The 72,089-nt window shown below is 40.2% G+C and overlaps 1 protein-coding gene across 3 annotated transcripts; it reads right to left on the bottom strand.

The window, feature by feature from the left end:
* Window positions 1-41,628: 41,628 nt before the first annotated feature.
* Window positions 41,629-71,424, bottom strand: LOC143031106 (uncharacterized). Of its 3 annotated transcripts, none has more exons than XM_076194539.1 (8): window positions 71,228-71,424; window positions 64,946-65,047; window positions 64,296-64,481; window positions 58,468-58,663; window positions 55,676-55,986; window positions 48,437-48,691; window positions 45,986-46,189; window positions 41,629-44,899 (listed from the first exon to the last, which is right to left on the bottom strand). In XM_076194539.1, exons 2-8 carry the CDS (start codon window positions 65,024-65,026, stop codon window positions 44,633-44,635), a joined length of 1,500 nt encoding a protein of 499 aa, XP_076050654.1. In that variant the 5' UTR covers window positions 65,027-65,047; window positions 71,228-71,424; the 3' UTR covers window positions 41,629-44,632. The 3 variants fall into 3 exon arrangements, with proteins under 3 accessions (XP_076050654.1, XP_076050653.1, XP_076050652.1); XM_076194538.1 differs by having other exon boundaries at window positions 64,946-65,033; window positions 71,228-71,423; XM_076194537.1 differs by lacking the exon at window positions 71,228-71,424 and adding an exon at window positions 67,484-67,914 and having other exon boundaries at window positions 64,946-65,033.
* Between the last annotated feature and the right edge of the window lie 665 nt (window positions 71,425-72,089).

Raw genomic sequence — 72,089 nt, 5'->3', positions numbered from 1 at the left:
AACTGCGTATTATAGACTAGCTGTCTTTTCTATACAGTAGTCACAGTAATGACTAATTTCATCTGAGAACAAGTACTTTCTGCCTTATTCTTCTTCACTACTCATTTGTATTTTGCATCAAAATAGAATAATGACCAAACTGGTAACCTGAGATAATCAGTACAGTGGTATGAATCAGCTATGCAGAGTAATATTCTTTCTTCTCTTTTATCTACTCTGTAGCTCTCTTTCATAAAAGCCCCGCAGTCCAAAAATATATATATATTTTTTTTTTAATTAGGTTGTTCCACATTGCAGTCAGTGAGAATCTATTTATGATAGCAAAATTCTTAGTATGAGTTCCTATGTGGTGATTTTTAACACCAGACTTACAATGTTTTACAGAAAAAGATTTACAGTTGTTTGTGCATTTCATGAAAATGCGTTTAAGAGGTCAAGAAGCACATTACTACCAGTTTCATAGAAACTCCACTTCATGATGGTACAAATTATAACAGAATATCTTAGATTTAAGCTGGTTGGTATGTATTTTTAAGAACAGTACAAGTCAGTGCATAGTGCACAAAAGCATGTTAGTTTACTACAAGAGCAAGCATGTTACCTGAATTTTGTTTTTTATCTTAATTTTTCAGCGGAGGCCAGTACCCATATTTCTGAAACATTTATTACTCATGGAGACATCCTTACACATCCAGACTAATATTTACTGATGTACAGATGCATCAGCATTAATCTGTTTTGCGCAGTGGCTTACTATATTTTGTTTTGGTTAATGTCAGATAATTCAGTGAAGCTGAAGAGGAGGAGCTTTCAGTCTGGAAGGGGCCTTCAGTCATTGAAATCACTCTGTGGTCTGCCTCTCAGTTAACCAAAACAAATGTATGACATATGCCAATGTGCTGAAGTCTTAATTTTTTTTTTTTTTTTTTTTTTTTTTTTTTCCCCTTTAATGTTTTTTTCTGTCACATCATGTTGCCTTTTGTCACACATCACCTTCAGGCAATCATTCTAGAACCAGCGATATGTGCCTGTACATGATGGTTCATAGAGACAGATATTGGAAAGGATCATCTTGCTCCGTGTCTCTAGCAGCACTTGCCACTATTTGGAGGTGCAATCCTGAGAGTCATTTGGTGTGTGTGTGTGTATATGTGTATATATATATGATATAATATATATATATATATACATATATATATATATATATATATATATATATATATATATATATATATATATATATATATATATACACACACATACATATACCAAGGCTTTTTCCCCCTTACAAGGGAGGTATCCAAAAAGAAAAAGGCATAAAACCATTCCCACCCATTCCATCTCTAAATACACTCCACACTTCCTTTTATCTTAGCACCTCCTGGATGACGGGTCATCCCTGCACCTTGTCCACTGCCCTGGGTCAGAGGCAGTGTCGCAAGACACAGCACATCCACAGCAAGGCCGCTTCATTAAATCGGTGACCCCCTCCCCCCTCCATCCCCTCATGCAGAAAAGGAGAAGATAGGGAGACCCTTCGGGCTGTGTCAAAATTTTTCTCACGCATACTACCTCACCCCCATCCCCCCACCCATTCCACCTCATGCATCACAGCATCATCCATATACAACCATTTTCCATTATATATATATTCATTGAGACATTGGGACAATTATGGGAAAGGTGGAAGGGGGAAACATGGGTCTTGTTCCAATTATCAAGTTTATTCCTGACCAGTTTTGCTTTACAGTAGCTTCTTCAGATTAATGAAGAAGTTACTTTAAAGTGAAACTGGTCAAGAATAAACTTTATAATCAGATCAAGACCTGTGTTTCCCCCTTCCATCTTTCATATGTATATATATATATATATATATATATATATATATATATATATATAAGATAGTAGTTGTTGGTTCAAGTTTTGCTGACAGGAAATGTGCACCCCCACAGTAACTGACAAGAGCCCTGAGAACCTTCCATAGATCTCTCAGAGAAGAAACTTTGGACTAATGTTGTGAAAAGGCTGGGGAAAATGCAGCTAAGATACTTAGAGATCCTGGGTCAAGTCCAAAGACCAGGTATCTGTCCTTTGGGATGGCACTTCCAGACAGAGATGAGGCTGTTGATAAGTTTTGAAGATGGGCAACTGTTAGATCCTCTCTGATGTCTGTTACACAAGGCCGCTATGTACAGGCAGCTGTCCATATATTTTTGCACCACATTTTCACACACAGAGAGCCAAAAGCCACTACTGCTCCTCCTCTATCTGGTAGGTGGTGATATAGAAACAGTCTCACACACACTGCAGACATCATTCTACTTCCTGGAAAGATCTATGAGGTCCCAAGGACAATTGGTGATAGCTGTGGGACCACAAATTTCCAGTCATGGAAACTTGTTATAATGATCAATTGATTAATAGTTATTTTCTTCACATTTACTGCCATGTCATTTGAAACATTTTGTGTCTGTAATGTCATTATTTTCTTAATTTTTCACTTGTATACTTCCCTTGTCCTTCAGTCATCTGTGCTTCTTAGTTTGACCAAATCTAACTGCCTTAATTTATTCATTAATAATATTAATCCTTCTTGCCATTTCATAACATAATCATATAAGGATGATTGCAATAATAGAAGATCTATGGTAATAACTGCCTAAACAGTGATAAGGTGTTATGATGTACAAAGGCTTGAGATTTATTATTATTGTGACTTGTATTGAGTTGGTCATGACAATGGCATTTCAAGAGATGGAATAACAACATTGAAGAATGTACATGAAAGGGAAATAGCATGGATTGGATGTGCACTACAGTTCTAAAATAGATCTGTAGTTGCTGTTAACTACTATGATAAATGTACAACATTAGTGAATTTAACTGACAGGAATAAAAGTTGTATTAATTTATGCAATGTGAAGGACTGCTGAGCACAACTGCTAAACCTGCTCAGATTGTTTTGTCAACCATTATGATAGCTTGCTCATCCACCATCACATAGAAATCAACATTTTTGTAAACAAGCACAGGGACACATGACCACTTTTGCAAACTAACATGAGGACCTATGACCAACATTATGAAGTTCTTAAGAACTGTCAAACCAACAAACCACAAAAGGACTGCAACTTCAGCCAAAGTCAAACTGCAAACACGCATCACCTCAGGGATTTCTATACAAGGCTTTTGTCATCAGAAGGTTATTGTACCAAAATGTTACCCATTATTACCAAATGTCAACCTTTAGTTACCTAATAGTTACCAAACATTTTATGTGTACTTCTGAGCATTAATAGTATTAAGAGTAGGCTTAGATTCTTGTTATGATTTTTAGTTGGGTAAGATCACTCATTTTGAAGGTGATTACTAATGCTGTTCTTTTAAAGACTTGTCATCATTATTGTTACGGTAGGGCAGTGACAGTAACATTTGTTGTTTCACTGAGAGTAATGTAAAGATGAAATGACTTAGAGAGCATTTCATCAAGATGGTACTCTGGAAATAATGATCAATAGAACCTTATGAAAGTATTTGTCATAAATATTCAGTAATTATCACCATCATTATTGTCATTATGTTTATTCATATCATTACCACATATTTTGTAGATAAATGTTTACATTCCTGCCATCTGTATTGATGGATTTGTTCCATCAGTCATCAATAGTAATTGCAAAAATTAAGTACCATTTATTTAATGTCAAACATTCTGTATATTGATCATTTCATTTGCTGCTTTTATTTGTGTAATTCATGTCTATTATTCTCCACACCCCCATTATTATTGTTATCATATTGAGAAAAAATTCACTGTTATGAAATACAGCTACTTACAGTGCTGTGGACAGTGGGAAAGCATGTGTTTAGTTTACTAACCTCTGCTTGCTGTAACTGTGCGGGGGCTGTTGGTTGACTAGAACCCTTGATTCAGTTAGGAGTTTCACTTTAAAAAGAGCTTCCACAAAAGGAGAACCATTTGAGATGTGACTGTGTAGTCCAGTAATGGCGTGACAACTTTTTGTTTTGCCAGGAGATTTTGTAAGTGTAATTGTTCTTCAGAAGAAAGCAGATATTTGGAAAGAAGCCCTTGTTCACTAAACAAAAGTCATGGGTATGACAAAGATCACATACAAGATAACTGGGTTAGTACAAACTTATAAAACTGTGAAGTATTTTGTACCATCTGTAGTCACTTTTTGGACTCCACCTATATTTGTAATAATAGTATAAAAGCTGATGTAGGTGGCAGGAAGTGTTCTTCCTTGTCTTGTCTTATAATACCAAGATATAATTTCTTAGGGTGACATTGTATGATTAACTTTTTATAACTTTTGATGTTGACATAATTGCCAAAATTATATGCAGTATTGCTATGTATGTCGTCTTGCTTTGTGGATAATCACTGATTGGATGGGAAGAAAAAGGTATTGTCACGTCAACTGCATTCCAAAGATCCTTTTACCCAATATTCATGTACAATAATTTGTTGCATTAAGAGGTATTGATTTATTCCTTTGCCAGTAATTTATAGTTATTAGTTTTTTTATAGAGAGAAGCATATGTAATTTTACCTCCACAGCCCAATGTCGTATTCTGCAAATGTTGTCCGAGCAATTGATTTGGACCTGCCCGTGAGTTGGACAGGGTTCAAACTGCGTCACCTCAACCTCCGTCGCAAGTATTGATACTCTAACCCACTTGGCTAGTGAGCATCCTAACTAACACCAAATAATTTTAGGTATCTGAGGAACAAACCTGCAACAGAATGGAGTTCTGTTAGGTGCCCTGAGCTGACCTGTCATCTGGTGGAGGCCTGTGAAGTTTCTGTGAAGTTCTCATGGAGGCATATTTTGTGAATTTCAGATGAATTTTTTATACATGTCTTCACTCAGTGTGGCATGTTTCTAAGAAATAAATACCACACAAGGACGGAGCGTTTATTAGTATGACGTTTCGCTGTAACAAGCAAACGTTGTACTAATAAGGCTCCGTCCACACGTGGTGTTTATTTCGACAGCATACACGTTTCTAAGAGGAAACACTGAAATGTGTGAAAATGGTGTGTAAGGTAAGGGAGATGGAGACAGAAGAAAGGGCAGTGAGTGATGTAAGGAAGAAACGAGGGCAGTGGTGGAGGAAATGAAACATGCATTTGAGGTTGGTTGCAAAGAGGAAATGGCGGAGTGTACGAGAGGTATGGAGTGAAGAGGTTGATGAAGAGTGAAGTAAGGGAGACCAAGAGAAGAGCAGATGTGAGGTCGGGTAGGAGTTTGAATGACAACTTTGAAAAGAATCAAAAGAGATTTTGAGCGGAAATGAAGAGTGTAGGGAGAGGGTAAAGGGAGCAAAGCAAATGGACAACTGGTAACGGAAAATGTGAGAGGAAGATACGTAGAGTATTTTGAGTTGGTGAATGTCACAGATGTTGGGGAAGCTTGAACTGCTTCAGTACGAATCACATTCTCTCGCGCAGCATCTGCTGCCACACGTGCAATGCATCACACTACTTGCATTATAAAATATAAAGTCACTGCTGTATTACTTGTTCTCTTTTACTCTTGAGTAATAATAAACACAGAAAATGTGATCAAATCAGTTCACAGAATCAGAGGGTAACTCATGTACAACTACAAAAAATATATAATCAAGATGCCGATGCTGGCACCCTCATGTACCCACTCGTGCATCATGACACCTGTGTAGACGTCATCGTACTGAAGAGGTTAATTGTGGTGGTGAGTAACAGCAGGAGGGTGACCATAGAGGAGGCGTAGGTGTGAAGATGCAGGTGCAACTGAGTTGTGTAACATCACTGTGGTCGTTCAACATGTAAATAGGTGTGAGGAATGTAAATGTGAGAGTGATCGGCAGAAGTTTGGGTATGTGGGTGAGGGTGGAACGGGAGTTGAGCCTGTTGTTGTTTATCCGGATGACACTGCGCTTGTGGTTGATTGCGGGGCAAGGCTGAAACGGGAGGTGACCAAGTTTGAAAGGGCGGGTGGGAGTAAATATAGGGAGATGACGTCTACGTAGGCATTATCGTACTGAAGTGGTTAAATCTCTCCTTCACCAACTTTGTGACTCCGCCTCTTCAGTGCAATATTGTCTCCGAGGATAAATGTGATGGTTACGGGGAACAACATGATTAAACTCTCCCATTTCACACTCGCGTCCAACACACCACCCTCATCATTCCTTGTACATCTCACCAATTGGTGAGATGTACAAGGAATGATGAGGGTGGTGTGTTGGACGCGAGTGTGAAATGGGAGAGTATAATCATGTTGTTCCCCGTAACCATCACATTTATCCTCGGAGACAATATTGCACTGAAGAGGCGGAGTCACAAAGTTGGTTAAGGAGAGATTTAACCACTTCAGTACGATAATGCCTATGTAGACGTCATAAGGCATGAGTCGGTACATGAAGATGCCAGTGTCAGTGTCTTGATTATATATATTTTCTTGCAGCTGTATGTGAGTTACCACCGGATTCTATGAACTGGTTTGATTATATATATTTTCTTGCAGCTGTATGTGAGTTACCACCAGATTCTATGAACTGGTTTGATTATATATATTTTCTTGCAGCTGTATATGAGTTACCACCGGATTCTATGAACTGCTTTGATCACGTTTTCTGTGTTTATTATTACAGGGTAGTGGGTGAGATGCAGGGATGACCTGTCATCCAGGAGGTGCCAAGATAAGAGGGATGGAAGAGGGTGGAATGAGTGGAGTATGTGGGGATGGAATGGGTGGGAGTGGTTTTTATGCCTTTGTTTTTTGGCCACCTCCCTTGTAAGGGTGAAGAAGCCTATGGTATATGTATATATGTATTATTACTCAGAGTAAAAGAGAATGAGTAGTGACTATATTTTATAATGTGAGTAGTTTGATGAATCGTGCATATGGCAACTGATGGTGTGTGAGAAAATTTGACTCGTACCAAAATGGTTAAGGAGAACGGCTGAACAGAAGAATGATTGAAAATTAAAAGTGATCAGAATTATTTTTCTTTTAAGTGGATATTACTTTCTCATCATAAAAGAATATTGCACAGCTCTAGCATATTGATAACATCCCTGAAATATTGGTTGCATAAAACTATGCAATCAGTACAACATATGGGCCACCACCCAGCCCTTCTAAGCTACCAGAAGAGACTGGATGACTGCATTGTGGACAAATGTTCAGGATGTAACACGTCACCCTATACTATTCAATGCTTCATGGAAGACTGCATTATACACAATCACACACGCAAACAATGCAACATACACTCTATAAAGGATTTGTGGGAAAACCCTGTTTTGGTTGTGGCATTCCTTGGGGAGATGGGACTGCTCAGACAGACAGTCTAGGGAACAACAACAACAACATATGGGAGTGAGGGGGGAAAGGATGGAGGAAGAGGAGGGCATTTGGGGTCAAATGTGGCAGTCAATGGGGAAATGGATGTGGAGGTGAATTATGATGGAATGAAAATTGTTATGAGCAACTTTCCCTCAAAGCTGTGCACTTGTATTTTTCTAGTTGTATCTTATGGGAAGGGGAGCTATGCTTATGGTATCCTGTCTTTGTATATTGCTGTGTCTAGTTTGCTCTTAAATTTGTGTCTAGTTTTTGCACACACTGTTGTTTCATCCAGTTTGTTCCATACATCCACCACTCTCAGTGGATTTTTTTTTTTTTTTCTTTCAGGTTTCTTCTGTAACTGTCCTTTTTTAGTTTCTTTTCATGTCCCCTTGTATTTCTCTCATCCCAATTTAGTAAGTCCTCTCTATCAAGGACTTTTTGTGCACGTGCACATGTTTTACAATTAACACACATAAAGAAAAAATGTGCATACACAAGGTTTTGAAATTATATTAAAATCCATTCAATAAAGAAGTTCCACCCAAACATCATCTTATAAATTCTCTAAAAATATGGTAACTTGGAGATGATATGCAATATAAATTTACAAATTGTGCATATTTTCTTAAATGATCAGATGGTGACTCATGTGGGTGTGCACATAATTTTCAGAGAAGGCAAAGTTTGCACACAAGCAAACTGGATGTGGAGAGATACAAAAAATGGGTCAAAACGAGCACAGCTCTACATACATACATACATATACCAAGGCTTCTTTCCCCCTTACCAGGGGGGTAGCCAAAGAGGACAAGGCACAAAAACATTCCCACTCATTTCATCCCCGAAAACACTCCACACCCCTCCACCCTCCCTCCCATCTTAGCACCTCCTAGATGACGGGTCATCCCTGCACCCTGTCCACTGCCCTGGGTCAGAAGCAGTGTCGCAGGACACAGCACATCCACAGCAAGGCTGCTTCATTAAATCGGCGACCCCCTCCTCTCCGTCCCCCCATATAAAGGAGAGGACAGCTCTAGTCCCGTAAAATACAACAAGGTAAACTAGGTAAATACTCACAGCAAAAAATTAGAAGGAAAATTGGTTATGAGAAATAGATATTTGAGGATTAGTACAAAGAGAGGATTGTATGAAAGAGTGATTGTACCCATGACACTGTGTGGAGCAGAGAGTTGGAATTTAACCACATCAGTATGAGTCAAATTCTCGCATGCAACATTGGCTGCCATAGGTACGATGCATCACACTACTTACATTATAAAATATAAAGTCACTGCTGTATTACTTGTTCTCTTTTACTCTGAGTAATAATAAACACAGAAAACGTGATCAAACCAGTTCACCGAATCTGGGTGTAATTCATGTGCAACTACAAAAAAATATGTATATATAATTAAGACGCCAATGCCAGTATCCTTGTGTACCCACTCACACCTCATGACATCTATGTAGGCATCATCATACAGAAGTGGTTAAAGGAGACATCAAAGAAGAGTCTGTATGTGTTTGAGAAATATGGAATAGTAGATGTTACAGGTATATGGTGAGATTGTTATGAGTGATGAGATGGTTAGGGCATATGAAAAGAATGAATAATGAAAAACAAGCAAAGAGAATAGGGAAAGAGGATGTGGATAGAGAGAATTTGACAGTAAGGCCAAGAATGAGATGGATGGATAGGGTAAAGGGGAACTCAGATGCATGAGGAATGCCTGTAGAGTTATGTAGAGAGAGTGTAAAAGACAGGAGTGAATTGAGAAAGATTGTGAATAAATAAAAGGATGATGTGGCCTAAAGGGATTCTCTTTTCATTTGGTCTCTAAGATTTATAAGTAGATGAAAAGGAGGGTTGTCATATAACAAAGCAGTGGGTGTAAAACAGATGGAGCTGTAGTGAAATGTTGAGGTGGTGTGTTAAATTGTTTTTGTGTTTGTAATGTGTGTGTGCTTTGACTATGTTATCTCTCTTTTATTGGGGGGAAAGGGCTTGTAGTATGTATTTCTTTTATTCAGATTGTAGATATTGTTAATGGCTTTGCATATGTTCTGAATTGATAATGATGGTTTTGTTACTCTCCCATTCCAAACTGAGATTTTCTCCATGAATTTTGTTTACTTCTTTCCTTGATTTGAACACATCAATCATGTCATTTCTCTTCTCTCTTACCACAAGGTCAAGTCTAGTTTTTCAAATCTTACATGGTCCGTCATCTAGGCTCAGGACTATTTTATGTGTTCTTTGTATTCTTCTGCTCCTTTAATTTTTATTTGTTTATTTTATTTATTTTTTGTATGGGGAGGGACCAGTGACAGATATCTGTCACCTATCTTCAAAATCCCTGGACACCTTCATCCAAAGGTATAACCTCAAATGGCTGACACATAGTCTCCAGCTAGACCCAGGATCTTGTATCACTTTCAACCATATTTTCCCCACTTTTTCATATAAGAAGAGCTGACATGTGACTGCTCTCCTCCTATTACTATAGGCCAGAAACAATCCAACACTAATACATCTCTTCCTTGAATTGTCTGTAGAAGGGCCCAAGGGCTGTGGGATTCCAGTTAATGAAGCTCAAGTCATCAGTTAACATTGTTATTCATGTGAGGACCACATCACGTCTGCATTGCATACTCTAATCTTAGGCATATCAGTCTTTGTTTTTTCATCTTCTTTCTACCCATGAAATGAAATATCACTCATATATATATATATATATATATATATATATATATATATATATATATATATATATATATATATATATATATATATATATATATATATATATATATATATATATATATATATATATATATATTTCTCCAGCAGATGTCCACTTTTTACCCAGGACCCCTTCCCATCCACCTATCCCATATGTCTTCCCCTCATATTCACTCCCTTCCACCTTTGCCTTCCAAACTCTTTTTCCTAATCTTTACTCATTCTTTCCATTGTCCAAACCACCCCAGTATTCTGTGATCAACCCCTTCTACTAAGTAGAAATGATAATGTTGAGATTATCAATACCATTCATCCATGTTTATAAGGAATGGGAAATCATATTACCTTTAACAAATGACTCATTATCTTTTTGCATGCACAATATATTACTTCCACAAACTCTTTTTTTAAATGCTCTCATAAAAATCACATGATAGAAAGGAATAGAACAGTTTGTATATTTTTATTTATCAGGTTTTATTTATTTATTCAAACCCTCTCCATTATGTGGTCATGAATATTGGATAATTCTTAGTTTTGTTTTTGAAAACCTTATGATCACCAGAACATTACCTTCAGGTTGTTTTGGGCAGAATAACCCTAACACCCAGAGATCTTGTCTGTAAGAATACTTAGTCTGTTACCAAATGGCAAGTTAAGTGCACTTATTCATAGATGGAAACTGTTTTGTCTCAAGGTTTCCCATCAGCTAAATACATTATAATCATACAGCATTAAAAGTAAATGAGGCCAGTGAATCTGATCAAGTTTAAACTTCGCTACACTGTAAATAACAAGTACAAATGCCCCCCAACTTTTGTGGGATGGTGAGTAGGCAGTCTGGTAATTCACAGGACCATTTTGGGTCTTCTTTTGCTCATTATCAACTGGTGTGATCACATCTTACAAATCTGTTAGGGTTTAGTATTATCAGTGGGACCAAAGAGATGTAAATTTTCGGGGCTACTAGTACCTCTAAATGTTATAGAGTTGTGACTTGAATAAATTTGGGTTGCATGATAGTGATGGGAATTCCAAATCATTATAATGATTTGTTTAATTTTGTTTAGTGCAGTATGAACATTTAGTTTGTTCATTTTTAATGCAGGTTGTTGATTGGAGCCAGCAATTATTGAATATCCATAATATTTAACATCTTTTGCTTGTATAAAATACCATTTTGAATATGAAATGCTGAAAGGTAGACGCAGTCAAGTTTGGAATTATTGACCTGTTTACCCAACATTGTTACTTAGATAATTTGTGTCAAGAAAAGAGAATGAACAGAGTGAATGACTCATTTGTATGTAAAATTCTAGTATTGTTCAAAATATCACTAAAGAGATGAGGAATAAAACTATAGAAAGCTAAATGTGCCCATGATTGAAATCATTGGTGGAGGAAATGAGTATTGTCATGGGTGAATGCTTTGAGTGTTTTTTTTTTTTTTTCACCAGCAATTGCTCCTAAAGTTTGCCAACATTAAAACTCAATATTGATACCTCCATCCCCTTATGCATTTTTTTTTTATATAAGTATATTAATTTTAATATTGGCAAACTTTAGGAGCAATTTCTGGATTTTTTAATATAAAATAGGGCTTGTAGTATTCACCTGTGGTGCTACTGAAATAAAATAACAGTAACCAAATTAGTTTCCAGCCTGGAAGGAAATATACAGTAAACATTCGATATAGCGGACAATATGGGGACAGGGGTCTGTGGTTATATCTGAAGATCTGTTATAACCAAGGATCCATTATATCTAATAGAAATACTGGACAGATACCATTATATGCCAAAGTTTGTCTGGTATTAGAAATTAGTAGGATTAGAAATTACAGTAAACCCTTGATATGACGGATGATATGGAAACATATCTGTCTTTATATCCGAAGATCCTTTATAACCGAGGATCCCTCACTATAATGGATGAAAATCCATTACAGCAAGGGTTTGTCCAGTCAGATTTTTTGTCCGTTATATCCGATATCCGGTACATCGAGATCCGTCATATCGAGGGTTTACTGTATAGATAGAATAGAAACATTGGACCTGCCATCATTAATAGAAATACAGGAAAGAAATGACATGATCCCAGGATTCAGGTCAGTGAATGGAATGGACAAAATTTGCAGAAAAGATAGCTAGGCTTGGAAAGGGGAATCATGGGAATAAATTGAAAAAGATGAGATGTCTGAAGGTTGTTGAGAGACATTTTTTTCAAAGAGATGCATCAATTCCTGAAATAACTTCAAGGAGACATGGAGCTCAATGAATACATATATGAATCTAAAGCCATTTATGATAGATGGAGAGTAAAAGATGAAGATTCCACAAGTGTTGCTCCTTTCTGGTATACTACAATTAGGAAATATGTCGAAAGTTATCATTAGTTTATATATGCCATACATTGAACAAGCACAGGTTTTGGTCATCAGAAACAAATCAGTCAACAAATAGGTCATGAGACCCACACTTGGCTATGCCTCATTGACATAGTTTCGTAATATATATATATATATATATATTTGAAGTGAAGTGAATTGCCAGTGACAGTACATATTATTACAAATACTGTTGGTAAGGACAGCAGTTAGCAGTCTACAATCTTCAGGAGTTAGATCAGCTCCAAGTTGGAGACTTTTGAAGCTCCATTAGTGCAGTTGGTAAAGCATTGGCCTGGCATCAAGTGAGGCCTCGATTTGAGCCACAAAGCAACTGTCACAAATTATTTGTAATATACAAAACAAAGGACCCAACAGAACATCTACAAACATACATATACCAAAAGGGCTTTTTCCCCCTTACAAGGGAGGTAGCCAAGTCAAAGTCATAAATCCACTCCTCCCCATTTCATCCCTACATACTCCATTCCCATTCACCACCCCTCCCTCCCTCTTTTCTTGGCCCCTCCTGGATGATGGGTCATCCCTGCATCTTGCCCACTGCCCAGGGTCAGAAGCAATGTAGCAAGACACAACACATCCACAGCAAGGTCACTTCATTTAATTGGCAACCCCCCTCTCTCTGTCCCTTCATACATCTACATACAGAAAACCAAATCCTTCCCCATAGAAGAGCAAATGAAAAGGGTAGGCTCATAGTTATATGCAAAGCCCTCAACCCTTCCTGTCCTCTAATCAGACCTCTACTACAACCTAGCACCTAGAATTTAAGAACAAACTAGATGCTGAGAGATACAAAGATGGGTCACTACAAGCATAGCTCCCCTTCCCGTATAATACAACTAGGTACCACTAGGTGAATACAAACCTCATTCATATAAGAACACTCGATCACAAAAGCAGTCCAAAATCAGCCATCAAACTCCTCCCAACATCAGCCCTACAGAGGACAACACTGGAACAGCCATGTTCAGATCACCATCCACTTTTAAAGCATAACATAGAAAGGACCCAGCCACAGAAGCCACCTTTCCACTCTGAAGACTCTGAACACCTCATCCTACATTGCCCCATCGCATTATCCTGTCTGCAACACGTTATCTCTTCCTTGAGTGACTTAAAGGGCAAACTGATGGCTGTTGATTACCTGGGAACTGTAGGCCTCCACCCAGTTTTAGGACAGTGTACACAATGTACAGGCACACAAAAGGACCTGTTTTTGTGGGATCTTTTTTATTTTTTTTTTTCTTACTCCATCTGCCATACAAGAGTTGATGCATCTGTATGGGAAATTTTTAACATCCACCAGACATGTGGTCCTCAATTTGTTACCGGGGCCTTATGAATCCCTCTTGCCCCAAGCTAAATTTTTGTTTTTTCAATTACCTTTGTCTTTTCATTTGAATTACCTGAGCATTATGATCATGTCACCTTTTATTCTTCTTGTAGTTATGTCAGGAACAAAGATTCTAGTTTCTTTCCATGTAGTTTACTTTTAAGGCTGGGTATCAATTTGGCTTATGTTCTCTGTTCTTTCAACTTTGTTTACATCATTATGTGCAAACACCACATTGCCACCACAATTCTCAGGTGGATCAAGCTTTCTACATTCTTTTTTCATTATCTCATCTATATAGTGAAAAACTCCTCTCTTATTCATTAACAATCTGTATACTTTGTCAATAATGTTGCTGATATATTTGTCAGGTGACAAGTTCTCTGTGATCACCACTCTCAGATCCTTCTTTGCTTTTGTATTTTGCTCATTACCCCATTACTCCATTGAGGGTCTTTTCAAGCATTTGGCCATTTCTAAAATTTACAATTTTGGCATCTTCTACTCTTGGCCCTGGATGTATATGTTGTTTACATCTTTTTGTGACAACTTGCAGTCTTCCTCATCTTTTGTCTTTTTCATAATTTTTTAACATCATCCGCAACTATGTTAACATAGCTTGTCATATCTTCCATCATGTCATGTATGTACATCAAAATCTGTGCCAGTACTGACCTTGTGGGACTCCATCAGTCACTGCCTTCCATCCTGACATTTGTTCTCACGGACTGGCTTTTGAAGTAATCATCCAGTCAAATAACCTCTCAACTTATCCATTATGCTCCAATTTCCATTTTTCTATTTATTCTATTATGAGGTACCTTGTCAAAGGCTTTCTCTAGATCTAAGTATTGTACACCCAGTCCACTCAGCCTTCCCTCAATGACAGGATATCAATTCCTCAAGTAAAAACAATAGGTTTGATGCATGTGATCATCCAGTTCTAAAAGAAATTGACTGACTGCCATTTGTCATTTTAGTATGCATATGGGTAGTTGGGCATCTACTGAAGGAATGTGTAAGATGATGGATATATGATAGTAATTGTGTGTGGTGCCTGTGTGACTTGAATGAATCAGGACATTCACCACAAGATTCCATAAAACTGACTTAGACCTTAGATATCTATTGAAATTGATTGATACAATCACATGTTGTCCACTTCATATTAGAATACTAAGATTAAGATCTAAACTATTTATGTACAACCCCTTTTAACAGAGAAGAATTAAGTAATTTTGTTCATGTACTACTCCCTTTAGTCTTAAAGATTTGTTCAAATTTATTTGTTTGTTCACATACATCTCAGTTCATCACTAACTTTTGTTGTGATGACATACTTTGCAATTTTTGGGGGGGACTACAAAGGGGGTCTTCCATCAGCTGAATTATTAACCCATTCAACTCCGATGACAAGATGTCTTGTCATTTGGTCAAATAAAACAAAAAATCATAATAAAACAACAAAATGTTTGATGATCAAACAGCACCAGAAAAATATGACGTCATCAGTCCTCCTCGAGGAGGAGGACTGATGACGTCATATTTTTCTGGTGCTGTTTGATCATCAAACATTTTGTTGTTTTATTATGATTTTTTGTTTTATTTGACCAAATGACAAGACATCTTGTCATCGGAGTTGAATGGGTTAATTGCTTGGCAACAACTAGAATAAACAACTAAATTCATAAAATCCAGAAAAAAGGGTTCCTGCGATAGGCATGAGATAGCTTCTAATCTTTTTATTTTAAAGGGGGTTTCCCTTAGCTGAATTAATTGCCAGGTGGCAGCTGGAATAAATTAATAAAGTTGTAAAACATGGCAAAAGAGATAATTGTCTTGAAAAAATCTCAATAAATATGTTTAGAGTATGTCATACAGGTACTCCTCGTTTAATGACCTACTCGGTTAACGACAACTCGGAGTAACGACGGGCTTTATGACATCGTTTAACGTAAATCTCCCGAAGTTATGACGTCGTGTACGATAATTAAGTTGGCTGAGGCAAATTTGTATGATGTTATAAATGAACTTGTACGGTGGATATTAGCTGTGAGGTAAAGTGTTCTGAAGCTTAGGTCTACATTACCATCCTGCAAGCTGCAAAAACTACCTGGGGTAGTGTATACTGGTAGTGGTAAATTTTTAGTTTCGACCATGGACGCAATATAACAATAGAAAATTAATTATTAATTTTGTAAATTATAATGTATGAACGTAATATGCAATTTTGTGAGCGGAAATGAAAAAAAAAAAAGCTAAAACAGATTTCGTAAGTAACGAAGTCATGTCGGATGAATGGTACACCATGTTTGTTATGATAGATGCCGATGTCGAAGAAATGAAAGGATGATAAATTAATTCGTCTAACCTAAACTAAACTAACCTAACCTGTGTTTAATAAATCATTACCTGCAAATTAAATGTCATCCGGCTTGTCCTTGTTGTTGTCGTCGTGAGAGACGTTGGCAGACGACAAGATGGCGTCCCGAGCCTATGCTACCGACTTCGTTCATGAGCATATTTTCTTGTAGCAAGGTATTTTTTACTTTCATTTCCGCCCACAAAATTGCATATTACGTTGATACATTTTAATTTACAAAATTAATAATTAATTTTCTATTGCTATATTGCGCCCATGGTCGAAACTAAAAAAATACCCCGGTATTCAATATGGAATGTCAGCATACGCGGATTTGGTCATATACGGTAATTTTAGGAACCTAACCACCGTAAATAAACAGTAAATAAAGCTTTAATGTACTGTATAAAAGAGGGAAAATACACAAAAATAAAGATACATGTATTGCTGGACATTGTACATACAGTACATGTACGTATATGTATACACTTTCGCTTAACGACCAATTCGGTTAACGACGGCGCGCTGGTCCCAATTGTCGTCGTTAAACGAGGAGTACCTGTACATCACTTACTGCAGTTGTTAATGTATACAATCATTTGCGAGCCTAATTTCTCTATATTATTTATTAAGGGTTAAGTTGTTGGTGTTGAGTGTGGGGACACTAATATCTATCATTATACCAAGAGCTTTTTCCCCCTTATAAGGGAGGTAGCTAAGTCAGGCATGTACCTATTCCCACCCATTTTGCTCCCCTCCACCCATCCCATCTCAGCTCCTCATGAATGATGGGTTATCCCTTCATCTGCCAACTAACTAAACAAAAGGTTGAACTCTATCCTGATTTATTTGCTGGGAGCTTCATTTATACTTTCTTGGCTTCCATCACTTTTTGCTGTATGACAACTGAAGTATAACATAGATATCTTTGTGCAATACTATCAGAAATATCAACCACACTTCTATCTACTTGTTGATTACTACCATAACAGACAGTCTGATATGGATCCTATGTCCAACTGTTGTTCTAGACTCTCGAGGAGCTGTATTATGTTTATTTCTTAGGTAGAATGTCTCTGATGAATGTGTATTCAGAAGTAAACTTTTTGGGTTTGAAGCTCTTTCCAAAATGCTGCATTTTATCTGTCTTTACAGTAGGGTATATAGCTTCCATTGGTACAAAACTGCTCTATATCTCTCATCAGTTAGAAATAAAAGGGTTCTCTTTTTGCAGTTACAGGATTTGCAAATGACTGGATACACCAATTAAACTACTCATAGAAATATGCTTTGTATGGGGAGATTGAAAATATAACTACCATGAAAATTGAGATCCAGTTGTACAAACAGTGACATAACATTTCTTTACAGCTACCATGGGGCTGTAGGAATGTGATACAGTGAGTCCTCCTTATACGGTAATTCTTTATTCGGTAAATTCACAGTTATGGTATTTGGTAATTACTACCCTCGACTCTGTTTATGCTAAGAAAAATTCACAGATACGGTATCCGCTAGTGTTTTGTTTACACCGAACTGTAACGCCACCACGCCGTGCAGCCACCACAACAATCAGTCTCTTCCTGCGTTCGGTATATGGTAATTTCAATTTGCGGTAAGGTTTTCAGGAATGCATATGTACCGTATAATGAGGACTTACTGTATCATAATTTATGAAGCAACTGTCAAGGTACTGATGTTATTGTTAAATTCTCTATTAGCTTTCTTGATAGCTGCACAATCAAGGCTTCACCTGGCTTGGTGTCATTTCCCAGAAGGCAAGGTCAAATTAGAAAGCTATATAAAAACGCTTGGCAAATGGATTAGAAAAAGACAAAACTGTATCACCAGTGAAACCTGTCACTGCTCATATGGGTTGTGGGTATGACTTCCGGGCCTATTCTGAGACAATAGTGAAAAATATTTCAACAAATGTTACCCCCTTTTGTGGTTGAACATTATTATATTAATTAATGGTTAAAACATTACAGGAATTCAAATGTTATTGAAAATGATTAGAAAATTAATTAGTAATTTAATATTTGCACTGTTCTAGCCATCTACCACTGTAACATAAAACTACTTGAACAAGAAAAACCCTCACTTTTGTTGAAAAATCTTCAGCTAGCCTCTGAATACATTCATGAACATCAACAATATAGGTTAGAAGTCACAACAGGGGCCTAAGGCAAGTGAGTGCTGGAATAAAGTACAATTTACTCTTGTGGAGAGGTTCTTCTCCTAACCATTTCTTTCATGAACCCTTGTTATATCATTGTTCACCTACAGTGGACAAATAGGCATGTAGTGACTTGATGTAACCTATTTTTCCTAGATTTGTACAAAGAGGTACAAAGTAGTTATAGAAAAGTAATCTTGTAAGGACAAGCCATTATTTTCACTGTACACCAACAGACCAAGTTTGAGGGTGATCATGGACATGTCAGTGAAAAAACCTCAGCTGAATTTTGTCCGCTTATGGATGTCAGTCCTGTCAGATAATTCAGGACTATTTCATAAAGATAAAAGGAATTGTAATTGTATATTTTTTCTGTGAATATCTTGCAGCAATAATATGAAGGAATATAACAACAGGAACCACAAATTTCAAATGGAACACAACACCGCACAGTTAAGATTCATCTGTCACAGCCAGTTGAACCAGTAAGCATTGTTGGTAGTCACATAACACTTCTGTATAGAAAATAAAAACATACTTTTAGCATTTAATGACCACAGGCTTGCTGATTTTATAGTCAGAAACTTTACCAAAGGGCTTATTTTACGTTCATTATGATGTATTTGTTCATGCAAGAGAGACCTGGGGAATGGAGTGATTGTTCAGGAAAGCATGTCAGTTATCTAATAAAGCAGTCATAATTCTTCATGATTATATAAAGAACTTCATGAAACTTTCTAAATATATATATACAAGGAAAATAATGAATGAAAGAAAATACTTGTTTTATTACATATAAAAATACTTGCAATGATATTGGTAATATTCAATGTTTATATATCATTATTGCAAAGTCATATGCAGAGAATTAGGAATGCAGAATGTATTAGTGAAACATGAAATATCTTACATATTCATAAAACAAATTTCCATACTTTTTATGAGGAATTCAAACTTATGTTTGCTTTGTAAACAAATTAAGATTTCCATACACAACTATGACTCCCAATTAATTCAAATGCAGGAGTGATAGGTGTGGTATGAAATTAGTGTGGAAGAATGTAAGGAGATGGGAAGTGAACAAATATATGTGTGTATATATATATATATATATATATATATATATATATTTGAAAAAGTATGTGAGAGAAAAAAGTTTTTAATTTGATTGACGATAAAAAAAGGGATGGATGGTTAGGGTGAAGAAGGCTCTAGATGCACATGACATATTGAGAAGTGAAGAGAAAATGCAAAAGATAAGAACAATTGGAGTGAGAGATAGTGAATGGATGAAGGATGTTCTTATCACCTGCTTCATAATTTGTTTTGAGTGGATAAGGAGAGAGGCTGCCATACAGTGAACCAGTAGGGATAAACCAACTCCTGTTCTCAGGCCCTAATTATGGAAGAGTTATGATTTACTGCTTTGTCTTTAACACAGTGTGATAGGGAACTGATCTTTTCACACTCGAGGTCCTGAGATGAGATGGTAGGAGGGTTTCATTTGTGTATGATGTGCATGTATGTGCTTTGACTATCCAAAAATACCTTTTCTCCTTTCTAATGGAATTGGCCATATCAAAGCATACAACTGCTCTGTATGTGTATATACTTAATTCTAGTACAGACTGACCTCTCATTAACGGACTAAAAGGGGGGTAACGGTGTCCGTTGATGTGAATAATCTGTTGATTTGGAGTAGTTTTTGGGTGGCATAGTGATTGCACAGCACTAAACAACAGCACCAAAAACACTGAAAACAGAGCGAAAACACCACAAACACAGCTAATTAACGTCCGTTAATGAGAGGTCAATCTGTATACAGGAAAGGAACACTGCTCGTTGGGTCCTGTCTCCTACTCTCCAATTGATCATGACCTACATAGCCTTAAATTTATGGACAGTTCCAACTTCCTCAGTATTCATGATTTCCATTTATATTTAGATTTGAATTAATTTGTTGTTCAACCTTGGACTGTATCACCTTCTATGCTATTCCAAGCATCATGCATCTGTGAGTGGTTCCAAAAATAATGCTTCCTAAATTTTTATACTCATAACTAAAAAATTTGAAGAGCTATGGAGATGGGAGTACATACATACATACATATACCAAAGGCTTTTTCCCCCTTACATGGGGGGTAGCCAAAAAGAAAAAGGCATAGAAACCACTCCCACCCATTCCATGAGAGGGGAGTGGCACCATTAAAATGAGCAGACATTTTAGAACCAGAATTTATTCCTCCATATAATCACCCCTCTTCTCAATACGCTTTTGCCTGCAATGAACAAGGGCCTGTGCATGGCTGTCCGGAGCATGGTTTGTCGCTCACATCTCTGTTGGCACTCCGGAATTGATGAACCCATCTCCTAACCATGCTGACATCAACTGCCTCGGCTTCATAAATGTTCACCAAGCGCTGATAACTATTGATTGGATCCAATTCTGTATGGAAGAATTCAATTAAGCATCTCTGCTTCTGATGCATATCCATGATAGGGGTTACTTTTTTAGACTGTCACACTGTCAATATCTGCAACAGAGATAAAAAATTCAGGTTATGAGTGTGCAGGTTCAGTCTCCTTAGATCCCTTGGTTTAGAAGAAGAAGAAGAAAAAAAAGGCATTACTTTTGTAACATGTAGTCTTCTGTAATTTGATCCCATGACCCCTTAAAGCCCTCTCATCGTTAACCTAGAGATCGCTTCTGTCAATGCAATTTATCCCCTTTAGTGACCTGAATACTGTAATCATATCGCCTCTTTCTCTTCGATCTTTCAGACTTGCTTTCAGTCTTTCCTCATATGGTTTATCTGCCAGGCTAGGGACCAGTTTGGTTGTATTCTCTCAATCTTGCTTATATCCTTCATTCTATGTGGGGACCATACTACTTACTGACATATATTCCAATCTTGGATGTATTAGTTTTCATCTATATGGTGAAAAGCCAATTTAATGTTCTGCAGCAGTCTGTATGTCTCTCCCACAATCCTGCTGAAATGTCTGTCAGGTGACAGGTTCTCTTTTATCAACACTCCCAAATCTTTCTTCACTATTGCTTTTGTAATGGGTTCACTTCCCAAGGAATAGGTTAATGATGATCTTTTGCCACTATTGCCCATTTCCGGTACTTTGCATTTTTTGGTGTTGAACTTCATTTCCCATTCTCTGTGTGTGCAAATTTTAATTGGTTACAGCCCAAATACTGTGAATGGAAAGTGAACACATAATAGCTAGTGCTCACCATATAAGCCTGTGGCTCACTAAAGGTTAACAAGAACAAAACTTTTCTTGTGTTCTTGGATTTTTCAAATTTCATCAAATTTACCTGTGCACAGTACACATTAAAAGTTGGAATATAGTACATAACATGAAATACAATGTATGTTTCAGTAACTTAAATCATGGTATCTTCTCATGGATATTCACATAACAAACACAATTTAAGTAAATTTAGTATACATAAGATGTATGGACATACAACCATGGAAGTGCAGATGGAGCCAAAACATAACAGTTTCTTCATCCTGTGGAACGACATGACCAAGCTCCAAGACAGAGCCAAAGACACATGTATAAAATAGTTACATAGATATATTTAATGATAATACAAATAGGACCTGATAGTTTTAGTATGATTTGTGTTAGATGATAGTGTCAAATAGTTTTGTGTAATTTTCTAGTTTTACATGGAAATGTCAAACCACACTGTGTCTTAATGAAAAAATCTGTTTGTAAACTTGTTTGAAAAATACTAAATGCTTTTTATTTCACTCTTGGAGTTACCACCTGCCACTGAGGAGCCACTGGCCCTTGCATTGGTAAACAGAGGCACCAGTTTGTGGTGCTACTGGGCTTGGAGAGATGGAAGTGCATCACTCTTGGAGATGAACTGTTCATCATTCCTCATACCCCAGATTGTCAGACTAGGATCTTGGATCAAGACTAAAAGATCTTAAGAATTTCTTGGTACCACTTAAATGCACCTATGTAAACCCAAGTAAGGAAAATGATGAAAATAAATGTGTGGTACTTTCTCTGAACTAGACTAAAGTGTCGAAAATTGCCATATTTGGAAATCACTTGTGGTTTCCAAGAAGTCCATGTCAGCATGAAGACCACATCAAATGCCAGTTAAAGGTAGGTACTTCCTATTGGTTCCTCATTTACATCTTTATAAGTAGTTTAGGAGGTAAAGGGTGAAAAAACTTTTGTTTACATTTTGTGAAATATCCAAATGTGGGGTCTTGGATGCCTGAGATGTAAGGGTTAATGATGGCTGCCCTGATGCTTTGTCTTTTTTGGTACAGCTTATCTACAAGGTGGGGAACAAATTTGATTTTTGGTCTTTGTATTTTCTCAATCATGCTCATATCTTTCACTTTGTGCAGGACTACTGCTGCAAAAAATTATGTACTGTAATATGTGTAATTTTCTGCCCATAAAACAAAGGATTGCTCTGCTTTATTATGCCAAAGTGTTAGTATACCTTTTGCTATAGAATTTGACAATATTAGATAAATATACTGTTCATGTGTATTATTTACCTGGGATGTACAAGGGGAGAGAGTGACAGTAGGCTGGAAGTGAGCATTAAGGGTGAGAAACTGGAGGAAGTGGATAGTTTTAGATACTTGGGTGCGAATGTGACAGGAAAGGGAGGAGTGGGGGTGGAGGTAGAATGTAGATTGAGAGAAGCAAGTAAATGCCTTGGTGGATTAAAAAGTGTAATGAGAAATAGACATCTGGGAATGGATGCCAAGAGGAGGTTATATGAAGGAGTGATTGTGCCAACAGCAATGTACGGGGCAGAAACACGGAACATGAGAGAGGAAGAGAGAAGGAGTTTGAATGTGTTTGAGATGAAATGTCTGAGAAGTATTATAGGGGTTACTAGGCTAGATAGAATGAGAAATGAGGAGGAGAACAGGGGTGGAAAGGGAGCTGGGATGATAGGGTTAATGAAAGAGTATTAGGATAGGTTGGACACATGGAAAGAATGAGTAAAGAAAGATTAGTAAAAGAAGTGTGGAAGGCGGAGGTGGAAGGAGTGAATATGAGGGGGCGTCCTAGGATGAGATGGATGGATGGGGTGAAAGGGGCTTTACGAAAGAGAGGAATGTCTGTGGAGGAAGGATGGGAGAGGATAGAAGATAGGGGTGACTGGAGAAGGGTTGTGTATAGATGATGCTGTGATGCATGAGCCGGAGTGGGTGGGGGATGGGGGGTGAGGAAGTATGTATGAAAAAAGATTTGACGCAGCCCAAAGGGATTTCTCCCCATCTTCTCCTTTTCTTCATGAGGGGACGGAGAGGGGGGGGTCGCCGAATTTATGAAGCGGCCTTGCTGTGGATGCGCTGTGTCTTGCGACACTGCTTCTGACCCAGGGCAGTGGACAGGATGCAGGGATGACCCATCATCCAGGAGGTGCCAAGATAGGAGGGAGGGAGGGGAGTGGAATATATGGGAAATGAAATGGGTGGGAGTGATTTTCTATGGCTTTTTCTTTCTGGCTACCCCCCGTGTAAGGGGGAAAAAGACTTTGGTATTTGTTTGTATGTATGTATTATACGGGAAGGGGAGCTGTGCTTGTAGTGACCCATCTTTGTATCTCTCAGCATCTAGTTTGTTCTTACATTCTTGTATGGCTTTAGCACACCCTGTTGTTTCATCTAATTTGTTCCAGACATCCACCACTTTGTGTGGATTTTTATTTTTATTTTTTATTTACTTATCTATTTTTTTTGGGAGAGAGAGCAACTCCTGCAGCTGCAGCTAGTTATATATGACTTTCTCTGAATTAAGGGGTGGGCCACCCCAGTGAGTTTTTCTCGAATGTTTTTGAAATTTCACTTTTCAGTTTTATTTGCTCACCCTGTCATTGCTACCCGAAACTATCACTTGATGATTTTTTTTTGTCTAAAAATTAAATTCTTCCCACCCCCCTCAGATGCCATTTCTAAATTACCCGGGATGTTGCATCATAGTGTGACGTGTGCACTAGAAAATGAGGTATCACTCAATGCTTATAAATATGGAGACTTATCATTAAAATAATTTTTTATTTATATAAATTTTGACAAATGGCATCCCTTCCCCACAGTGTGGTTTTCCTAGCTAGGCCTACGTAGACATCAGAGAGGTTGTTATGCTGTGTTCCTGCAATATTTCTCTTATATTCATCTTGCAAGATGACCTGCAAATGTAAGCTTGTAATAGTGAAGATATCCAACCTCAAGAAGGGTAAAGGGAGAAAGAAAAAGCATCAAGATTCTTCAAACCAGGGAGAAACTAGTAGAGATGAAGGGGAGTGTATTATTGCTGCCCGGCTTATCACCTCCTTCCCTGCCACCACCGCCTTTAGAAAGGGGGACCAAATGCCTCATCATTCTCCACTAAGTCAACAATTTATACACAATCATATGTGAAAATTTCATGCCAATCAGATAGCAGGACAAGAAAAAAAAAAAAAAAAATCAGAAGCCGATATCTCGATATGTTGTTTTTGGACTTCAAATAATCTCACAAAATTGGTAAAAACTCTGATAAACTTATGTTAGGTATCATTTTATACTTAATCAAAAATATATATATTTTTTTGTAGGAATTAGATTTTTTAATGTAAAAAAAAAAGGGGGGGGGGAATTCAGGAGACCTACAAAAATAATATTTTTCCCTTCAAAGAAAAAAAAAAAAAAATGAAAAACTTAATTTCTACAAAATGCAGATATATGAACAAAGTTTCTATGATAAAATTTTCAAAGTAATTAAGTGAAAATAATAATTGAGGTCAATTTATTTATTTATTTATTTATTTTTTTTGTAGCCATTACCGTTAACCCAAATTTGATGAAATTTACAGAATAGCATTCCTTTACACCAACAAACAACATATCAAAATTTCAAAGCAACTGGATGAACCAGAAGCGAGATATAAGCTGCACAAATCTGAAAAGCCGGGTGGGGTATGTTATCAATTGGCATGGGTCAGCAGGTGGCCCAAGACCCAATGGAGTGAGTGTGAGTCCCTGAATTAAATACTGCTCAAAGATGGGTGTCCGAAGTGACAATTCTTACACGTGGGTGGTTCTCTATAAAGAACAGTTTGTGGGGAAGCAGCTGTATCCATGTTTGAGGAGGTATGGTGAGAAGGGTGGTAGTGATTTGGATTCTAAAGGTAAGTGGCATGAAGCCGACCAGTAATTATTCATACTGGATGGCTCTTGGTGCAATGGGAGGTCTGAGTGATCAAACACCAGAAAAAATATGACGTCAGTCCTCGAGGACTGACGTCATATTTTTTCTGGTGTTTGATCACTCAGACCTCCCATTGCACCAAGAGCCATCCAGTATGAATAATTACTGGTCGGCTTCATGCCACTTACCTTTAGAATCCAAATCACTACCACCCTTCTCACCATACCTCCTCAAACATGGATACAGCTGCTTCCCCACAAACTGTTCTTTATAGAGAACCACCCACGTAATGGATATTCACTTACAAAATATTCAAACATAAGGAGAACCCTCTTTCTGCTTCATCAACATCCATTTTTACTGAAAGACCCTAAATGGCAGTGATCCCCTGCCCCTTTCTCCAACTATCATTCCCTTAACATTCAGCTTACACCCACAACTGTTGACCCATTAACCCAAACACTAAGCCACCCAGTGCCATGTTGGAATTTTCGTGGACTTGCACAAACTGGGGAAATCTACTCCTTGTCCAGCAGTGCAAATCTAAATATTTCTGTGTACAGTAGCTGCGAAAAGTTTGGGCGCAAAATTATAGGCGCCCCAACTTACCCTAAACTCAAAACATGCGAATAATACAACTTTCCACCCAAACTTTTCACTATTTTTCAATGCTAGCATTTGTACCCGTATTTAGCCGAGACAATACACACTATTTGGCAACTCTGTTTAGGCGCACTCGATGTCACATGGAGTCACTTTCTAAACATCTCTCACGGAGAGTAGTCTTTTTTTTGCGGTGGTCTCTGTTTTTGTGCCTTGATATCGCCGTAATGGGAAGTGGTAAAGAGCTAAAAAGAGACACAGTTGTTACAATCATAACCCTCTATAAGGAGGGTTATAAGTGTAAAGATATTGCTACTCGTGTGGGAATTGGAGTGCGTCAAGTGCAAAAGTGGACCAAAACATTTCGAGACAAAGGAAGTGACATCATTCATACTCCAAAGCATCGCTCTGGTCGGCCAAGGAAGATATCAAATCGTACTTCTACGGTTCTAACTGCCTCCTACGGTTATTAGGAGGCAGTTAGAACCGTAGAAGTACAATTTGATATCTTCCTTGGCCGACCAGAGAGATGCTTTGGAGTACGAATGATGTCACTTCCTTCATCTCGAAATTTCTTGGTCCACTTTTGCACTTGACGCACTCCAATTCCCACACGAGTAGCAATATCTTTACACTTATAACCCTCCTTATAGAGGGTTATGATTGTAACAACTGTGTCTCTTTCCAGCTCTTTACCACTTCCCATTACGGAGATATCAAGGCACAAAAACAGAGACCACTGCAAAAAAAAGACTACTCTCCGTGAGAGATGTTTAGAAAGTGACTCCATGTGACATCGAGTGCGCCTAAACAGAGTTGCCAAATAGTGTGTATTGTCTCGGCTAAATACGGGTACAAACGCTAGCATTGAAAAATAGCGAAAAGTTTGGGTGGAAAGTTGTATTTTTCGCATGTTTTGAGTTTAGGGGAAAGTTGGGGCGCCTATAATTTTGCGCCCAAACTTTTCGCGGCCACTGTAGAAGAAACATAACTAGGTACACATACTACCCTACCTAAGGGGTTCCTTGTGTCTCCAACCTGCCCTATTCCTTCTCAAACCAAATGGGGAAAGAACAGCGAGCCTGTTTCACTGAGGTATCTCATCATTCATTAACAGTACATCAGTCAATCAATATTTGCCTCAAGTTTCACTTAGATGGAAGACCCGCAGCCCCACAGTGGCTGGCAACAGTCCTCGGAACTCTCCGGGAAGGAACTTTGGATTGTTGTCTATATTCTGTGTCACTGGCTGAAAGTGGTGGGAGGAGCAGAGAGTAATTGCCGGTTTTTAGCTCTCCGTATGTAAAAAAAAAGTTAAGAAATACAATTCAAGTTAAAAAGAGAGATCTTGGGCCCAGTCCAGAGATGGAGTGTCAGGCTCTCAGGGCTGCACCTCCTGATGGAGGTGAGGGAGCTGATGACGGGTTTCGAAAATGAGGAGAGCTCCACTATCCATATTGCAGGGCCACTATATGTGGGAACCTGCCCTTGGTGACAAGAATTCATCATTGGTCCCTTCATGCTCCATTCCCACTTTCAGAGCATCACAGCCAAATTTCCTAAATTACCCATGTAGCACCTGATCTCTATACCACTTCCCTTCAGAAATACAATCTCATTTCCTTTCATCCAACTGCAATATTCTTGATAACATAAAATCAAATATGGAAGGATGGCTCCTTCCCCATTGCTTGGGAAGAAGCTATCATTCTCCCAGTCCCCTGTGTTTTTGGGAGGAAGATCGTTGAATCAGCTCTGATTGAAGAACAACCTAATTTTGATATTTCAAGATCCCAATGGGCTCTAGACATAATTTCATGCCTGGAACTGAGATTTCTTGTCCACAAATGTCTCCCTCCTGACCCCCACAGATGACTCTTTAATTCAGGTCACCTGGCACATCCCAACAGCTGTCTTGGTCTTCCCCACTCCACTGTTACCCATTCAACTCCGATGACAAGATTCTTGTCATTTGGTCAAATAAAACAAAAAATCATAAAACACCAAAATGTTTGATCAAACAGCACCAGAAAAATATGACGTCGGCTTCGCGAGGACCGACGTCATATTTTTCTGGTGCCGTTTGATAAAACATTTTGGTGTTTTATGATTTTTTGTTTTATTTGACCAAATGACAAGAATCTTGTCATCTGAGTTTAATGGGTCAAAAAGGGATTGTATATAACTTAGACAACCTATATAGATGTACCTTCTGATGAGGACTGCAGCTGGCAGTTGAAATGTATGAATTTTCCTTCTTTTGTGTTTTTTTTCCCCCCCACTCCGTGCATGGCATTCCTACAAGGCCTGGAGACAGGTGTCCTGGAGTGATGTCTCACTGTTGTGGTTGTACTAGAGGTACTCCCCCGAGACTAGTAACACAAATGATTACAAAGGCAGAGCATGCCGACAGGAGACCTTTTGGTCCATAACTAGGTCGGATGCAGAAAAAATTATAATAATGATAAATAAAAGGAAAATAAATAAAAATTAATGATATAAATAACAATAAATAAAATAAATGCAGAGGTATAGTGAAATAATAAACAGCTAAATAGTAAATAATGATAAATTGACAGATAACTAATAATAAATGAAAATCAAGCAAATAATAAACAAATAAACACTTCTTTGGTCCTCTATTCAGGCCAGGACCGGTGGTCCCTCTTGACACGGAGAGGCAGATTGGATGAGCAGATCGACTTGAATCTGTGGGCAAGGCACGCTCAGAGTTGAACAACTATTGCCTGGGCCAACACCACACAGTCCACGGCTGTCATCCCCTAGTGTCGAAGTGGTGGGTGCATATACTCTACCGTGACCCCTGGGACTGGGTTACATATACCCAAATCCCGGTCTCCCTTTGTTGTTGTTGTTCCCTAGACTGTGTCCAAGCAGTCCCGTCTCCCCAAGGAATGCCACGGCCAAAATGGGGTTTTCCCACAAATCCTTTATGGAGTGTATGTTGTGTTGTTTGCGTGCGTGATTGTGTATAATGCCTTCCATGACGTGTTGAATAGTATGGAGTGAAGTGTTACATCCTGGGCATTTGTTCACAATGCAGTCATCCAGCCTCTTTCGGTAGCTTGAAACAGTGGTTCCCAACCTTTTCTGTCTTGAGGCACCCTTGCCAAGCCTTTCAGAAATCCCCGGCACCCTTATTAGAAAATCTAAATTTTAGTTTGTCAGTATTTTGTTTCAACATCAGTGTAACAAAATTTTGTCCCTGGATAATATGAAAATACTCATCTTTACACTAATGCTGCTTTAATGAACAAAAATGGAGGACAGGGTCGGTAATACGAAAATTATTTTTGCCCTGAATTTTGGTGGCACCCTTGTTGATCTCATGGCACTCTGGTTCTGCAGCACACTGGTTGGGAACCACTGGCTTAGAAGGTCTCCCTTTGTTGGGCTCAGTGGTGGGTGGGGCCACGAGAGGGTGAATCACAGTCATTATGTTCATTGCAACCATGCTAGACATATATAGTGGGGACAGGCTTGGAACCTGCCTCTCTGGAAAGACGCAGAGTGCGGGGTGATCTAATAGAAGTGTTCAAGTGGATCAAAGGCTATAACAAGGGTGATGCAAACAAGGTCATCATAATAAAACAACAGGGCAGGACTCGCAGTAATGGGTATAAACTGGACAAATTTAGATTTAAGAAGGAAATAGGCAAGAATTGGTTTACAAATAGGGTGGTCGATGAATGGAATAAACTTAGTAACCATGTAGTAAGCGCTGAAACTCTCAGTTGTTTTAAAAAACGATTAGACAACTTTATGGATGGGGATGACAGGTGGTGATGGATACGGAGCTGCCTAGTGTAGGCCTTATGGTCTTTTGCAGTCTCCTTTATTTCTTATGTTCTTATGTCAAAATCACCAGACCCGCTATATGGGGTGCTGGGATGCTGCAAATGAGGCACAAACACATTGAGCCTGGCCTGGGCTGAACCTCTGGCAGGTTATCTGCGTAGATGTCTGGAACATTCTCCCAAGGTTACATACATACATACATATACCAAGGCTTTTTCCCCCTTACAAGGGAGGTAGCCAAAAAGGAAAAGGCACAAAATCATTCCTACCCATTCCATCCCTGAATACACTCCACACCCCTCCACCCTCCCTCTTATCTTAGCACCTCCTGAATGACGGGTCATCCCTGCACCTTGTCCACTGCCCTGGGTCAGAAGCAGTGTCGCCAGACACAATACATCCACGGCAAGGCCGCTTCCTTAAATCGGCGACCCCCAATGCATAAAAGGAGAAGACGGGGAGAAATCCCTTCGGGCTGGGTCAAATTTTGCTCACACATACTACCTCATCCCCCATCCCCCTGCCCATTCCACCTCATGCATCACAACATCATCCATATACAACCATTCTCCATTCACCCCTGTCTTCTGTCCTCTCCCGTCCTTCCTCAACAGACATTCCCCTCTTCCCCAAAGCCCCCTTCACCCCATCCATCCACCTCATCCTAGGACGTCCCCTCATGTTCACTCCCTCCACATCTGCCTTCCATACCTCTTTTACTAGTCTTTCTTCACTCATTCTTTCCATGTGTCCAAACCATCCTAATACTCTTTCATCAACCCTATCTCCCAACTCCCTTTCCACCCCCGTTCTTCTCCTCACCTCCTCATTTCTCACTCTATCTAGCTTAGTAACCCCCATCATACTTCTCAGACACCTCATTTCAAACACATTCAAATTCCTTCTCTCTTCCTCTCTTATGTTCCATGTTTCTGCCCCATACAGTGCTGTTGGCACAATCACTCCTTCATACAGTCTCCTCTTAGCATCCATTCCCAAATGTCTATTCCTCATTACACTCTTCAATCCACCAAGGCATTTACTCACTTCTCTCAATCTACATTCTACCTCCACCTTTTCCTGCCACATTTGCACCCAAGTATCTAAAACTATCCACTTCCTCCAGTTGCTCTCCCTTAATGCTCACTTCCAGTCTACTGCCACTTTCACCCCTTGTACATCTCATCACCTTACTTTTACCCACATTTATCTTTAGCTTTCTTCTATCACATACTCTCCCAAACTCTGTCACCAACTTCCTCAGTCCCTCCTCTGATCCTGCCACAAGTGCAGTGTCGTCAGCAAACAACAGCTGGCTCACCTCCCACTTTTCTCCATTTTCTTTAACCATCTCCAATCCCTGACCCACTACCCTTGCATTTACCTCTCGCACTACCCCATCCATGTATAAGTTGAACAGCCAGGGCGACATAACGCATCCTTGACGAAGTCCCACCTTTACCTCGAACCACTCACTCTCTCCATTTCTAATCCTGACACAAGCTCTACTACTCTCATAAAAACACTTGACAGCTCCTAGAAGCTTTCCTCCTATCCCATATATCTGCATAACCTCCCACCTATCCCATATATCTGCATAACCTCCCACAGTGCCTTTCTGTCTACCCTATCGTAAGCCTTTTCCAGATCCGTAAAAGCCCAAAAAACATCCTTCCCCTTTCCTATAGCTTTCTCACATATTTGTCTTACCACTAAGATCTGATCTACACAACCTCTACCCATCCTAAATCCACACTGTTCCTCACCAATTACTCCCTCTGTTCCTCTCCTAACCCTCTCAATCAAGATCCTCCCATAAGCCTTCCCAACTACACTTAACAAGCTAATCCCTCTGAAACTACTACATTCACACTTGTCCCCTTTTCCCTTGTAAAGTGGAACTATACAGGCACTCCTCCAGTCCTCTGGCACTCTAACCCTCTCTCCAGCAAACATTAAATAACCTCACCATCACTGTACCTCCTTTTTTTAGACATTCTGCATGGCATCCATCCAGACCAGGTGCCTTACCTGCTTTCATCATCTTAACAACTGCCTTCACTTCATCCTTCCTTATTTCTCCTCCATTTTCCTCACTCATCATGGTCATTTTCTTAGCATTTCCCACTGCAACTATCTTTCCCTCCCTATCCTCCTTCACATTTAGAAACTCCCTAAAATATTCTGCCCATCTTCCCCTTACTGCCTTCTCTTCCATTATCATCTCTCCATCTGCACCTTTTACCTTTTCTTCCCTACTTGATTTGCCTCCGCTTCTCTTAATTTCTTTCCAAAACATCTTTTTATTACTTTCAAAATTTTCTGTCATACTCTTACCCCACTTCACATCTGCTCTCCTCTTTGCCTCCTTTACCTTTTGCTTTACTTCTCTTTTCTTTTCTTTGTACCTCTCATATGACTCCCTCGTCCTATTTTGTAACCAATCTGTGAAAGCTCGCTTCTTCTCTTCTACAACCTTCTTTGTTTCCTCATCCCACCATTCACTACCCTTCCTTCTATTTCCTCCTGTCCTTGTTCCACACACCATCCTTGCACACTTTGTGACTCCCTCCTTGAACCATCCCCATTCCTCCTCCACACCTAGCTCTACTCTATTCTTCACTCCCTCCCACTCCTCCTTCAGCTTCTTCTTGTACTCCTTCTCCATTTCCTTTAAAGAGTTCACTCTAAGCATCTCCCTACCTTTTGTCCCTTTCCTCTTTCTCCATCTATCCTCCACTCTCAACTTACCTTCCACCAAAAAATGATCTGATATTCCCCCACCCTCTCCCCTTAGCACATGTACATCCTTAACTCTTCCTATCATAGTCCTATTTACCACTACATTATCCATCAACGCTCTATCTACCACCCTCTCCCATGTGTACTTATGCTTGACTTTCTTCCAAAACACTGTATTTGCTATCATCAACTCTCTTTCTAGACACATTTCCACCATCAACTCTCCACTACGATTCTTTCCTGGAACTCCACATTTCCCAATAACTCCATCAATTGGACCATTTCCTACACTAGCATTAAGGTCTCCCAGTACTATTACATTGACATTTCTCCCTAAATCCTCTATGCACTCATTTAAATCTATCCAAAAGGCCTCCCTTTCTTCTACACTCTTCTCACTGCCAGGCCCATATGCACTTACAAAGACCCACATCTCCTTTCCCAGTTTCAACTTCATCCACATTATCCTTGAGGAAACCTCCTTCCACTCCACTACACGTTTACTTATCTCTTCACTTACTAGAATAGCCACCCCTTCCCTCCCTCGCCCTCTCTTCACTCCTGATAACCTCTCACTTACACTCACCCTTCCCTTTAAACTTAGTTTCACTCAAAGCCAACACATCCATCTTTTTTCTCACAAACATACTACCTATCTCTTCCCTTTTACTCTCATCTGTACCACATCCACGCACATTAAAAGATCCAAACCTTAGGGTGCTGGTCGGAAAATTCTCAGATCCCTCTTATGCTTTTACTTTTTCGTTTAGGAATGTCCCCTGTGGGGCTACAAGGAGAAGGATGCCTAGTCCCACTCCCCATCCCTTTCTTCTCGCCTCTTACGATCCAAGTGGAAATACTTGGTGGCAGTATTCTTTTCCCCCACCACAGGTTACCAACTACCCTTTTTATTGGTGGAACTTAGGAAGCTTAGATTGGATATACGGTAAACCCTCAATATAACAAACAATATAGGGACAGGTCTGTCATTATATCTGAAGATCCATTATATCAAAGAATCCATTATATCTGATGGAAATACTGGACAGATTAGTTATATTCCGAAGTTTGTCCGGTATTAGAAATTACAGTAAACTCTCAATATAACGGATGATATGGGGACAGGTCTGTCATTATATCCCAAGATCTGTTATAACCGAGGATCCCTCGTTATAATGGATGAAAATCTGTTATAGCAAGGGTTTGTCTGGTCATACAGACGCTCCTCTACTTACGTTCATTCGTTTTACGTTTTTTCGATTTTACGTTTGAACCGACTGTAAAAAAAAAAAAAAAAAAGTGAATTTCTGAGTTTAGCGCACTCTCCGTAGTACGAGACATTCAAACTATACTTACGCATGATGCTGCGTCCATTGTTTACATGGCACAAACAACAGACTGAACGTGCCTTGCCTCCTCCACCATCTCACTTTATGTTGCTTGAATTTAATTTATTTGAAATTAATGTTATTATTTTACAATGTTATGTTGATAATTAATTATTTAGGGGTGTTTTATAAGATACGGTAATAGAATTCATGGATGTATAGTACAGTATGAACGGTCATACATTACTGGAGTGTACAGTAACACCTTACGTTCATTTTCACGTTACGTTCGGAACGTAACTAAAACGTAAGTTGAGGAGCGTCTGTATTTTTTTGTCCATTATATCCGATATCCATTATATTGAGGGTTTACTGTAGTGGCTCTCTCAAGGTTAAGATTAGGTAGCAGGGAGATCAGTAGCAAGGGTTACATCTACTTCTGGTCAGGCTGAACCAATAGAACCCATATTGCAGGAGTAGCTGTAGGCATATCTAACTGACTACAGCACACTATTGTGAAGGTTACCCCAAAATCCTTTTACAGAACTGTTTCAGACATTGTATCTACAATTTTATGCAGCTTCTCTTTATATCTGTCCTCCCTACAAAACTACAGTTTAACAATGACTACTCAGGCAAATTCTCTAGCACCTTCAGATCTTGCTTCTTATTACAATCAGTTTAATTACTTTTTTTTAACACCGGTATCATGAGCAGGCTGTTCACAAGTTCAGTTCCCAGGACCTGCTGTGGGCTATGCAGTGTTGGTTGAAACCTATGGATTTATGGTTTCTGACAGCCATGGCCAGGTGGGGAGGCGACCCAACATTTGAAAAAAAAAAAAAAATAAATAAAAAAAATTAAAAAGCTTGCCACAATTGACAGGCTTTGCTCTATGAGTTTCTGATTTTCCACTGCATGAGAGTATGATGGTGATTTTTTCTTTTTAGCTATATAGGAAAAAGCAGGATTGCAAAAGTTTCCCATTTCCAACAACCCTATTTTCTTTCATTCAAAAATGTCTCAATCCGCCTCAAAATATCTCCAGCGATGTAGTTCTTTACATTTTCCTAAAGTCTACTATGTGGTACAATATCACATGTTCTGATGAAAACAAAGTAAATCATATTGACAGTATCATCCACATTTTTTAAGTTTGTGTATTACCTTTACGTGAAAAAGAGCAAAAGAAAAAAGAAAAGAAAAAAATTACCATCCAGAATTTTAGCTATTTTATCACTTAATAAATTCTTTTCTCTTGTGCGTCATTACTGTACTTCCCAATATAGATTTCATTATTTGACATAATACTACCAAGAATTGTGGGTAGACAATTGCTAGATTCACATTTGTTTCCCTCTTTCTAGAAAACTGATGTAAGCTCTCTTCAAATCTTTGAATATTTTGTCATTCACTAATAAAAATAAATAAAAAAGGATGAAGAGGAGGGGAAGAGAAGTTAGTATTGTATTTGCCTCCGACATTTCACTGTCATCAAAGAAGTATATTTTCAGATTATGGTGTTGATTTAGCTGGTGTGGAGTGGGGGCCTAGTAGTATTCATAAACTATGGGGGTGTATCATGTTGTGTGTATATAATATGGGAAAGGAATCCAGAATCTTATAGAAGAATACAGGGGGGAGAATGTACTTTAGAGGTATTGGTGAATTGGTGACAAGTCATCTGGAAGTATGTTTAACATGATTGTTATTTGCGGGGGGGGGAAGTAAAAGCACAAATTTCACACTATTTTAAGCACCACAGCTTGTCGCGGCTCACTACTTCCACAGGGTAAGCCCCCCAGCCAAAGATACTGATATCTTGGTCCTGTTCAAGTATCATGCAAACAAATTTTTTAATTCTTTCTTTTTTGTATTTGAAAGATTTTTTTTTTTCTATGGAATGGTTACATTAAGTTTGGTTAGATTATATTAGGTTAGGAACTATTGGATAACATAAATTTTATTTAAAATATCTGTGTTTGCGTGATTCTGGAATTTTACTGATATACCTACACGATGAGGCTGAAGTATTTTGGCAATTCCTTTTTACATTTTCACCAAGGATTATTGCCAATATCTTACAATATATTATTATTGGCCAATGGGCATATGTATTACTATTTCATAGCCTCACAGTGTTCCACAAAAGGTTGTAACCAAAAAAAAAATAAAAAAATTAATGTGTTATTTTTACTTAACTTTATACAAATTAAATAAGGTCGATCCTACCAGTACAAAAATAATGAACTCTGATATCATTCTTACTTAATTTGGTAAAAAAAAAGTGCAAATTTCTCAATTTCTACAAACAATGCAGGTGCCTATGTGGAGTTGAGAAAAGACATGACATCTCTCTACCTCCAATGCACAACTTGTGGAGTAAGTCAGCATCATGGTCGCAAAGATCATGCAACCAATATGAGACTATTCCTTTATTTAGAGGATAAAGGCCTTTGTCTTCTCTTTACACAAGACCTGAATTTACATTAACTTAAAACATTTGGCTACATTCAGAACTATATGGCATCAGTTGCTTGTGGAAAAAATATATATGCTCCTGAATCACAACTAAAGGCATTTTTGTAAATTTCATGTACAATGAAACAGAATGAAAGATGGCAAGCACAGTCTGGCACAGGTATCCATGCAATTATGCCCAAGAAGAATGCCCATTGTTGCGAGGGAGGGAAAAAAAAAAATATATATATATATATATATATGTATATATATATATATATATATATAACTTGACAGTCTTAATAAATACACACTAAGTGCTTCTCACCATGATAAAAATAAAACAGAAAGAATTTACCTAATTGTAATATACAGGAAAGGAGCTACAACCATGAGGCCTTGCCTTTTTTTCTCCATTGATCAAACTTACCTTTCAATTCAGGCAAGTGATTCATCAGCCTTGGATCACATGCTGGACTATTAGATGAGAGCTAAAACTTGTAAAGTCCAATCTATGGGTAATGCCATCACCTTACACACACGCCACACACCCATCCCCTTCCTCAGGGGGTAGAGTAATGGATTACAATAGTCTGTTTGTTGGTGTGTGTATACCTGTTTTACATACTTGTGGTAAACAGGAAAGGACCAAAGGTTGTGGGGTCCTGTCTTTTACTCTACAATTATCTACAATCTATGTGTGTTTCCAACTTAGGCTACATCACCATCTATATATTTTTACCTAGTTGTATTTACCTAATTGTAATGTATGGAGTTGGAGCTTTGTTCAAAGGGTTCCATTTTCAATTATCAAGCATTGCCTTAAATCTATATCTGTTTGCTTAGAGTATATCTTCATCTAACTTCTTACACAAATCTATACATCTATGGGGACAGTTGTGCTAACATATTTTAAGCAATCTTGCTTTTTAATTTTTTTTTTTTAATCATGATCTCTTGTTGACCTTTCACTCCAAGGCAGTAGATCTTGTCAACATTGGCAATGATTCAGCACATAGAAGTACATTTTCTAAATGGATCCATTAACGTGTTGAAAAACCTAGATGAAGAAGTAGTCCAGGTGGACTACTTACATACATATACCAAGGGCTTTTTACCCTTTACAAGGGAGGTAGCCAAAGTCAAAAGGCACAATTCTACTCCCATTCACCACTCTTCCTTCCCTTTTATCTTGGGTCTTCCTGGTGGAATACTTAATGAATTCAACTCCGATGACAAGATTCTTGTCATTTGGTCAAATAAAACAAAAAATCATAAAACACCAAAATGTTTGATCAAACGCCAGAAAAATATGACGTCAGTCCTCGCTTCGCGAAGCGAGGACTGACGTCATATTTTTCTGGCGTTTGATCAAACATTTTGATGTTTTATGATTTTTTGTTTTATTTGACCAAATGACAAGAATCTTGTCATCGGAGTTTAATGGGTTAAAAACCAAGTTTGTATGATGGATTCACAGAGATGGAACCCCAAAAGTGTTGCTCTAATTCTATTTCATTGCAACCAATCAATCTGTTGCCACAAGTGTTTCTTGCACGACACCCATAGCTCCTAGATAGCCAGCAATGGCTGCCAGATTGACCTACAGGTCATTTAAGGAAGAGATATTGCGGTGTCTGGGCAAGGCTAGAGTAGGATGAAGTGTTTTGCGTCTTCTGTGTGGTCCATTTGGAGGGAGTCAATCGAGTTTGGAGTTTACGATTTATTCTTGGAATGCTTGCTTTGTAATCCGAGAATATATGTCTTTGTATTTACCTATTTGTACCTAGTTGTATTATACAGGAAGGGGAGCTATGCTCATAGTGACCCATCTTTGTAGCTCTCAGCATCTAGTTTGTTCTTAAATTCTTGTATGGTGTTTGCACACACTATTGTTTTGTCCAATTTGTTCCACACTCTGTGGATTTTTTTTTTTTTCAGATCTCTTCTATAACTATCCTTTTTGAGTTTCTTTTCATGTCCCCTTGTTTTTCTTTAATCCCACATTAATAAGTCTTCTCTGTCAAGTTGTGAGGTGCATGTGTGGTTGTGAATATTAGCATTTTTCAGATCTCTTCTATAACTATCCTTTTTGGGTTTCTTTTCATGTCCCCTTGTTTTTCTTTACTAAGTCTTCCCTGTCAAGTTGTGAGGTGCACGTGGTTGGTTGTGAATATTTGAGTAGTATGCTGCTGGTGTAGTTCTTTGTGTTGAAAGGGTGTGGGACTGGTGAAGGGCGAGTGAATACCTTGGCTAGCCACCTCCCTTGTGATACAGATTGGGTATATATATATATATATATATATATATATATATATATATATGTATATATGTATATATATATATATATATATATATATATATATATCTACACATATATATACACACACGTATACAATTAAGTAAATATATAGAGAATTTGGGAGAACTTTTACACAATGGAGAAAAATAAGGTATTTGTGATTTACATGAAAGGTAAAAGATAACATTTGTTTAGAAAGAAGAGGACCAAATGAGGTAGTGAGATGGGTGCTGAACAAATGTGCACAGGAATTCAGCCACCCTATCACAGATGTTTTTGCAAATCCCCTTAACAAAACTTGCACACAAGAATGGGCATTGTTTCTTTTGTCAAGGAAGATGTGAGAACCCTCTATATTACAAACTTGAGTCACTCAGAAATGTAGAAGGAAAGATACATACATACTCGTATCAAAAGGCCTTTCCCCAATTACAAATGTGTCTCCAACCTCCTAAGCTCCTACGACAAGAGTTCCTGACATATTACAAATGAGAAACTGGTAAATGGAGTGTAAATATTTTTACACTTAAATCAAGATTTTGGGAAAATATACATATATACAGTCAGGATGATGTGAGAAGTCATTCCTAGAAAAGAGAGAGAGAGAGAGAGAGAGAGAGAGAGAGAGACACACACACACACACACACACATAAGGAGAAACTTCTAAATTATTGGCCAGTGTCCTTGACCAGAATCTTGTTAAAAGACAGCTGGACAAATAATTTTGAAGTGGAGATCTTGCCAAATACCCAATTATGTTTCCGAGAAGGAAGGTTCTCTGTATCAGATCTGCATTTTCATTCAAGAGTGGTTAATGTTCTACAAGAGGGCTGGGTAGACTGTGTTTATTTGGATCTGGTAAAAGCTTAAATAGAGTAATTCAGAGAAGATTGATGTGGAAATTGGAACAGAGAGGACCTGAAGGGAGTCCTGGAATGGATGAAGGTATTAACCCATTAAACTCCGATGACAAGATTCTTGTCATTTGGTCAAATAAAACAAAAAATCATAAAACACCAAAATGTTTGATCAAACAGCACCAGAAAAATATGACGTCAGTCTTCGCTTTGCGAAGCGAGGACTGACGTCATATTTTTCTGGTGCTGTTTGATCAAACATTTTGGTGTTTTATGATTTTTTGTTTTATTTGACCAAATGACAAGACATCTTGTCATCGGAGTTTAATGGGTTAAATGAAAGATTCATGAGAACAGTGAAGGATTAGATGTCAGACTGGAGAGAGAAGCTTGGTTCTGGCACCTGTGAGGTTTCTAATATACATCGGCGACATGATAAGTGGAACAATTAGCAACCTGACTGTGGACAAGGCTATGGTCATCTCTTTATAAGGCAGGTGGAGAAGTTGAAACACCCACACCATAAACAAATAATACCAATACAAACATGCAAACAACACAAGATCCACTCCATAAAGGATTTGTGGGAAAACCGTTCCGGCCGTGGCATTCCTTGGGGAGACGGGACTGCTTGGACAGACAGCCTAGGGAACGACAACAAATAATACCCATCCAACCACCCATTTCATTTCGGCATCCTGAGGATGAAAGGTCTTCCTGTTTCCCATCACACTGCTTGGGTCAAAAGCAATGCAGTTGAACACAGATGGGTCCAATGGCAAGAGGTAGTTTACCTCTATTATTTTGCTTTACGGTGACCTCTCTCCTCATACATTCAAATAAATTAAGAACAAGATGAGAACATCCCTCTAGTTCATCATATTTTTCATCAATCTCTCCACTCACTCCTATCTTTTGAAACTTCGCTTCTCTGCTCAACATACATTACATGTACAGCAAGTCCTCTTTATACAGCCTTTGGCTACCTCCCTTGTAAGGGGGAAAAAGCCTTGGTATATGAATGTATGTATGTGAATTTACCGGATAAAGAATTACTGTATAAGGAGGACTCACTGTAGTACCATTCGCAACTACTAACACAGTGGTCTGAATTCAACCTCCTCCCAGGGCTGAAATAATTTCAGCATTGTTGCACTGTAGCTGGCACTCCAAGGAGTTGTGTGTGTGTGTGTGTGTATTTACCTAGTTGTATTTTGCAGGTGGAGAGCTATGCTCGCAGTGACCTGCAGTTGTATCTTTCCGCATCCAGTTCTTTCTTAAAATCATGTATAGTTTTAGCACTCACTGTTTCCTCTTTCAGTTTGTTCCCTGTATCTATTACTCTGTGTGGAAAGCTGTTTTTTTCATCTCTTCTGTAACTGTGTGTGTGTGTGTGTAAGGTCACAGCATTACCCATAGATTGAACATATATGAAATCTGAGCTCTTATCCAGAAGGGTATAGCTGTTGATTGTAAGTTCAACACATGATCCAAGATCATGGTGGTGAATCACATCCAAAGTACCTTCACCCCATCTATCTCATTCTTGATTTTCTTCTTAATCTCACATCATCCATCCACTCCTGCTTTTCACGCTCTCCTTGTTCGTTATTTTCACATACCCAAACCATCTTGGTACTCTGTTCCACTCTGTTTTCAGATAGCTAGCATCCTTCCTATTCATGTTTCCTGTTTCACCTCGTTTCTTACTTGAAAACTTCATCTAAAAACTATCGAGTCTCTTCTATTCTAATTTTATTACATTCTAAGTCTGATACATAAAATACTGAGGGTACAATCACTCCTTCATGCAAGGTTCTTGGGAAAGAGTGAACAATTATGATTGCAAATTTCCACACGAATTACAACTGAAACCAGGAGCAGAAAGTTAAATTTAACAGAATTTTTTTTTTTTTTTGCAAGGGTAAGATAAAGTGAACAATTACTAACACAAATAAGGAATAGGGTTTGGGAGTCTTGGCTATAGATAATTTGTCATCTGAAACATTTGTATCAATGCTGTGGTCCCCACATAATAGGAAAGATACAGTAGAATCTTGATATAAAACTAAAATTATTTTTAGCAATTTAGCGGAGGGGCCTTCTTCCATTACAACTCGCTTTATTTAGCAAAACCTTCTGGTAAATCAAGCAAGGTGTCTTGTCAATTAAGCATGTGTACAAGTACCTGCATGTACACATATATTGCTATTAGTATCAGTATTATATTTTGGTACATACTACTTGTGTGTAGCATAGGAATGTAGTATATTCAGTGTGTAGTTTCCACATCTTGTAAAAATGTGTACAAAACTAGAAAACACTGTTTTAATCAGGGTATACCATGAGTGCTTGATTTATCATAAAATTCAATTAATTGCTAAATCATTCCGTTATATCAAGATTCTACTGCAGGAGTCAGCAACCTTTGGAAGAGATTGTGCCAGTTTCTTTGATGTGTAGAACACTGTAAGCCAACAGTGCTTTTGTGTGCACAAGTTCGTATAAATTCATATGCACCGTTTTACTGCAGTGGGGGGTTGCCAGTAAAAGTCAAATCTTGAATGATCTGGTTTTAGTTTGATCTTGTCTTCACATTTTGTTTATCTGAAGTATTGAGGTTGTTTTTGATACTGTAACAAGGTCTCAAAACCAACAGTCTGCCTAAGTGCCACCCCTGGGCATAGTTCTCAGTGATGCCCCCCTCCCCTTCCCCCATCACTATCACTTCCCATTTCCACCATTCCTTACTGCCTATTATAGCTGTTAGCTTGAAAAATAATGAAACAGATGTTAAAAATGTTATTCAATGTCTCTATTGCAGAAAGGACAAGGGAAAAATATTTCGTATTCTGTTGATCCTAACGCAGAAGTTCGTATATTATGGTTAACCCATTAAACTCCGATGACAAGATTCTTGTCATTTGGTCAAATAAAAAAAAAAAATCATAAAACACCAAAATGTTTGATCAAACACCAGAAAAATATGACGTCAGTCCTCGCTTCGCTTCACGAAGCGAGGACTGACTTCATATTTTTCTGGTGCTGTTTGATCAAACATTTTGGTGTTTTATGATTTTTTGTTTTATTTGACCAAATGACAAGAATCTTGTTATCGGAGTTTAATGGGTAAAATATTCAGGGCTCCTTTGACCTTTTTATTATTATAATTATTTTGTCAGCTTTGCGGGTGGCATGTCCAGACTAGAACTGCTGCCGCCCCTAAATGTGCCGCCCCAGGGTATATGCACCCCCCTGCCTCACACCCATGCGAGGACCCTGGTCAACCCTGCCATGTGTCGTGTTTGGCACAGGTACAAGAGGTTGCAAACCCCTGTTCTACTGTATACGAGAAACAAAATACAATGAATGGCAACTAAAATGATCCCTTTAGTTGGAGGATCGTGAGGAAAGACTAGACAAGTTGGCACTGCTCACACTGGAAGAAAGAGGAGAGGGAGACAATACAACAACTGTCTTCTGGATATGAAAAGGTGCAGACAAGATTATCAAAGAAAATGTATCAGTTTAGGGCAAAAGAATATGAAGAGAAACTGAAGATGGAATGTTTGAAATACATTAAGAAATACAATATTCTGCACAATGATATCAATTTCTAGAGTAAATTACAAGAAAGTGTCTAGGTAGGGAGTATAGATGAATTTCAAACAAAGTTTGATATTTGGGAAATGGAAAGATAGGACTCCACAATCATACATTCTATTGTATGTGTTACAATTAGGTATAAACCCTAACACACACACACACTAGGACTGCCCACATTAGAAGGGCAAAAAGATGATATAAAACGAACAGGAAAAATTAGCCAAGAGGATCAGCCAGAATGGGATAAATACACATCAAGAGGACACGGTAAAACACTAAAGATGGATTGCATGAAGGATTTACAAAACCATAACTTTCCACACTGATGTATCAATGTGTGAAACAAATTAAAAGAAGAAATTAAGGGAGGTAACCTGAATGTTTTCTCTAAAACTATGGAAGGTATGGACAAAACTGACAAAAGACCATGATGAAGGAATGGCAAAAAATTCTTTGACAACAGAGTATTTGAAAGACAAAGAAGTACAGATGGATTGTTTTGTAGAATAACCAAGATGAAGACAATGTCTAGGCAGACAACATATGTGAATTTATAGCCATTTTTGACTATTGTAGGTAGAGATGGGACCCCACAAATGTAGCTCCTATCCTGTATATTGTAATCAGGTAAATATAAACATGCACAAAACACGTATGGGATATGAACAAGTTGCTGCAATAAAAACAGGGCATTTTTTTTTTTAAAGATGTTTACACATTTCACTGTGCTTGATTGGGTGAACAATGTGTTATACCTTGCTCACAACTGTGTGTATGGTATAGCTGTACAACTGTTAAAAAGTGTGTTCAACTAAAGCGGAACACTGAGCGAGTACATGATATGAAGGTGGGCACTAGATTTAATAAGTTAGTTGTTAAAATGTGTATGCTGAGGTGATGATGAATGTGATTTTAGTGAGAGGGGTGAAGTGCTCATGAGTATGGTGGGGAGGACATTGTGTTACCTTTTGACCTACAAAACATAAAAAATATTGACTTTGTCCACTACTGACACAGGAACCTTCCTGTTGCACAAGTGGTATCTTAAAACGCTATGGGCATGTAGCCAAAGAATTCTGTGGTAAACTTATACTTAATGGATAGCACATTTCTCCGCATTACAACAGATGTCATACGTACTGATTACGTGCACGGTGTGAATCGCGAGCTACGCAATATTGTATTCACGTAAGTGCACCAACCATACAGTGAAAATGAAGTACGGTAAAATACGTTTACCTTTGTCAGTCTTTTGCCTGTTCTTACCTAATGTGCACACACCAAATCATGAAAATATATACAGGCGGAGATGCACATTCCTCCACATGATCAGTGTTTGTAATTTCTTTTATGAAAACGTAGACCACATTTCTGTTTGAAGCTCTTTCCGCAGACTTCGCAGGCAAAAGCCTTGAAGTCTGAATGACAACGCATGTGGTCAGTGAGCCCTTCTTTACGAGTGAAGGCACGCCCGCAAATGTCGCAAGAATATGGTTTCTCTCCGGTGTGAATGCGCTCGTGTTGCTTGAGGTAGTCCTTGCGGGAGAAGCACTTATGGCAATACTGGCACATGAAAGGACGATCCCCTGTGTGTGTCTGGAAACGAGAGGAAAAAACGAATCAAATCAGGCGACTAGAAAATATATACAGTAAACCCTCAATATAACGGATCTTTGATATACTGGACATCGGATATGACGGACAAAAAATCTGACCGGACAAACCCTCGCTATAACTGATTTTCATCCGTTATAGCGAGTGATCCTTGTTTATGATGGATCTTGGGATATAACGATAGACCCATCCCCATATCGTCCATTATATCGAGGGTTTACTATAATTTATAAAACTGGACAAACTTCAGGATATAACAGATCTGTCTGGTATTTTCATCGGATATAAGGGATCTTCTGATGTAATGACAGACCCCTGTCCCCATATCGTCTGTTATATTGAGGGTTTACTGTACATACATATACCAACGGCTTTTTCCCCCTTACAAGGGAGGTAGCCAAAAAACAAAGGCATAGAAACCACTCCCATCCATTCCATCCCCACATCTAGACCTTTTATGTTTTTACTTTTAATTTTTTTTTTCATTATCATTGTTTTTTTTTAAAGGAATGTCCCCTTTGAAGCTACAGGGAGAAGGATGCCTAGTCCTATCCCGTTCCATTTTTGTCGCCTCATACGACTTAAGTGGAAAGACTTAGTGGCAGTATTCTTTTCCCCCACCACAAGGTTAGGTGAAGAAAGGCAATGAATATTCAGAGAAATGGTACAGGACAATAACAAGAGTGGATAGAAGGTTTTAAATGACTTCAATCATTTGCTTCCTTGAGTTTTTCTCATTTGGAACTCCATGAGGAAATATTAAACTGCAGTTGGTGTTTATTAAGTACGAGACCAGAGAAGGATATGTATGTAGTCGTCCTCTGAGACAAACAGCATAGCCGCCCATTTTCAAAACCCATCAATCTCATCACCACCATCAGGAACCCACAGCCCTGCAGCAAGTGGCAACAATCCTTGGAGTTCTTTGCATGGACCTCTCCAAATGTTTTGGTTCCTTTCCTGAGTTGACATTCTCAACCAACAATACAACTGCACAAGGTAATAACTAGGGATATAATCCATTTTATTTTGTAACTAAGGCAACAAACGGCATTAAAACTGTCCTACCTTGAGGTGATTCGCCAGATTGTCTCTGCGAGTGAAGGTGTGTCCGCAAATTGGACAGTTGAATGGCCGCTTCTTTCCTGGTCTGTCATCCATTCCTCCACCGTTAGGTGAAGTACTTCTGGTCAGATCGCTGCTGTTGAAGCCGCCTGGGCCGATGATGAACTGCGTGCCATCTTCACTAAGATCAACCTGTAGCAGTTCAGCCTGCAAGAACAACACAAGCTTCCTTAGACGAGTTTAAACACACATAAATACCAAATATTACACTCTGAAATGGCTGCTGTCAAGAATATTATTGATAAAGAATGGAATGGTTTGGACACATGGAAAGAATGAGCGAAGAAAGATTAGTAAAAGAGGTGTGAAAGGCAGAGGTGGAGGGAGTGAACATGAAGGGGTGACCAAGGATGAGATGGATGGGGTAAAAGGGGCATTGGGAAAGAGGGGAATGTCTGTTGAGGAAGGAAGGGAGAAGACAGAAGATAGGGGGAGTGGAGAATGGTTGTGTAAGGATGATGCTGTGATGCATGGAAGGGAGTGGGTGGGGGATGGAGGCGAGGGAGTATGTGTGAATAATATCTTGATGCAACCTGAAGGGATTTATCCCTGTCTTCTCTTTTTGTAGGCCACATATTATACTGGCACCTATATAGCTTTGATAGTTTGGGAGGGCTCACTGCAGCCAAACTAAAGCGAAACACACCTAGGAACACACCGAGGAACATGCCCAGCTCTGTAATCAATTATTAGGAGGCACTGTCTTAGCCCTCCCTGACAAGGAAAGTTCATAATGTTTAAATCAAATACATGCATACATATACCACAGGCTTTTCCCCCCCTTACACTCCCCTTTACCCTCCCTCTTATCTTGGCACCTCCTGGATGACGGGTCATCCCTGCATCTTGTCCACTGCCCTGGGTCAGAAGCCGTGTTGCAAGACACAGCACGTCCACAGCAAGACCACTTCATTAATTTGGTAACCCCTCTGTCCCCTCATGCAGGAAAGGAGAAGACAGGGAGAAAACCCTTCAGGCTGCATCAATTTTTTTCTCATACATACTCCCTCACCCCCCATCCACTCCCCCTCATGCATCACAGCATCCATACACAACCATTTTCCATCCACAACTCTCCAAAATATGACAAAGGGAACCAAGAACAATACTAGTATGACTGCATTTAGATCATCAAGACTAAGACAATAACAACACAGCATAAACTTGGCTACAAAAACAAACTGCCCAAGATACAACTAACACACATAACATCAAAGAGGAGAAAGAGGAGATCTACTGACCATTTACAGAATCATGAAAGGCATGGAAGTCCTTGACAGAGGAGATTTATTAAAGTGGGATAAAAGAAAAACAAGAGGACACGAAAAGAAACTCTAAAAGGATAGTTATAGAAGAGATCTGGAATAGTTTCCCACACAGGGTGGTAGATGTCTGGAACAAATTGGATGAGGCAATATAGTATGTGCAAAAACCATACAAGAATTTAAGAACAAACTAGATGTTGTGAGATAGAAAGACGGGTCACCACGAGCATAGCTCCCCTTCCTATATCATACAACTAGGTAAATACATACATACATACATATACCAAGGCTCTTTCCCCCTTCCAAGGGAGGTAGCCAAAAAGGGAAAGGCATAAAAACACTCCCACCCATTTCATCCCTAAATACACTCCACACCCCTCCCACCCTTCCTCTCATCTGAGCACCTCCTGGATGACGGGTCATCCCTGCACCCTGCCCACCGCCCTGGGTCAGAAGCAATGTCGCAAGACACAGTACATCCACAGCGAGGCCGCTTCATTTAATCGGCGACCCCCCCCTCTCCGTCCCCCTTTGCATATAAAGCGAGGACGGGGAGAAATCCCTTCGGGCTGCGTCAAAATTTACTCACACATACTACCCCACCCCCCACTTCCCCGCCCATTTCTCCTCATGCAGTCACAACATCATCCATATACAACCATTCTCCACTCACCTCTGTCTTCCGTCCTCTCCCTTCCTTCCTCAACAGACATTCCCCTCTTCCCCAAAGCCCCCTTCACCCCATCCATCCACCTCATCCTAGGACGTCCCCTCATGTTCACTCCCTCCACATCTGCCTTCCATACCTCTTTTACTAGTCTTTCTTCACTCATTCTTTCCATGTGTCCAAACCATCCTAATATTCTTTCATCAACCCTATCTCCCAAATCCTTTTTCACCCCTGTTCTCCTCCTCACCTCCTCATTTCTCACTCTATCTAGCCTAGTAACCCCCACCATACTTCTCAGACACCTCATCTCAAACACATTCAAACTCCTTCTCTCTTCTTCTAGGTAAATACATATAAAAAGTTGACAAAATGCCATACATTTGTTTTTCTAAGCATGCACAGAATGTATACTGTTTTGATTTTCCAAAACAAGTCTTTAATGCTGTAATACACACTTACTGTAGACAACTCAGAGTTAGGTATTGAGGAATTGGACTGTTCATATACTTCATCCATATCCGAGTAGGGGCCCTGAGGACGATTATCTTCCTCCTCCTCCTCCTCCTCCTCTTCTTCTTCCTCCTCCTCATCATCATCATCTTCTTCCTCCTCCTCGTCACCATCTTCCTCTTCATCGTCTTCTTCCTCCTCTTCCTCAACATCATCTTTGTCCACTGTAGTATCAGACTTAAGTGGTGTGTCAGCATCCTCTGTCTAAAAACAATAAAGATTTTAGGTATTATCACTGATGCTATACAACATTTTCTATACAATTCAGAAATACCATTCACATAAAAAAATCTACAGAAGGACAGAAGAGCGAGATATGCAAGAAGCAATGTGTTCAAACATCAACTAATCAATCCATCCTCCCCCCTACCCTAAGCACACGTACACAGGAGACCTGTAGCTCACAGGAAACAGGCTGTGGCTCAGCTCATAAATCACTGAGTGAATAGATTTTGCAGAGTTGCAGGAGGTGCCAAGATAAGAGGGTGGAGGGAAGTGGAGTATGTTAGAGATGGAATGGATGGGAGTGGTTTTTATGCCTTTACTTTTTGGCTACCTCCCTTATAAGGAAGGGAAAAAAAGCCATTGGTATATGTATGGCTGTTGTGAGTGTAGGATGATGTAGTAAAGGGTCCTTTGAATTCACCTAATCGTAAAAGACGAGGCTGAAGTTGTCCCCGTGGGGTCCCAACTTTGTTTTAAATTCATGGACGTTGTCCACCTGAACTATTTCATCTTCTAATTTGCTCTGTATATACTAGCCTAGGATGGACCAGATTTTCAATTATTTCTTCTTTTTCATCATATATAGAAATTTTTGCCTAGAGTTACATTAAACAAAAACATGCATCCCCAGGTCATCCGGTATCAAGACAAAATAATCCTGGCAACAAAAAACATATTGTTCTGGCTGCAACCACCACACAGAAGACACTGAATGGTGTCTATCTTACACTGACTCACACTAACAATCCCTAGAGAATAGTATGATCTTTCTTCCTTAACCCCTTCCATACGGTGCCGCACACGTAGGCGTCATGGGGAGCGAGTGTATTCGCGAGGCTGCCATATCGGCGTCTTGATTATATTTATTGTAGTCGCCCCTCTATAATGACATTCTTTCTAATTCTTTTGTAATCGCATTTTCTATGGTTATCAAAATTCACGGGTGAAGAGAGAATGATCGATATAAGCAGTGACTATATTTTATGATGCGAGTATTATTACGACACGTCGTACGGCTGGCATTGGCTGCTGCCACCGAGATCTAAGTCCATGACGCCTACGTGTGCGGCACCGTATGGAAGGGGTTAAGTGATGGGCCTGTCCTCTGATTGATTGAGTACTTCCCCCACAGATTCTAGCAATGGTCCTTGGGTCCTCTTACTCTCTGTGAATAAACTCTGAACTACTGTCTGTGTTGCATTAATGTAGTACTGTTTCTATGTCACCAGTTAGAAGTTGTAAGTGGAAGGAATATACACATATACCTTACAAGGGAGGTAGCCAAAAAACAAAGGTATAGAAACCACTCCCACCCATTCCATCCCCTACATACTCCACTCCCCTCTACCCTCTTCCCTCCCTCTTATCTTGGAAGGAATATAGTTGTTATTGTTGTTGTTGTTGTCGTTCCCTAGACTGTCTGTCCGAGCAGTCCCGTCTCCCCAAGGAAGGCCACAGCCGAAACTGGGTTTTCCCACAAATCCTTTATAGAGTGTATGTTGTGTTGTTTGCGTGCATGATTGTGTATAATGCAGTCTTCCATTATGTGTTGTATGGTATGGGGTGAAGTGTTACATCCTGGGCAGCTGTTCACAACACGGTCGTCCAGCCTCTTCTGGTAGCTTAGAAGTGCTGGGTGGTGACCGCATCGCAGTCTGGCCAAGTGGACTCTGTCCTTACGTGGGAGAGTGGATTCAGAAGGGTGGATATCAGGGGGTCTGGCATGCAGCAGTGTGTTGTCTTTCAGTGTGTTAATGGAGCGGTGAGTGATATGATTATGAATATGTTTCCGGAGGCTGGTATTTGGTGGTTGTGGAGGAAGAGAAGAGAGTATCTGTGTGTAATAAAGGTCTTTGGGTGTAGTTTTAATGTTTCTTGGTGTGTGTGGGTGTTCTGCAATGTAGTGTAGCGGGTGTGATGTGTTTGTGGTGGCTGCAGCAAGTGTTTGTGTGCCTCTCATGTCGAGGTGGTCCTTGACTTTGAGGACTTTTGTTTCATGGTGTAAATGGTCTGTAGGTGATGTATTTGTGCAGCCTGTAATTGTTTTTAGGGCTTTGTTTTGTATGATTTGAAGGGTGTTGTGGTGTGTCTCACTGAGATTAGGAGCCCATGCAGGACTTGCATAATTCATCACTGAGCGTATGCATTGTTTGTATATTGTTATATTAGTTTCTTTGTTTTGTCCAAATGTTGTTCCAGTGATTGACTTAAGTGCGTTAAGTCTAGGTGTGCATTTGTTTTTTATGTTTGTGAGGTGTTGTTTGAAAGACATGGATGTATCGTATGTTACACCAAGAATTTTCGGTGTGTTTGTGTGTGGTATTAGAGTGTTGTTGATGTAGAGATGAGGTATGTATTTGTGTTCTTTTGTCCAGTTGGTGAGAAGTGTTGCTGTAGATTTGGTTGGAGCTATTTTGAGTCTGTTTGTGATGAACCATGTGTTGAGTGTGTCAAGGTAAGGCTGGATTATTTATAGGAATATAGTTGAAGTTTATGGATATTTTAGGCCCAGTTCCGAGACTAAGTGTCAGCTCTTTTGGGTTGGTAAGGAAGTTGGTGAGTTTTGAAAAGAAGCACCAGGAACATGGTCCTCTGACCTCTCCATCTTAAAGGACCATCACACACAGGTCCTACTCCTATTCATATCTTAATGTTTAAGAAATATGGTTGATGTTACAAGAAAAGACTGAGGGAGAGAGTGGGGGCAGAAAGAGTTTTTGGACAGGGTACATCAAAGAATACTAATGTGGTTTGGGCACACATGAAAAGAATGATTGAGGAAAGATGTGTATAAAAGAGTGTAGGAAATCGGAAGTCCAAGAATGAAATGGGCTTTGAAATAATGTGGAAAATTTGTTGACCAGGTAAGAGAAAGTGCAAAAGATGAGGAACAATGAAGGGTGACGGATCAAAGGATGAGATGTCGTGAAGAAATGTCCTTCTTACCTAATTCATTACTTTGAGTGGACCCAAAGGGAAGGAGGATTGCTACATGATGAAGCAGTGGGGGTAAACCAGGTTTGGCTGTTAGTTCTTGATGTGGAAGTGATGATGATGACAGGGCCCCGACATGGTTAAGTGCACACACTACCATCACCACCTTCCACATCTGATGGTCACTTACAGCACGATTCACATGTAACATTCATCCACAAAACGTTTATACACATCATTCATACACACAACTCGTGATAAATAAATCCTGCATTAAAAGTACATTAGGGGAAATTTGCTTTACCTTCTTTTCACCAAAAGTGCCCCCCCCCCAAAAAAAAAAAAAAAACTACCATCCCGGGGCACACGGTGTTGTTGTCTAGTGCAGTGCCAGTGGAAGCAAGGAGCAGAATGTATGGAACAATAGTTGTGCCATCTATTATGTAATGGCAGAGCCTGGGGATGGATGCTAAAGAAAAAAGTATGGAAGCAGTGGAAATGAGATGACTGAGAGCTATGGAATTATGAAAAACGACCAAGTAAGGAACGACTAGATTTTGAATGGGCTAGAGTAAAACATGGAATTGAAAGAAAGAGATGGTCTGTAAATGTTGCAAGAATGAATGGGGCTAGTGGGCGAGATTCAGGGATGACCCATCATCCAGGAGGAGCCAAGATAAGAGACAGGGAGGGAGGTGAACAGAAATTGAGTATGTGGGGATGGAATGAGTGGATGGGAGTTGAGTATGTTGGGGATGGAATGGGTGGGAGTTGATTTTATGCCTTTGTTTTTTGGTTACCTTGCTTGTAAGGGGGGAAAAAAAGCCTTTGTTATATGTATGTATGTGATGATGATAAGGGGGAACGTCACAAACTCCCTCCCCTTTATCGGAAGGCTAGGACAGTGCCCCTCACAGAGGACTTTGTAGTGTGGAATTTAATGAGCCATGCCCTTGGTTCAACTCACCCTCAGCAGGATTCGAATCGTCATCATCTCGACCTTTGCCGCAAGTAACGACACCCTAACCTGCTCGTCCAGCGGGGGAATAAAATCCAGGAGCAGACCAAAGAGATGGTGGGCAGGTGGGGGGGGGGGTAACTTAAATCCTAAGAGCTCACAATCACAATGACAAACAAGCACAAATGGGTGAGAGCGAGGTGGAGAAGAATATACAGACTACGGTAAGATAACGAGTTCAATCAAAAGGGGTGCACTGGGGAACTGGCAGTATCACCAGAGAAACGCAGAGCAACTTTCCTGTACAGACGCTCCTCTACTTACGTTCATTCGTTTTACGATTTTTCGATTTTACGTTTGAACCGACTGTAAACAAAAAAAATTGTAATTTCTTTTTTTTTTGAGTGAATTTTTTAGTTTAGCGCGCTCTCCGTAGTTCAAACGATACTTACGCATGACGCTGCGTCCATTGTTTACATTGCACAAACGACAGACTGAAAGTGCCTTGCCTCATCCTCCTACTCCTCCTCCCCTCCTCCTCCACCATCTCAATTTATGTTGCTTGAATTTAATTTATTTGAAATTAATGTTATTATTTTACAATGTTATGTGTATAATTAATGATTTAGGGGTGTTTTGTAAGATACGGTAATAGAATTTACGGATGTATAGTACAGTAACAACTTACGTTCATTTTCAACTTACGTTCGGCCGTTCGGAACGTAACTAAAACGTAAGTTGAGGAGCGTCTGTATACAGTACTACCTCTCATCAACGGACATTAATTAAATGTGTTTGTGGTGTTTTCGCTGTGTTTTTGGTGCTGTTGTTTAGTGCTGTGCAATCACTATTATGCCACCCAAAAACCACTCCAAATCAACGGATTATTCACATCAATGGACACCATTACCCCCCTTTTAGTCCGTTAATGAGAGGTAGTACTGTACTACAATTACAGTAAACCCTCGATATAATGGACGATATGGGGGACGGGTCTGTCGTTATATCTGAAGATCCGTTATATCCAACGGAAATACTGGACAGATCCGTTATATCCTGAAGTTTGTCCGGTGTTAGAAATTACAGTAAACCCTCGATACAATGGATATGAGAACAGGGGACTGTCATCATATCCGGAGATCCGTTACAACTGAGGATCCATTATATCTGATGGAAATACTGGACAGATCCGTTATATCCTGAAATTTCTCCAGCATTAGAAATCAGTAGGATTAGAAATTACAGTAAACCCTCGATGTAACCCTTGATATGGGGACAGGGGTCTGTCATTATATCCCGAGATCCGTTATAACCGAGGATCCCTCGCTAGAACGGATGAAAATCCGTTATAGCAAGGGTTTGTCTGGTCAGATTTTTTGTCCGTTGTATCCCATATCCGGTATATCGAGATCCGTTGTATCGAGGGATTACTGTAGGTCAGTGAACAGGGGCACATGACCTCAAATGGGGTAATTTAGAAAATTTGGGGGGCAATGGACGTGCTAAATGAGGGAAACTAATATGAAAATTGGAGAAAAAGAATGCATCGAGGATCCCACGATCTTTAAAACTACGGAAACGGAGAAATATCGGTATTGAAACTGTTTCATCAGTATTGAAAATCTTTTTAACCCTCAATGCGACCGCTTTTGTGTTTATTATCCATGAATTCTATAAGTAAACTGGTTCGTCCCCCAGAGTACTTCAAAGTGTGGGGTAAATTCATTTTACTACAAATTCTTTGGGGGCAGCACCCAAAAATTTTACCCGGGCCCGGCTGTAGGTAAATACACGAGAGGAAGGGGTTGTGGTGATAAATGCGATGTAAATAAAAAGGGGGAGAAAGTTCCTATCCCAAACCTATCTACATATACACCAAGGGCTTTTTTCCCCTTATGAGGGAGGGGTAGCCAACTCAAAGGGTACACACCCACTCCCACCCACTCCACTCCTATCCACCGTCCTCATTTCCAGAGCCAGGCATGTTACCGCTGGACAGGTAGCATGTTACTAATGCCCAGCTCGGGTTATTTTCTGTTTTAGAGCAGGGAATATTAATGTTGTAGTTTAGTTATTATTTCATTGAGAATATTCGTAAATAGTAAATACTTCTCCATTTCTATTTTTTTAAAATAAATTTCATTCTAAAGGAAATTAAAATCAGTAACACAGACGGCAATGCACTACCTGTCTGGCAATAATGCTACTTTCCCATACCTAGCCATCTCACTTTGTTGATGGTATGGTTTATCGTCACAAACTCCTCCCATCGGAAGGCTAGGATGGTGCCCCTCACAGAGGACTCTGTAACATGAAATTTAATGAACCATGCCCTTGGTTCAACTTCGCCGGTGGCAGGATTCAAACCGCCATCCCCTAAACCTTCGCTGCAAGTAAAGATGCCCTAATCTGCTCAGCGGGGGTGGGGGTGTTACCGATTCTAATTCTATCCATCTATATACAAAGGGCTTTATCCCCCCGTACATGGTAGGTAGCCACCATCTCATCTTAGTTCCTCATGTAGGACCGATTCCAATTATTCATAGTATTCACCGGCGAAGTGGAACCAAAGGCATGATTCATTAAATTGCATGCTACAAAGTCCTCTGTGAGGGGCACCGTCCTAGCCTTCCGATAGGGGGGAGTTTGTGGCGTTAAACCACATCATCATCATATACTACAGAATTAACATCCATCATTCTGTAATTGCAATAAATAGGAGAGAGAGAGAAAACATAATTAAATAAATAAATAAATAAAATAAAAAATAAAATGATAATATATATTAATGGTCCCAAGAATCCTAAGAAAGGTCATGACAGAAAGAATTATCGTTGGAAGGAGATCAATAGGAAGACCCAATAGAAGATGGATGGATAACATCAAACAAGGCCTAAGAAGTGCTGGGATGGAGAATACGGAAGAACGGATGACAAATGCGCAAGACCGATGACAATGGAGGCAGATAGTATCGGCGGTGAGGGGCCAGCAAGAGGTTCGAACACCAACAGAGGAAGAGGAGGAGGAAAGATATATATATTAATGGTCAAATATAGAATAAAAATAAATACCTTAATGGTGGGGAGGGGTGAAGAAGATTTGCCGTGCCCTTTTGGACTATCCGAGAGGCTTCCGGTGTCGCCAGCACCTGTGTGTGGATGCGGAACTTCTCCTGGCTCCATGACTAGCGTAGGGGGCAGCAGGTCTTGTTTTGAGTTAGAATGGTCCTCCGAGTCATCGTTGAGGTGGTTCTCTTTTCTAAGACGTTTCAGCTCTGGCGGAGATGTGTAGGAACGGCGAGATGAAGTACTTCGGGAACGGCCTGTCAACTGGGCAAGGTCCGGACGGGGAGTTAATTTAGGAGGTTCGTCCCGACTTGAACCTGGAGGATGCGTAATAAAAAAAAGACATAGGAATTGAAACCAAAGTAAAAGCTATTTTCACCAATTCTGGCAATGCTTGATCACACTGCGATACTTAACATATATCTAACCTTTGGAACCAACAAGCTGCCTGCACGTGAAACAGACGTACACACACACACATATACCAAAGGTTTTTTCCCCCTTACACGGGAGGAGGCCAAAAAACAAAGGCATAAAAACCACTCCCACCCATTCCATCCCTATCACACTCCACTCCCCTCCACCCTCTTATCTTGGCACTTTGTGGATGACGGGTCATCCCTACATCCTGTCCACTGCCCTGGGTCAGAAGCAACATAGCAAGAGACAGCACATTCATAGCAAATCGCCCTTGGCAGATTTTGTGTTGTTTTCTTGATAAGGTTAGAGTAAAGCAATGTAGGATGAGCTGTTCTGTGTCATCCTGGTGGTGATTACATCTGGAGCAATTTGCTTCTGGACAGGTATATTCTGTGTTGACATCATTTTAAAACTGAATGGTAGTTTGAATACAGTTATGTGTGTATGGTTCCTATTTGTTGTGGGTTTCTCTTTAGGACTGGTGTCTGGTGGTCTAGGGGGAGGGAGTTTGTTGGTCAGTCTTGGAATGTTTGTTTTGATAATAATAAATGCTAACTCAAGTTTTGCCGAACAGAAAATTCACAGCCCCATGGCAGACTCATGTTGACATAACATCAGTTTTTACCTATTTTCCCCCCTTATATATGTATATATATATATATTTTTAAGCTAAGTCAAAAGACATATATCCACTCCCTCCCATTCCACCGCCCTTGCCCCCCTTTCATCTTAGCTCCTCGTGGATGAGGGATCATCCCTGTATCCCGCCCACTGCTTGGGTCTGAAGCAACACAGCAAGACACAGTACGTCCATTGATGACCTCCCCCTCTTTGTCTCCCCGTGCAGAAAATAGAGAAGATGAGGAAAAATCCCTTTGGGTCGTGTCAAAATATCAACCACACACAATCACTCCCTAACCCCATCCCCCTCCTTTCCTTGCATCAAAGTTTCATCTCTACACAGCCATTCTCCATTCACCCCTATCTCCTGCCTTCTCCCTTTTTTGCTCAACAGACATTCCTCTTCTTGCTCTTGCTCAAAGCTCCTTTCACCCCATCCATCCACCTCATCCTCAGTTGTCCTCTTAACTTCATTCAATCCACCTCTGCCTTCCACACCATCTTTAACTAATCATTCTTTCCATGTGTCCAAACCATCCCAATACTCTTTCATCAGCCCTATGCACCATCTCCTTTTCCACCCCTGCTCTCCTCCGCACCTTGTTGTTGTAGTATACAGATTGACCTCTCATTAACGGACACCGCATTACCGGATATCAGATGCAACGGACAAAATCCGCTGGTCCGGTCAGAAATCTGCTGGTCCGGTCTGACAGTCTAAATTTCGTGGGTAGGGTGAATACGTCCCTTAGTTCAGCGTTTGTCCGCTGAGTGGCTGATGGCGTGACGGCGAGCACTTTGTTTTGTTTACTAGTTAACAAGCTAGTGATCGGTGTGGACGTTTATTAGCCGTGTTTGTGGTGTTTTCGGTGTTTTTGTTTACTGCTGTGCAATCACTATGCCACCCAAAAACCACTCCAAATCAATGGATTATTCACATCAACGGACACTGTTACCTCCCCTTTTAGTCCGTTAATGAGAGTAGTGTTATAGTGTAGGACTAACATGAACTTGTGGCATAGTGTATAGGACTAAGAACTAGTGCAAGGACGGAACGCTGCGTGCCCGACCCCCAGGCGCTCCCCACTACAAGAACCCCATTCATAGTTACAACAAAGCTTCCTTTATGCATGTGTGCTTACAGCACCTAGCACCTTCGCCCATGGGCAGTTGCTCTGTAGACCTCTTGGGTACTTGACGTGCCTCCTCTGTACGCATAACATACCGATTAATAAACCCACTAACTGTACCACCTGTTTCACTGTTGCCCCTTGCAACATGCTTGCAAAGAGTTGTGAAGCTGCTTTGCTGTGGCATTGCTTGTGACCCAGGGCAGCGACCAGGATACAGGGTTGACCCGTCATCCATGAGGACCTAAGACGAGAGGGAGGAAGGGGTGGTGGATGGGAGTGGAATGGGCGGAAGTGGGAACACACCTTTTGACTAGGCTACCTTCCTCATAAGTGGGAAAAAGCTCTTGCTATATAGACTAAGCCTCTTAACCACTTCAGTATGACTCAAATTCTCGCACGCATCATTGGCTGCCATATGTAATTTGCATCACACTACTTGATTTATAAAGTCTGCTCTATTACTTGTTCTCTTATACTCTGAGTAATGATGAATACAGAAAACACGATTAAAAAAAAAAAAAAAAAAAAAAAAAAAGTGCTGATATCTTCGTCTACCCCCTCACACCTCATGACGACGCTTACGTTGGTGTCATCACACCAAAGTGGTTGATAAACTCTACTCACCTCTTTTCCTTTTCATGGACTGCTGAACATTTTTATTGGTTTCTTGGGGCACCAAAACTGGTCTTTTGTTTAGGAGCGTTCCTGCTCCCGTTCCAGTTCTTGGCGTATCGTCAGGCACAGCTAAACCCTTTACTTGCAACCCTTCAGCAGTGCGTAGAAGAGCAGCCAGCTCACTCTGTGGCACGTTCACTTCTCCCTGTGAAAAAAATAAATAAAATAAAAATAAAATAAAATAAAATACATAAAAAATAACTATCAAACCATGACGAATGCAGGTACAGACGCTCCTCTACTTACATTCATTCGTTTTACGTTTTTTCGATTTTATGTTTGAACTGACTGTAAAAAAAATTGTAAAAAGTGAATTTTTTAGTTTAGCGTGCTCTCCGTAGTTCAAACGATACTTACGCATGACGCTGCGTCCATTGTTTACATGGCACAAACAACAGACTGAACGTGCCTTGCCTCCTCCTCCACCATCTCAATTTATGTTGCTTGAATTTAATTTATTTGAAATTAATGTTATTATTTTACAATGTTATGTGTATAATTAATGATTTAGGGGTGCTTTATAAGATACAGTAATATAATTTACGGATGTATAGTACAGTAACAACTTACATTCATTTTCAACTTACGTTCGGCCGTTCGGAACGTAACTAAAACGTAAGTTGACGAGCGTCTGTATAATCAACACTGCTGTGCTACTTGATAGGTGCCAGAGCTGAGAGCATGTTCAGTATTTAGTTTTGGGATAATTTGCAATTCACTTTTGTTTTCATATTCACAAGAGGTCACAAAAGCTATCTTAAGATAAAACTCCTTTGTATATATATATATATAATGTACATAAATAATGTAAATATCATTTTCTGTACAAGATGACATGTTATTTCTATTTAGCAGCATACAGAAAGTGCTGGGGCAGAGTTTCGGTGAGCTCCAGCAGTAATGCACAGAACATACATCACCAAAATTATTAATTTAGTAATCTTACATGAAATATTTGGTTTGATTCTGCTGGCAAGCCAAACCCCTAAGAATGGCTGAAACTGGTTAAATTATTTTTCTTTTATCAGTTAACTTGGAGTAATTAGTAATGAGAGAAAAAAAAAAAAAAAAAAAGAGAGACCGATGACAGGTGCCTGCAAGATGGAGACCTGAGAGATTCATTTCATAATTATCAATCTCCAAAACCCGGCAACACCTTCATCTCTACAGTAGTGGCCAAGGCCCCGACAAGGGCAGGGGCAGGGAGGGGGGGAATGCCCTGGGGCAGCACGTTTTGGTGAAAAGAAGGTAAAGCAAACCCCCCCTAATGTACTTTTAATGCATGATTAACCACTACAATCAATAAGTAATGAGAAAATGTCAGGAGAGACATTATCTATTTTCATAAGCTTACAAAACTGTCTCCTTCAAAATAATTGCCTCTTGCATCTACACACTTCTGCATGCGTCTCTCCCAATCCTGGAAGAGCTCCTCAAATTCCTTTTTCAGTAGTCCTTTCAGGTAACTTTCCAACGCCTCTTTCAGTTCCTCTGTTGACTGGAATCCGGTTCCCCTGAGGCTGTCTTTCATGTGTGGGAACAGAAAGAAGTCGCAAGGTGGTAGGTCAGGGGTGTAGGGTGGGTGTTGTACCACTTTCATTCTCCTGTTGGCCATCCAGGTGGTCACCAGCGTTGACTTGTGGCATGGGGCATTGTCCTGGTGGAACCACCACTGACCACTCCTCCACTGCTGAGGCCTCTGCTTCCTCATCTTCTCCCTGAACCTTTTCATAAAAGTAAATAATATTCCTTATTGACGGTTTGACCCTGAGGAACCCATTCAATGTGAATGAGCCCCTGGGAATCAAAGAAAGGAATGACCATGGCCTTCTCTTGCGACCTGCTCATCTCATCCTTTTTGGGTATGGGGGAGGTTGTGTGCTTCCACTGAGCACTCTGATGTTTGCTCTCAGGGTTGTATGTGAACACCCAACTCTTGTCGCAAGTCACTACCTTTTTCAGAAAACCTGAATCAGCCTCTATCATTTCGAGAATGTCGGTGCAACATTCTACACGAAACTGCCTCAGGTCATTGGAGAGGATCTTTGGCACGAACTTGGCACAGACTTTGTGGAGCTTCAGATCTTCGGTCAGAACTGTCTCTACTGTGCCAATACTAATACCAACAGCTTCAGATATCATCCTCACAGATATTCGACGGTCTTGCATCACTAACCTTTGCACTTCCTCCTTGCATACACTTTTCGGTGCTCCACATCTGGGTTTATCCTCAGCCTGATCATTTCCTTCAGAAAATCTGTTAAACCACCGATAGAAACTTGCTTGGCTTATCTGTTCATCCCCATAGGCCTCCTTTAACATTACATAAGCTTCTTGTTAGGTTTTCTTAAGTTTAACACAAAATTTGATGGCGCAACGTTGCTCCATGTTTCCCTGTATCTTGACAAGTGTTCACAGATCGGCAAACCGAATCAGACTGGTTACACCATGTTCACTACTGCACTCAGACCTACAAATATAGAAAGTTGCCAGTTAGTTATTTTATAGAATATATGTATGTGTACCATGAGGTAGTATTTTGATCAAATCATATTTAATGTCTCGCCTGACATTTTCTCATTACTTATTGAACATATGAGTAAAAGCAGCAACGACTGCAACAGTACTGTAGGAGAGAGGCCAAACGCAGAGTATGGGATCCAATGTATTTAACGTTTTGCCCAGCAGGGCTTCTTTATTTCTGAAGAAGCCCTGCTGGGCGAAACGTTAAATATATTGGATCCCATACTCTGCATTTGGCCTCTCTTCTACACTTATTGAACATACCTTGTATTTATCATGAGTTGTGTGTATGAATGATGTGTGTTTAAACGTTGTTTTGTGGATGTATGTTACATGTGATTCGTGCTAATGACCATCAGATGTGGATGGTGGTGGTAGTGGTGGTGGGGGGCAGCACTTACCCATGTCGGGGCCCTGGTAGTGGCTCACAGCCTATATTTTTTCCCCATTTCTTTCTTTCCTTCCTCAGGAGAAATCTGCGTAAGGACTCCTGAGGACTGTTGCCATGGCGCCACTGCATATTTCCAGTCAGCGACATTTGGTGACAATTACTATCACAACAAGAAATACCGGAAACTTAATGGTTACTTTGCACATTTGCAAAAAAGCCAGAATTTTTTTTTTTTTCCAGTTGTCAATGATAATAATTGTTGCCTTGAGTATCACTTGCAGCCCCATAGTGGTTGACAAGAGTTGCTGGATACTCCCATAAATCTCACGTGTGAAAACACTGGACTGCTTTTTGTGTTGTATTAGTTAGGGACAGCTTCTATGTCACCACCTTGCAGTAACAGGAGGAGAGGAACAGAAGTTAACTTTCTATATACAAAGAGGTTTCTTTCCCTTTATAAGGAAGGTAGCCAAGGCATGCAGCCACTCACTCACTGGTCCATTAACACACTAAAAGACAACACATTGCTGCATGCCAGACCCCCTGATATACATCCCTCTGAATCCTCTCTTCCATGAAAGGACAGGGTCCACCTGGCCAGACTGCGATGCAGCCACCACCCAGCCTTTCTAAGCTACCAGAAGAGACTGGATGACTACATTGTGGACAAATGCCCAGGATGTAACACCACCCTATACTATTCAACACACAACGGAAGACTGCATTACACACAATCACACATGCAAACAATACAACATATACTCTATATAGGATTTGTGGGAAAACCCTGTTCTGGCCGTGGCATTCCTTGGGGAGATGGGACTGCTCGGACAGACAGTCTAGGGGATGATGACAACAACAACAACAAATATCAAGTAAGTACAGAAAGAGGAGCAGAGGTGATGAAAGAGTGCTCCAGTGAGTTCTAGCAGCACTGCACACTTACGAGTGATGGAAAAAGAATGACAGAAGTTAAGTGACCATGAAAGAGATGGATCAGGATTTATTCAGTATAAAAGGGACTGGAGAGAACTGACTGGTGGAGTGAGGAATTGGAATGAATACAAAAGGAGTAAATAAGAAAACGTGACTTACGGCTGGCCAGTAAAACGGAGGAGAGAAGAGTTCACGAAGTGTAAGAATGAAACAAGACAGAAGGTGTTTCTATGCAAGCATGCAAGGAATGTGGAATACCTAAGAACTTTAAATTGTCGATCAATCAATTGCTGCCACAAGTTTTACATACAGAAGAACCTAGAGCTCCACAATGGCTGGAGACAGTACTCAGATCCTTCCAAAGATCCCTCAGGGAAGAAACTCTGAACTGTTGCATCAATGTGGGACTGCACGTTACCGGCTAAAAGTTGTAGGGTGAGATGAGCAGGGTATGGAGTACAGCTGAAGATGATAGAGAGATTTTGTACCCGGTCTGGAGAACAAGTGGCAACCCCTTAGGGTTGTAGCTCCTTGTGGAAACAGGGCCCCGACAAGGGAGGGGCAGGGGTCAGGGGCAATGTCCCGGGACGGCACGTTTTGGGGAGGGGGTGGCACTTTAGGTGAAAAGAAGGTAAAGCAAATTTCCCCTAATGTACTTTTAGTGCATGATTTATTTATTATGAGTTGTGTGTATGAATGATGTGTGTATAAACGTTTTGTGGATGAATGTTACATGTGAATCGTGCTGTAAGTGACCATCAGATGTGGAAGGTGGTGATGGTAGTTGTGTGTGTGGGGCACTTTTTGACTTGCCTGGGGGAAGCACTTACAAAGGCGGAGCATGCCGACAGGAGACCTTTTGGTCCATATCCAGGTCAGATGAAAAAAAAAAAAAAAAAAAAAAAAAAAAAAAAAAAAAAAAAAAAAAATAAATAAATAAATAAATAAAAAATAAAAACTATAATAATGTAAATAACAAACCCATGTTGGGCCCTGCATGGAAGTGAGGGGATTGATGTGTGTTGAAAATGGTCAGTTTTGCTGTCTATCTTGCAGGACTATCACATAGAGATACCCATTACTCGTTCCACTTTAAATTGTATTTATATGAAGTGTTATCAGATGTTATGGATGGATATGAAGGAAAAGTGGGGGAAATGGATGTTTTTGAGAGCATATGGCCGCCCAGGTGGTGCAAACAAAACAAGCGAGGAGGCGAGAGAAGCATACCTAAATGATTTGACAAAATGTGCAGAGTTTTAGAAGAACTATGAATGTATTGGTATTGGGGAATCTAAATGCTATACTAAGAGATACGTCACACTGCTTTGTAGGTGATAGTATATACATTCATACATATACCAAAGGCTTTTCCCCCCCTTACAAGGGAGGTAGCCAAAAAACAATGGCATAATTTAAACCACTCCCACCCATTCCATCCCTAACATACTTCACTCCCCTCCACCCTCTTATCTTGGCACCTCCTGGATGATGGGTCATCCCTGCATCTCACCCACTGCCCTGGGTCAGAAGCAGTGTTGCAAAACACAGCAAGGCTGCTTCATTGAATTGGCGACCCCTGCCCCCTTGTCCATCCCCTCATGCAGAAAAGGAGAAGACTGGGAGAAATTCCTTCGGGCTGTGTCAACTTATTCCTCAAACATCCTCCCTCACCCCCCCATTCCCCTTCCATGCATCATCTATACACAACCATTCTCCATTCACCCCTATCTTCTGTCCTCTCCCATCCTTCCTCAATAGACATTCCCCTCTTTCTCAATGCCCCTTTTACCCCATCTCATCTCATCCTAGGTCGACCCCTCATGTTCACTCCTTCCACACCGCTTTTACTAGTCTTTCGTCACTCATTCTTTCAATGTGTCCAAGCCAAAGCACAGCATATAAAAAGAAACAAGTATATACTCACTTTGTACATAAAATCGAGGAGGGCTTCCAGATCCTTGGCTGCCACATCTTTGAGGTAGACAATTGGGTGTTTGCACGGATTCTTCTGGAACATTTCCTTGAAGTATTCGCTGCAGGTGGAGAGTACAAACTTGTGGGCTGCATACAGTTTTCCACTACATGCCAAAGACACATCCACATATGCTTCCTAGAAAAGGAAAGGTTTACGTCACATTCTTGTCGCATTACCCGAGCCACACAAACCCATGACGAGAAGTATCAAAACCTGAGGAGCTGATGCTATTTCTAGACCAGGCCCCAAATTTCTACCAACTTTAACTGAATTTCCTCTCCCTTTTCACATCAGGAGAGCTCACAGTGAGTGACTGCATCATTACAGAAACAGTTCAACTCGGATAATAGTCCAAAGTTACTTCTAATATGCCACAAACTTCTAGTCAACAAAACTCAATGCAGCAATTATTATTATTACCACCTGAGACTTATTATTATTACCACCTGAGACAAAATTGCCCATCTCATCCTAGTGGCCTATATTTGCAAATCTTTATTATGAAAACCAAAAATCTTAAATGAGGGGAAGCCACCGATTTAGAGAACTACTTTATGCCCCAACTACATTCCAACAATCATTATTATTATTACAATTACCTGTTCCCGCAGCAGATTGAGAATCTTGGTGAAAACGGTGTTGTGGTTATTCCACTTAAGTGCCAAGTAACCTTCCTCCATACTGCCACTGAAAAGAAGAATCTGTATTACGTTTTTAATCTACATTGTTCTATTGTTGAAACTTAATCACATTAAGTGTACTTTATTTACAGTTTTCTGAAGACTCAAGACTATCTGCCATTAAAAAGAACTTTTATTACATTTTTAATCTACATTGCTCTATCATTGAAACTTTTGAAACTTAATCACATCGAGTCATTATTCAGAATTTTCTGAAGACTTAAGATTATCTTGAAGTGGAAAAATTACTTTATATCATCTAAAAACAAAGGGTGAATTGTATGCATGTTGAGTTGCATGTGATGACATTTTGAGTTTTTTTTTGCCATGTTATACTGGTTTTGTGCTCAGTCCTATTTTTGGCTCTCTCACAATGTGATGTACATTGTCAACTGCCTTACTTAGGTTTTAGACACCAATGGCCTTCTTGTTCCAGAGGCAAACTGGTTATCCACCAAAGTGTATGTGTATGATTCACCATGGTCTTGGATCACATGTTCAATTTTTTATTCATAGCTGTTACCTTCCCAGGATAAGACTCAAGGCTCATATATTCAGGGACCTCACATGGGGGAGAGGCCAGGGGGGGGGGCATATACCCTGGGGCGGGAACTCTGGACATGCCACCCACAAGGCTGACAATTATATATATATATATATATATATATAAAATCAAAGGAGCCCTGAATATTTTACCGTAATATACGAATTTTATGTTAGAATCAACAGAATATCCTTTTCCTTTCTGCAATAGGGACATGAAATGCAAATTTTAAAATCAGTTTGATTATTTCGCAAGCCAATAGCTAAAAGAGGCTGTAAGGGATTGTGGAGATGGGAAGAAGTGATGGGGGAAGGGGGGTGAGGGTGCCGTTACGGAGAACTTTGCCCTGGGAGGCGGTACTTAAGCATGTAAGAGCTCTGCATATCTTGCCTGATCTATAGATATTACTGTTTCTGTGGAAGACAGATCCTGACTGCTTTCACCACACAGTTCCATGAGGATGGAGGTTGTTTTAGATAAAAAGTAGTAGTAGTAGTAGTGTGCGAGTGATTCACCATGATCTTGGATCATATGTTGGACTTATGACTGACAGCTATTACCCTCACAAATGAGAGCTCTGAGCTCACATGGCCCTATCTATGGGTAATGCTGTGACCTTATACAAACAGACATACAACTACTTGCCCACCTGAGTTGGAGTACCAGCTGTATGTGTGTGTACACGTGTGTTTCAATTTGTTGTAGCCTCGGGTTTTACTAAGTGGAAAACCTGCAGCCCCACAGTCGCTGGCTATGGCCCTTGGAACCTCCCACGGAATTTACTGGGAAACTCTGGAATGTTTTCTGTATTGCATCAGTGTGGTACTGTTTCTGTGTCACTGGCTGATAGTTGTAGGGACAGGGAAGCAGAGCCCTTACGTGCCGCCTAATTGCCGTCCCGGGGCAAAATTCTCAGTAATGCCCCCCCCCCCTCATAAAAACTTCCCATTTCCACCATTCCTTACTGCCTATTATAGTTACTGGCTTGTGAAATAATCAAACAGATTAAAAAAAAATTATTTAATGTCCCTACTACAAAAAGGATAAGGGAAAAATATTTCGCCTTCTGTTGATCCTGACGCAAAATTTGTATATTGCAACAAAATAGTCTAGGCTCCTTTGACCTATTTTTTTATCATAATTATTTTGTCAGCCTTGTAGGCGGCATGTTCAGACTAGAATTGCCGCCCCAGGGTATATGCATCCCCCTGCCCCAATGTGAGGGTCCTGCAGGAGAGAAATTGCTGGTTGTCACCTCTCCATGTATGAAAGTGTCTAAGAAATGAAGATGATGTTGATAACAGAGATTTTGAGCCCAGGTATTGGGGTTTACATGTTTCGAAAATGAACAGCTTCGCTGTCCATGTTCCAGAACCACCTTTATAATTGCATTTCCCTAATTGTAAATATGAATTATAAATCTTATTAAATATGATTTATATATAATAAAATATCCATACAAGAAAGAATTATACTTGTGATTCTATCCCTTTTTCTCCATCATATCTAGCTTTGAAATTGTATACAGATTCAAATTGGGATATATTTGCTTCAAGGATGTTAATTGGCAAAGCAGGTTAGTGTCACTACTTGGATCAGGAGTATAGAAGAGTTCAAAGATGCTAGGTGGAATGAGTTCATAGTAAAAAGTATACTACATTAAAGTCAGTTTCAATAAATTCTCCTGTAATTAAATACTATCCTTGCCATCTATGAGAAAGGAAGTTCATAGTATTAAACTGAATTGTATATTAGCCTCTAAACTACTGCAGGAGGTAATAAATTTGTATGGATAGCTGTATTTCTCAAAATTCTTTATTTTCTATTTCTATTATATTTCTCAAATTATTCATACAACCTCGAGTCTCTTTCATCCTTTTAATGTCATGAACAGTACTATCAAGGTCCCTTACCTCTTCCGATAATGGTAGATATTTTTCATTCTACCTGCAAGAAGCCAGTGATGGCAGATACACGTGAGGTGGCCTTACGACAAGCACACCTGAGATCATAATCTTTTTGCTCCTTATCTTCAAACCCCAAGGGGCTAGCACCCCATCTTTGAACAAGGCACAATGTCTCTAACAATTTCGACAACATTTCCTCCATCTTTAAACAGGAGAGGTAACAAACAGCAACTACTACTTTCTTTCATCTGGGATACAGAGTTCCATACAGATACATTGCAGACACCAGCCAAGACAATATTTCTTGTTATGCAAATGTAGCTTTGAAGAGCATTTGGTATAGAAAATACTACTACTGTCCCATCTGTTGTGGGGTTGAAGGTTTTCAATCAACTTAGACAACCGATTGGCTACGAACCAATTATTGCTCTTTCTATTTTCTTAATTTTGTTCGTATCTTTCACCTTATGGATAGACCACATCACGGTCGTATATTCCAACCTATAGCAGATCAAGCGTTCAATTGTTAATATTTCCCCATCGTGTTCATGTTATGGAAACCTAATTCTTCATTATGATTATGAATTTAAATTTCATTCAGTTTTGTTGTTTGGGAATTATGTCAATAACTGTAATAAATGTATCATGAATTAACAGTGGAAATGCATAACTGAAATAAAACTTAGAAGAAAATTGAAAAAAATGTGTTGGGAGGGGAGCGGAGAATGAGTAAACTTACTATCGCAAATTGATAGCTTAAGCCCTTTGAAACCACCAATCCAGGCATATCGATGCGGCACTTGTATTTTCCAATTGTTTGTATTCATGGAAAATAATCTTACTGAGACAGAGAGAGAATATCATGATTCAAAATATCGGCATCGTGGAGTATGTGGCCGAAAGGGGGGAATGAGTGAAATGTTGAGTCTAATATTTTATTTTCTAACGTTTGCGCTGAATTTTACGAATTACACCTTCACTGCAGCTGCCTACGTGTGATTTCATTTAGATGAAGAAAAACAAAAGTCGTAGGAAATGTTAATCGCTAAGAGTATGCATAAACCTAAGTCATGTCCGAGCATACAAACACAATGGACATGCTTACAACCCAACTGTCCAACATACCCTTGCTGGTCGCGTCACCCAAAAGTGGGAAGGGGAAGAAAAGGGTTGCGAAAAAAGGTGGGGGGGGGGGGTTCAGGAGGGAAGGGGGACCATAGGGGCTATATCCTTACCGAAATAAAATAATTTTGTCATGTCAACTAAGGTGAATTTGCTGTGTGCGTCGTCTGGAAAAGGCATCTGCCAAATCCGACAGAATGCAATTCACAAATAAAGTATTTACTACCAACAGCCACGCACATAAGACTTTTAATATAAGGTCTATGAGTACATATCGGAAACATGTGGCAGTTAGACTGGAGGGATGGGGGAAGGAGGGAATGGGTAGGCATGGGGGGAGGGTGGTCGGAATTGGGGGTAGGTAGGGGACGGGGGTGGGGGTGGAAAAGTCGTGGTCAAGTTTTGAACCAGAATATTTCTTTCTATGCAAATGTGGCTTTGTAGAGCATTTGGTACATTTGCTATTAAAAGGAGAGAAAATGTTTTCTGTGGGGTGAATATAGAACACACTTGAATAACCAGCATTTGAATTTACAATTGCATAATAAACTCCATTAATGTAGTAGTTGTTGTGGAATATACGATATGTTTTTCTGTTACAGCACTACAGTTAATACTGCAGAAAATATATAAAATAATCATTAAAAGTTGCATTTCTACAACAAAATCCTTCATTGTACTGTTCATTAGTGAATATATATTTTTTCTATGAAAATAGATATAAGGAGAATGCTGTATAGAAAACATACAAAATACTCAACAATGAAATATTTGCATAATGGAATCCTTACTTCTCTCCCACTCCACCGACGTCACACGGGCGGGAAAGATTTCGCCATCAATAAGGCGACGTGCTGTTAATAATTTCTTCGTTAACACATTTTTTCACTCATTAGAGGAAACGAACATGGGTCTGAACGAGTTCTCGATCGACCGGGACCTCTTGTAAGTCATAATCATCACCATAACTTTGATGTCCTTCAGCAGAAATAGATGTATTTAAGTCGTCACCGTGTTGTTGTTGTTGTTGTGTCAGCGAAAGGAGGAAGGAAGGAAGGGGAAGTGGTAAATAATAAAGATGAAAACGGAGGGAAAAAGGTCCAAGGAAAGAGAGAGAGAGAGAGAAGACAAAGCGTAGAATAAAGAGGAAGAAAAACATAGAAAAAGAGGCAATTACTTCAAGAGAAAAGAGGAAGAAGAAGGAAGAGGAGAGCAACGGTCTGAAGAAGGACGTCGGAGGAGGAGGAGGGTGAGGATGTGGGGAAAGGCAAGCATGTGGAGGAAGAAGATATGGAGGATATGAAAAACGGAGGGGGAGAGGACAAGGAGGGCGAGATGAGGTAGAAAACGTGGAAGAGTGGGAGATGGTGAGGGAGGAGGAGGAGGAGGAAGAGGGCGAAGAGATAGTTGAGGGCAAGGAGGAGGAGGAGGACGTGGGGGGCCAACGGCGACGAGGAGGTGAAGGACGAGGAGGAGGGAGAAAAGGACGATGGCGCGGGAGGAGGAGGAGGAGCAAAGGCGACGAGGAGGCGAGGAAGTGGAGGGGTGGAGGAGGAGGAGGAGACAGTATGGAAGTTATATGAAAAACGAGAGAGAGAGAGTCCTAACAACATTAGCCGCCGCCATGGTCACTGATGCTGCAGATCTTATGCGTTTGCAGTTGAGGAGGACGAAGAAGAAATAATAATAATAATGAGACCAGAACGACTGAGCGAAGTGGGAGAAGAAGAAGAAGTTTAAGGAAGAGGTATAAATTGGGCGGCGGGCCCAGGAGGAGGAAGAGGAGGTGGAGGAGGAGGAGGGGGGCGAGTGGGAGTGATGGTCGGTCGCAGGGAGGAGGGATGCAGTGAGAGGAACGACCAGCTGCAAGACCAGAGGACGCGACGGAGGAAGAAGAGGAGGAGGAGGAGGAGGACTGGGGGAGGGGGGAGGCTCCCGCGGCCGATGCGAGCTGCCCGCCGGAGAAAGCGCGGGGACATCTCCTCCTCCTCTCCCTCCAACTCCTCCTCCTTCTCCCCATCACACACACACACACACACGCTGGGGGCTGGGCAGAAGGGGTGGCTGTGCAGGCCTGGACGAGGTAGGTAGGGGAGCGGGTGGGGAGGGAACCTGACGCCGCTGCTGAACCCCCCCTCCCGCCGTCCCACTACGCGTCACATCCTCCCAATCCCCCCGTCCGGCCCTTCCCTCCCTCCCCCCACCTCCGTCGGCGTCGCTACCGCCAGCAGCAGCAGCAGCAGCACGAAGGCGACGAAGAGGATGAGACGGGTGTCTCCCTGGTTTCTGAAAGAATGACACCCTCTCTATGTTCCACGTCCGTACACGACGAAACGACGGTTTTTTTTGGGGACGCCCGCGAAGGAGGGGGAGGAGGAGGAGGAGAAAGGGGCGGGTAGGAGACAAAGGGCGTGCAGGTGTGGCGCATTCCTGCTCGGCTGGCCCACCGTCTGCAGCGAGGGAGCGCGCGCGCCGCCGTCGGCCCGTCTCGTGAAGCCCTCCTCCGCCAGGTCTCACTCTCTTCGGTCCTCCTGGCCAGGGCAGGAGTTCTGCCACAACCACACTCCTTCTGACGATACAGGGGCACCAGGCCCAGGGGCACATGCACTATGAAGGGAAGGAACTTACCTTAGGAGGGAGTAACACGCCGAAAAGTCCGAGGGCGAGGTGTGGCGGCGACGGCGTGCGGCTGAGTGAGACCGCTTTACCACCACCAGCGCCGCCAGCAGACACCAGCCCCTCCCCCTCCCCACCGCACCCTCCGCCCTCCGACGCCCTGATGACGCCCTTGATCAGAGGCCCTTTACACACGCCCGTGGACCCACACACCCGCTCTACACAGTTGCTAATACTGCTAGTTTTCACTTGGATTACACAGGTTTGTTTACATCGTTGCCTCATTGATCATTTCATTACCAGTCGCTTGTTTTCGCAATGTTTCGGACCACGTGCGTCCCGGTTTTCTTTGATGCGCGGCCGGACCCGTTTTCTTTGGTGGGGAGTCTTCGTCATTTCTGTTTTATTGAAATGAAACTTTGATTTCTTTCGTTCTCTCGTCTTGAGTTGTCTTGCTGGTATGGCACAATTTTTATTTGCTGTGAATTGTGAGTTACTAAGAATAATAAAAATTGTTTTTAAATTAGATATGTCTGATTTTGTCAAAACGTTTGAGCTTCTCAACGTTTGAATCTCGCATAGCAATCCTCAACACCTCACCTCCCCATACTCCGTCTTTATCTCATTCTCATCTGTATGTATACATACATAAGTATATCCGTGTACATACACGCACGTACACACACACACACACACGTGTGTACAAACTCAAAAACTGATAATTAAAAAATAATTAAAATTATGTCAACGCATGCATCCTGAAGGAACGCACACACGCACGCACGCACATGTATGCACACACGCACGCACATCTGGACCCATACGCACGCGGATGCATATACAAGAATGTAATTCATTCCTAACAGGTCCTTTT

Source organism: Oratosquilla oratoria, chromosome 12 (assembly GCF_046742065.1).
Source record: "Oratosquilla oratoria isolate Oo_2021 chromosome 12, ASM4674206v1, whole genome shotgun sequence".
Classification (NCBI taxonomy): Eukaryota; Metazoa; Arthropoda; class Malacostraca; order Stomatopoda; family Squillidae; genus Oratosquilla; species Oratosquilla oratoria.
Note: the sequence above shows the minus strand (reverse complement) of the source record. Positions and strands in the feature narration are given on the sequence as shown.

Excerpts from the sequence above, each read along its gene's own strand:
- LOC143031106 (XM_076194537.1), bottom strand. The coding sequence starts at position 67,512 with ATGAAAAATATCTACCATTATCGGAAGAG. Across the intron at positions 58,664-64,295 it reads TCCTCGATTTTATGTACAAA|GGAGAAGTGAACGTGCCACA; the intron begins GTGAGTATATAC and ends TTTTTTTCACAG. Across the intron at positions 44,900-45,985 it reads ATCTGGCGAATCACCTCAAG|ACACACACAGGGGATCGTCC; the intron begins GTAGGACAGTTT and ends TCTCGTTTCCAG.